The sequence below is a fragment of the Diprion similis genome, chromosome 8 (genome assembly GCF_021155765.1).
Source record: "Diprion similis isolate iyDipSimi1 chromosome 8, iyDipSimi1.1, whole genome shotgun sequence".
NCBI lineage: Eukaryota > Metazoa > Arthropoda > Insecta > Hymenoptera > Diprionidae > Diprion > Diprion similis.
Window position 1 is genome coordinate 7076359 of NC_060112.1, and position 70273 is coordinate 7146631.

General features: G+C 38.2%; 7 protein-coding genes across 17 annotated transcripts; 4 read left to right on the top strand and 3 right to left on the bottom strand.

Annotated features, from left to right (window-relative positions):
- Positions 1–312: 312 nt before the first annotated feature.
- Positions 313–22559, bottom strand: LOC124409827 (tetratricopeptide repeat protein 17). 5 transcript variants are annotated; one of them, XM_046887708.1, is made up of 17 exons: positions 15410–15821; positions 14765–15036; positions 14516–14627; positions 14200–14426; positions 13823–14110; positions 13034–13386; positions 12625–12868; positions 12302–12545; positions 11993–12217; positions 11729–11900; positions 11463–11633; positions 11229–11362; positions 10921–11150; positions 10092–10314; positions 9722–9985; positions 9346–9521; positions 313–327 (listed from the first exon to the last, which is right to left on the bottom strand). In XM_046887708.1, exons 1-16 carry the CDS (start codon positions 15515–15517, stop codon positions 9369–9371), a joined length of 3420 nt encoding a protein of 1139 aa, XP_046743664.1. In that variant the 5' UTR covers positions 15518–15821; the 3' UTR covers positions 313–327; positions 9346–9368. The 5 variants fall into 5 exon arrangements, with proteins under 5 accessions (XP_046743664.1, XP_046743666.1, XP_046743663.1 ...); XM_046887710.1 differs by lacking the exons at positions 313–327; positions 15410–15821 and adding an exon at positions 22498–22559 and having other exon boundaries at positions 9121–9521; XM_046887707.1 differs by lacking the exon at positions 313–327 and having other exon boundaries at positions 9121–9521.
- LOC124409828 lies at positions 16131–20922 on the top strand. The gene is made up of 11 exons (XM_046887713.1): positions 16131–16298; positions 16585–16706; positions 16794–18636; positions 18721–18791; positions 18870–19062; positions 19145–19314; positions 19404–19621; positions 19732–19860; positions 19942–20054; positions 20158–20265; positions 20345–20922. The coding sequence occupies exons 2-11, from the start codon at positions 16646–16648 to the stop codon at positions 20637–20639; spliced, it is 3201 nt and encodes a 1066-aa protein (XP_046743669.1). The 5' UTR covers positions 16131–16298; positions 16585–16645; the 3' UTR covers positions 20640–20922.
- LOC124409829 (ubinuclein-1) lies at positions 21169–31092 on the top strand. Of its 3 annotated transcripts, none has more exons than XM_046887714.1 (12): positions 21169–21421; positions 24073–24198; positions 24362–24433; positions 24533–24796; positions 24896–25058; positions 25130–25544; positions 25656–25817; positions 25923–26003; positions 26341–26376; positions 26924–27040; positions 27124–27300; positions 28139–31092. In XM_046887714.1, exons 1-12 carry the CDS (start codon positions 21257–21259, stop codon positions 29445–29447), a joined length of 3087 nt encoding a protein of 1028 aa, XP_046743670.1. In that variant the 5' UTR covers positions 21169–21256; the 3' UTR covers positions 29448–31092. The 3 variants fall into 3 exon arrangements, with proteins under 3 accessions (XP_046743670.1, XP_046743671.1, XP_046743672.1); XM_046887716.1 differs by lacking the exon at positions 21169–21421 and adding an exon at positions 23890–23985; XM_046887715.1 differs by lacking the exon at positions 26341–26376.
- A 1849-nt stretch (positions 31093–32941) lies between these two features.
- On the top strand, positions 32942–35477 carry LOC124409830 (POC1 centriolar protein homolog A). The gene is made up of 6 exons (XM_046887717.1): positions 32942–32968; positions 33120–33480; positions 33559–33769; positions 33881–34080; positions 34190–34510; positions 34611–35477. The coding sequence occupies exons 2-6, from the start codon at positions 33133–33135 to the stop codon at positions 34926–34928; spliced, it is 1398 nt and encodes a 465-aa protein (XP_046743673.1). The 5' UTR covers positions 32942–32968; positions 33120–33132; the 3' UTR covers positions 34929–35477.
- LOC124409833 (copper transport protein ATOX1) lies at positions 35390–36212 on the bottom strand. Its single transcript, XM_046887724.1, has 3 exons — positions 35960–36212; positions 35790–35865; positions 35390–35694 (listed from the first exon to the last, which is right to left on the bottom strand). Exons 1-3 carry the CDS (start codon positions 35969–35971, stop codon positions 35564–35566), a joined length of 219 nt encoding a protein of 72 aa, XP_046743680.1. The 5' UTR covers positions 35972–36212; the 3' UTR covers positions 35390–35563.
- Positions 36213–36647: 435 nt separating this feature from the next.
- LOC124409832 lies at positions 36648–48712 on the top strand. The gene is made up of 5 exons (XM_046887723.1): positions 36648–37182; positions 40735–40846; positions 46251–46570; positions 46655–46839; positions 47991–48712. The coding sequence occupies exons 1-5, from the start codon at positions 37009–37011 to the stop codon at positions 48157–48159; spliced, it is 960 nt and encodes a 319-aa protein (XP_046743679.1). The 5' UTR covers positions 36648–37008; the 3' UTR covers positions 48160–48712.
- LOC124409831 lies at positions 40492–57378 on the bottom strand. Of its 5 annotated transcripts, none has more exons than XM_046887722.1 (6): positions 57368–57378; positions 49551–49600; positions 49051–49191; positions 45338–45617; positions 43442–43915; positions 40898–42568 (listed from the first exon to the last, which is right to left on the bottom strand). In XM_046887722.1, the coding sequence occupies exons 4-6, from the start codon at positions 45577–45579 to the stop codon at positions 42100–42102; spliced, it is 1185 nt and encodes a 394-aa protein (XP_046743678.1). In that variant the 5' UTR covers positions 45580–45617; positions 49051–49191; positions 49551–49600; positions 57368–57378; the 3' UTR covers positions 40898–42099. The 5 variants fall into 5 exon arrangements, 4 of the variants coding, with proteins under 4 accessions (XP_046743678.1, XP_046743675.1, XP_046743677.1 ...); XM_046887719.1 differs by having other exon boundaries at positions 49404–49600; XM_046887721.1 differs by lacking the exon at positions 57368–57378 and adding an exon at positions 49404–49482 and having other exon boundaries at positions 49551–49772.
- Positions 57379–70273: the final 12895 nt, after the last annotated feature.

Consider the following 70273-nt stretch of genomic DNA (forward strand, 5'->3'; position numbering starts at 1 on the left):
TGAGAAATAATTTTAAGGAGAAAAATAAAAAACGAAATTACAAAATTAATAAAGAAGAAGTAGAATTCTCAGAGCAAAAATAAAGTGACGTAAGATCGAAAATCCACGGTATAAATGTAAAAATTAATTTCTACCACTTGTTTTATCGCTGTAAGAAAATGACGAAATAAAAAAAAAAAAACTCATAAAATTTTGAGAGATTGACAGGGAGAGAATTTTCATCGTTCTGTTCTCTCCTTTACCAGGATGCATTCTCGTTATTCAACACCAATCTGATACGGTATTAGTATCGAAAAAGAGCGCGTGTTGCTATCGCGTATATATATATATATATATATATATATATCATACACATATGCGTGTATATACGTGTATGGTGTACACGAGCAGACTGTATCGGGTGACATTTTCATCGGGTGTTACGTTCATTGGCGTACTGAGGTCGCAGAGTAGAAGCAAAGAGGATGATAAAAAATGAAAACAAAAATAAAAAATGTACTTATAACAAGTTAAAACCAAAAACAAAGTTTCACTTATTCCATCTAATTATAAAATCATTTCGTTCATCGAATTGACGAAGCATTATCTGTACTGTTAATTATAGGTATATGAATTAAGATTTGAATTCAGATGTGGTTTGTTATATTGCCAGGAACTATTCTCGTCTTCATATTCGTTGTCGTCATCATCCTCGAGGATTCAATACAACGATCAAAATGAGATAGTCTAGCCGTCTTATGTTTCTGTCTTATTTCATTGTACATTTACTATATGAAATATGACATAAACTTAAGGTGGTTATCTATATAATCATCTATCAAGACTCAGGATCGGAATTCGTTGGGAACTCTCGACCGAAGCAGAGGGAAAACAATCAAGAACAAAACAAAAGGAACAAGAAGAAGAAGGAGGAGAAGGAGAATAACAACTATGTGACCTAACTTCGTTGACTGATTAATTAATCGACTGTCACGTTTTTTGTAAACCCACACATGAATTTTTTTCAGAATATTGTAATATTCACAGTTAAATTATTATTATTATTACTATTGTTATTATTATTACTCGCAACGAATGAATAAATATAGCGCGACTAAACATTAATTAACGATTTATTAGACAATAACGTAATGTTTTTGGTTCGATATTAAAAAATTGATTCAACGGAAAATTAATGAATCAATTTTTCTACTTTTTGTTCTGTTGTTTTCTCATCCATAAACGGTTTATCCCTATATCTAATTATTTCCCCTTTCTGTTCTCCCAGATGCAAGCAAACAATCAATCGTTTGAATTTGAACAAACGGAATGCGACAAAAGTATATAGTGTACAGTACGTAACGAGGTGAAAAAAAATTTGTCACGGAGGTGAGAAATAAGGCGAACAACAACAACATAATGACAATAATAATAATAATAATAATAATAATAATAATAATAATAATAATAATAATAATAATAATAATAATAATGTGTAATAATGGAGTAAAAGGAAGTAACGACGACAGGCATTGAGTCAGCCTGTGGAGTGAAAAAGATGGAAAGAGAGGAAAGAAGAAGGCCGATCGGATCAGCGGCACTCTTTCCTCCGTTTCGCTTGTTAAATACACACCTTATAGTATACACCAGATACCGAAGAGAACGAAGCCCAATGCTCGGGGGGTGCTAAGCTGAAGACCTTCAAATACACGGAGAAAGCTTACTCGGCTAGAGTTACTCGCCCCTACAGCTACGACGATATAACTATATGACTATATAACTATATAACTATATAACAATATACCATAATAATACGCGTGCTATTCCCGCCTATCCATTTTATAATTTTCCATTACTCACATATCGCCCCTCGTATTTTCCTCCCGACTATAGAATCTTGTTCAATTTATTAACTGCTTTCCGTTTTATGTGTTTTTCTTTGGTTTTTTTACACAAATTTTCACAACGCGATCGTTGTTAGTATTTATTATTAATATTGTAATGTCTGTGGTTGTTGTTTTTTTTCTTTTTCCATTCAACTGCACTTTCGTTATTATTCGCTTCAATATTGAAATCTTGTTCGAAAATTGAAATCTCTGATGAAAGATATTGTTCTTAAATCATCTATTTATTACATGCGTACTCGCTGATTGGAAGAAGAAAAACGATTGGAAAAAAATTATTAATCACACTAATCGTTACAGCGGAAAGTGGAAAGTTGTACAAAATAACTAAGCTTGGTACGGTACTTTGCACTTTAGCTGCGTAAAGATCGAAAAAATTAACATGAAAGAAGACATTTATTCTTAATGTTTTCGTTTTTTTTTTTTTTTTTTATATATATATATATATATATAATACGTACAAGAAAACAAACAAACGAGAAGGACAGTTAATAATTTTTTTTTCTTTCCATGAATTCATCATGCAGATTACAAAAAAAAACGGAAGAAAAAAAAATACGAAACATCGATAACTCTAGAATTTCGGAACGAATTGATAAGAAACTATACGATACGTGAAATAAGAAAATTTACTAAAACGTTGCAAATTCATGGCAGACCTAGATTACGTCTACGTAAATAGTGCACAATATATATGATTGTAGATATAGAAATGTGGCGTGAGACGTGATATTGAAGTGTGTGCGTGTATAATCTATATACATGCATGGATAGATGTGTAAAAAGCCAGAAGTTTTGCCCTTATTTCCAACGTAATCACACGTGTCTTGGATCTTTAACCCCAATCCCTTATTGGCTCGTCCGTGACAAAGAAGCCGTCCTATTGGCCAATGGATTAGGTGACCCACGTGGGGGTTGAGTATATAAACAAGGGTAGTGTGACACGGGCACTTCAGTTGGTGCAGACGGAACGGTGCAGAGGAACGACGATAGTTTATATTTGCACACATAATAATGATTAGAATAATATTAATAACATCAACCATAATAATAACGAAAAATTGCTTTTACAACGTCGCGATTTAAAGTTGCGTAATAATAATAATAAATAATAATAATAATAACAATAATAATGACGATGATGATGATGATTACCGCGAATGAAACGAAGTAAAATAATTACGCATTACTATAATCATCGATTTTGAGAATGAAAAAAACAAGGAAGAACACAATTTGCGTTATTATACATTACATGTGACGTTTTGCGATATTTGTATTGTATTATAGGTATGTTTTTATAGTTGTCAATAACAATCAGAATTATACACGATTTCTGGTCAAGTGGAGTGTCGATGTTTATTTCTTTCTGTTTTTTTTCCTTTTCCCCTCAATTGAACTGCAGAAAATGGTAACAAAAAAAATAAAATAAAATAAAGCGAATCAAAGAAGCAATTGAATTGCGAAGGATCGATTGATCGGAAAAGACGGCAAAGAATTTTTTTTTTTATTTTTCAAATTAAATTCGCGTACTGTCAACGTTCGAGAAAACAAAGAGAGAAGATAAAGAAGAATGAAAAAAATAACCAAAAGCAAATCGCGGTGAGTTTTACCCTTTCTCTTGAATTCCATTCATTACGTGTCTACTGGATTGTTGAAAATCTACGGACACCCTGGGATATGTATTGTGAAAAAAAAAAAATGTAAGGGAGAAAAAAAGAAAGAAAGAAAGAAAGAATGAAAGAAAATATACAGAACCGCCAAAAAGCGATAGATGGAATTGAATAAAACGAAATAAGAGGGTAGATTATGAATGACTATATGAAGTATATGATAAGTATAAAAAACAAACAAAAAAGAAGAAAAGAAGGAAACAGATAAATGTTGGAGAAAGAAATAAAAAAAAAAATATAACAGAGGCAAGTGTAGAGGGATACATTTTGAAGACAGAAACGTGTGGATATAATAAACGCACCGTAGACGAGCGACGAGTCGCAAGGATCGAACGTTATAAATTTTGCATATAAAAGTGGGCAACTCAAGTTGCGAGTTCTGTTCTACTGCGTAAATATGTATGCTACACGTCGTCGGTACACGTATAGATTATACTATTACAGACGTCAAGCACCGTCCTCAAACTTGCAGAGAACTACGAGTAAGACGGAGTTTACACGTATTATACTACGTGTGTAGAACGTATCGCGACGTATCGTGACTTCATAATTCATCGCGGCCGAACGACGACGATTCCATCGATTAGTAAAATACATAATACGACTTTTGAGTGTTTGAAAAAGAAGAAAGAAAATTAACATGATTAATAAATAGGAAAAGAACGGAACTTCAGAAATTAACGATTCTAATTAAACACCTCCAACGTAGCTACATTTAATTATAAAGAGGAATTGATTATATTCCATATTTCGTTGTATAAAACAACGAAAACAGTCGTAATTCGATTATTATTACTTCAACTCGATAACGATCTAATTCAATTATAATACACATAATATGTACAAAGACAGACAGAAATAATGAAATTAAATGAGTCATTTTCTCAGGGATTTGAACGAGCGACGATCCGGTCAATTAATATGACTGATTATTTGGTCTCGTATTTTTCTTTTCTCCTCTTTTTCATGAAAACTCTAAAAATCAACGCAACGACGAAACGTGTACTAAGCATATATTGTACTGTACTACATATGCATATGAGGATATATGCCTTCGAATAAAAGCGAATTCTTATGCATAATTCGGAATCCCGGCAAACCATCAGCAGATATATATATAATTATATATATATACATAATATTCAGTCTTCATTGAATTGAAGCAGGCATGTAATTCCAGTAATTAGATACCGGTATGTATGATTCGCTGTGTAGGTATAACTGAAATGATTAATTCGTCACGCATGGGAATATACATACATATACATATATATGTGTCTTAATTGTTATTATACACTGGTTAAGCATAGTGTATTGTTTTTTTCTCTTCTTCTTCTTCTTCTTCTTCTTCTTCTACTTTATTTTCTCGTTACACCTCGTTAATTACTAATGACTGAAAGAACTGAATTGAAAATTCGGTCCCAACACAAAACACAATTTGTTGCTGGTTCCCAGTGCAGCTGCTGGCCACTGCACAAGATTAGAGATGAGACTCTTGTGCGTGTGACAGCGGCTATAACGGGTTTCCACTTATCGTCCCATCAATGACAACAACAATCTACGATAAATAAAACAGTTGTTTACACAATATCAACTGATTATACGTATAATAAAAAGAATCATTTTTACTTACAAAAAATCATACTCCTCTTCATTCTCCTCCATTACAGTTCTTCCCTCTTTCTAATTTATCTCTCTTCCTTTTCGTTGATAATAATTCGTTCTGTCATCATCATCGTTATCATCATCATCGACTTGTTTCGATGTATATTATATTATCATCATTATTATTATTAGTATAAACTTTTACCCCATGTTTTCAATCTTATTGTCAAATGAATAGAATTAAAATTGAAATTGCCGAAGTATTGCACGCGGTGACTTCGACGAGCGCATGGGCTGAATTATACTATACGGCTGAATCCGCCAATTATGAGTACAGTGACCAGGTCCAAAAAATTCGATTTGCCCTCGCCATTCCGGTATTTCATCACGCGTACGGAGGTATGAAAATCTTCATATCTCCGCTCACATGATGACATACCAAAACGACGAAAGCAAATCGAATTTTTCGGACCTGGTCACTGTACTCATAATTGGCGGATTCGACCATACATATTAACACACTCAAATACGTAAAGAAAGGTGAAAAGGCAACTTGTGCTGCACAGGGACACGTAATATATATACCAAATATTCACACATACACTATGTACAGATATCATACACACACACACACATTCTCTGAGGCACGCGGATACCGGATGTGAGCCGGACGAACGGTCATGTTCACCACCTGCCGATAATGAAGACCTACGTATGATACAATAGTACGTATATTCTCTTATGCACGCGGGTATACCGAATTATAAGTATCAATTACCGGCACCTATATGTATTATAAGTAACAAGATACGAGGACCGAATGAGTGAATTAAGAGGAGCAGGATTGTACCGTCTTATATACAGGATTATCTACATAGATTGAATCGGATTGTTAAAAAAAAATGGTAGGAAGAAGAGAGTTTATAAACATCGGCAAATGAATAAGCAAAAGGATTAAAATTCACTGTGACGATATTGAAAGAAAAAACAAACAAACAAACTAAAATAACTGAAAAACAATAATAAACGTAACTTATGATATACCATCTATTATATCACCTGATATTACATCGTCGTAGTGAAATTTTATTCATTCTATTACTTATTTTTATATTTCATATATATGTATATACAATACACACGTATATGTGTTTATATAGCATATAACGGAGATTCGTTGCGGCAATTTTTTTTTTTTTTTTGGTACAGAGCAACCTAAGTATATAATAATATATTTAATTAAAAATACCGCTGACTTATTGTTATTGTATATTAATATTACGTGTATAATAATATTGAATCAAATCACCAGCGTACTTCGTTACTCTTTCCATCTACGTGACAGGTACATACATATACATATATACAGAGTGATTATCTAACGGCCGAATAGTCCATCGTTTACTACAGTGTAATGCGCATGCGTTAAAATCTGAGAACAGTTGTTTGCCAGGGCAACCAACCCACTTCGAGTTCAATGGACCAACCGTCATGAATGTAAACTCAAAAAGTTTGACAGTTGTCGTTGGTAGTTGTGCTCACTCAAAATGTTACCATGGATAAACAAATGCTCTTAAATTTTAACGCATGCACATTTCATTATAGCACACAACAGACCATTCGGCCGTAACATGTTCACTCAAAAATATATTGTATACATATATACGTACAGTCTTGTTCATTTATTGGTCCCCGGTGATTATTTTTTTGGAATCAAGACTGAAACGACTTTTCTTTGTATAGAAATTTTACGCGTCAATGATCAACGTATCGTTTGTTTCCATTATCACTTGTGTCGCTAGTCATTGTCACATGAAATTTGATTAGGAAGGAAACTCGTTCAAGTTTTAATTCCAAAGAAATAGTGAGCAACTGGGAACCTATTAATGAACATTACTATACATACAGATTGTAATTCAATCATGATACATTATTTACACAGCCCTGATTCGTGTAGTCAAGATAAGGAATCCCAAATAGGATTAATTACTATGACCACTGCCACCCGATTCTATTCTTTGTCATTAGTTACTATTATTATTGATTCCTTTTCTTCTTGCTCCGTATTTTCAATCTCCACCCCTATTCCCTAATTATTCCTGTAGAGTTGTTAAATTTGTCATGCGTGTAAATCTTATCATCTTATCCGTGAGATGTAAGATGATTTGAAATAGTAAAAGTTTCGCAAAAAGAAAATAAAAAATTTCTAACCGTGATTCATGCAGTGATTTTTTTTTTTTACTTTTCCTTCCAATTATTCATGGCTTTGTTATTTTTTTTTTTCTTCTTGTACTTTACATTCAAAGAACGTACTTTTAAATTTACACCCTAAGATTCGAAGCGATATTTTTACGTTCACGAAAATCACTAATTTCTTTCCTTCCAGGCATGCGGCTGCGTCTTTCTTTGCTTTTTTATATAATATAACTTAAGGATTATGTACAGTGTGTATATATCTATACATATACATGTATGTGTAAATCATAATATGACAGCCTCTAAATTGCTACGCGATGCCACACAGCATCTACCCTGTTAAGTTCTGTTCCTCTCTTTTTATCTGCTATCTTTCTCATTAAAAAAAAACCCGTTTCAAACGAAAGAACAAAAAAGAAATACGGATATCACAACGTTCTATCTGCCTATGCATATCACACATGTAAAACTGTTTAGATCACGGTTTTGAAAAATTAAAATTACGTGTAATTGAGCCCAAAACCTATGAGTATAGGTGTGGTCAAAAATTAATTCCCAAGCAAAGAAGCTATTAAAAATGATAAATAACGAACTAATAAAAGAATCTAAAAAAAAACTGTTGAGTTAGATTTTTTGTCCTTATCCCTAAGCTTTGTCTTTCGATTCGTTACTCTTAATTGTATCTGTATCTATATGGATCTAGATTCGAATATACACTATGTAATGGATAATCATATAGGTACATGCTAGGTGTAATATACTTATATTTATTTTAATAATGAATTTAGTTGATCAATTAATTCATTAATGTTATAATATAAATACTTTTATTTTCGTTGAAAAAATATCATTCAAAAGTATTATTTCTCCTACTTATTGACCAAAACGAACGTCAGAATCCATAAGATTATTTATATTATATGTGTATGTATATATTCTAGCTGAATCCACCTGCGATTGCATATAAAGTAATGATACCAAGAGTGAAATAATCCAACTAAAAAAACCTAAAAAGTTAGAATAATGAAAAACCTGGAAAAATCTGGTCCAATCATTGGAAGCAAATTGTACCTAATCTGTCCATTTTCTTCTACGACTATTACCTGGCATCGAATGAAAGGAAAGAAACGAAAAGAACCCAATGACACCTTCTCACATGGTAAAATAAATAATTAACTAGTTAAGTGACTTTGAGAAATAGCTATGCATATCAATAAATTTTTTTTCCTCTTACGTCCCATAAAGATCACATGGATTTTAGAATTATCATACACAATGTGTTCGGTGTAATGACCGAAAGGGGGGTACCGGTTACGTACCTTTTTATACCTACTATAAACTTTAGGTATTATAATATCATGAAACAAATAGACTTTTTTTTTTCATAACGACAAAAATTTCAACGATTATAGAACGAAATTGAGTAAGTCTTGCTGGTCAAAAACCAACCTCAGAGTCTATGTATTTGAATTATCTCAACATGGCACGCCTCGCATATACACACGTACAGGATGAGTTTTCTCCGGCTCCGAATGAGGGAGGGTCTTATCACTGCCAATGTCTCGCCTCTTACTTCATCACACTGTTATGAAAATCTAGCTCTTACGTTAAGCCGTCGATACTTAGCCTTGTCAAGTGAGGTATTGTTGGACAGCTTAACGTAAGAATTAGTTTTTCATGACAGTGAGATGAAGCAAAAGGCGGGACATCGTCAGTGATAAGCCCCTCCCTCATTCGGAGCTGGAGAAAACTCACCCTGTATATTCGTATATATGTGTGATATAAATATATATATATTTATAAATCCCTCTCTTTTCTAAGATTAAAAATCAGTTCGTTACTTCCCGATCGAAGATTTCTTTACCGCATCTCATGAGTACTGTTCGAATATGTAATAATGAAAAAATCACCAAACGAAGAATAAAAATTGAGTCCCACAAGGCACGGAAAATTATCATCGACGAACTATGTAGTCTAATATTTATTATGGAAACAGGTATAAAGTTTTTCTTCAGTTGTTTCCAGTCATCTCGCGTAGAGTTTGCGTTGACTCGTCGAATAAAAGGAGACAAAGTATTGCCTGAAGTTTGCTGCGAGCAGGCTCAAAGTTTGGATCAAGAGCTAGCGACGATCGATAAAAACTTATTGCCTTTTCGAAATCACCCTGTTGAGGAGGAAAATTAAAGTACAAGAAACGCTAAGGTGAAAAAAAAGTGATCTTGATGTAAAAATCAATTTTTTTCGTTATGTTCTCAACTATCTGCTCTTGCTTCATTCACATAGAAAAACGAACATTTCAAAACGTCTCGATAATGACAAAACTTATTAATAAACTGATAATAATATTTCAATCTTCTCACTCACCACAGCTGTATGAAGATTCGCCATAGAGAAATGATTTATCACAAATTCAGGTCCTTTCATCAGCGCCAGGTCAGCTATCCGCAAAGCGTCTTGATGAAAGCCACGTTTGCTTAGCAAAGACGCAAGCGTTATCAGTGGAATGTCCTGCATTCCGTCTGGCGCGTTAACCAGCGCTTGTCTGATGCAGTCGACCGCTCTTCGACTGTGACCGTCGACTCGCCAGTACAAGGCAGCGGCCGTCGCTAAAGTCCACGACCGAGAATTCTGGGGGTTGATTGTGCACATTGAGTGATTGAAAATTTTTTCTTTTGAAAAATAAAAATCAGATCGATATTCATTTCTTTCATTTCTCTCAAATGATCAAACTAACTTTTTGCAAAGCAACGGCTATCCTAGCTCCCAGTTGCTCGACGCTGCTTTTCTGGTCGTTGGCCATCAGCGCAAGCCATTCAGCATTGTCCAATTCTGTCATATTCGGCAAGGCGTCTGATAACGCGTCCAGATTCGCTATGTCATTGATGTCGGGATTTCCTCCTTCACATATCGGCTGCTGATCAGGACTGTCTTTTAAGGATTTTAGGTCGTGACTGATGCTGTCGAATAAGAAATTTATGAAATAAAGATGCAATAGTGAATATAGCATTCGTTTGATCGCTTGTTCAAAATTCGATAATAAAAACTTCGCTCAATTTCATATTAACTATCTCCTGCAGTCGATATAGACTTTGTAAAAATCGCGAAAATAAAGTGTTTGACTGAATGTATTGCTCAAGTTTTTAGTGATCGACGGATAGCTCCTAGTCCCAAGTCGATCCTACAACCAATCACAAAGTTTATTCAAAGAAGCCGAATTCTGTCTCCAGCGGTTGATATTCACTTTGTGAGAATCGCGAAATCAAATGAATTTTGCGATATACTATATCGCTCAATTTTTCTATAATTGATACACAACTTATAAAAAATTTTAGATTTTTAATCAAAGTGGTCACTATCTTATTTTTGCAAAATAAATTCCGCGAGATTTTCAGGCTGTTCAGGACCCAAAATTGCAGTTTTTCCATAATCGTTTTACCCCAATCTAGTATCTTAATCACTTCAGGTATATTTTTACAGCTACATTCGCTTTGAATTTTTACATAATTCTCTTCGTTTTTTCGACTCTTTGAAAAGGAATCAATTCGTCATATGGTAACACTCACTCAATATTTCTGGCAGTGATGTGATGCCACATAGATTGAAAAGAGCGAGAAGGCGGATTCCGAATGTCTCTGCAACCCTTGGGACTGAGTGAAAACATTCCGGTTATATCGTGAATTTGTAAACCAGCATCATTGGAGCCTTCCTCGGTCATGGATACGTAAAAATCATCAAGTACATTAACCCCAGGCTCTTTGACATCGTCGCCACAAGATATCCGCATGTGAAACGACTGTTGCAAAAAATTTTCAATAACTTTAATCGTTGCAATGCAATTCTTAAACTCACGTTGCCAGTTTAATATTCTTACGTTTTGCTCCATATTCACCATATTTTCCAACTCAGATTCGTCCGCGCCGCCTTCGCTCCCAGTTGTCATCAGAGTGTCAATTAAACTCTGATGCTTGACAACTTTTTCCACTTTTCTGGTACACCTCGCACTGCCTGTTTTTATAATATCAAATATCAGTGAGCAAAAACGAGCTAGAGATAATGAAAAAAAATTTCGTGTGAGTTTTGAAAAAAAATTTGTAGAAATGCTAACCAGTCGTATCTCCAGTTGTCCTCACTGCATCGCATTGCACGTGTTTGCAGTTCTTCCCATCACTGTCGCACACCACCGCTTCACCTACGCAAAGCTTGTGCCTGGTTATCATCTCTGGCGGTAGATGTGGCGCTCCACAAGTTTCCGTACCACCGGAGCTTCCCGTAGAATCTTATTTTCCACGATATTACAATTTGATTGATAATTGAATCAGCCACGTATCAAAATCACCAATGTCAACAAAAATCAGGAATTTGCAAACTCACCGGGTCCTCCGTTGTTCAACCATTCCTGACATGCCAATGTTCTGAGCATTGTTAAGGCCCGTCCATTTATGGCGTGCACGTCGACTCGCAAAGTTTGCTTCAGATGGTGTATAGCTCCCGAATTGTTGCCTTTGACGTGCAGGAGAGAGCCGTATAGGAAATTGGTGACGGGCTGAAATTGAAACAAAGAACGGAATTTGGTGTGTCAAAAAATCCTGACCTCACATTCATTTCTTGATAATTTTAAATCCTAAATCAAATTACCTCAACTGGGTTTACTTCTATTGCTTCCCTAGCCACCCTCAGCGCGTCTTCAATGAGACCGACTTTCTGACTTATGGAAGCTATACTGACTAGGGGAACATCTCGGAACTTGTTTGGAACCGATGAAAGTGCCAACTGAAGACAGTCCAGAGCATTTCTCGGCTTTCCGACGACTCGCCAGTGCAGGGAAGCCAGCATTGACAAGACCCAAGGAGCAGCAACTTTCTAAATTCGATATAAGAATCCGTAATTTGGACGTAGCAAAGAAATGACTTCTCAAGTTAACAGGCAGAACATTGATGCACTCACACTTCTGGTAGCGGTAAGAATCCGCTGGCCAATTTCAGCGAGCTCAGAGTCTTTGACTAGATTTTTCAAAACCTGGGACAGCGACGAGTCTGGCAAGTTATTTCCTATTGTTGCTTTTAACAGCGTCGCAGAAATATACTTGGCATCGAAAGTTTTTGGTGCTGCACAGGCTGGTGGATACCACGGAAGCGAATGTTCCTTGCCAGGATCAATGCCTATCAGCTCGCTCACGAAGAGATGAGTTCTGTAATTTCGAACAAGACAGCGCTTAGACAAAACGATAAGGAAAAGACTTGAAACGAGCTGGAAAATGTCACACCTACGCGTAGCCTTTGTTTTCCGGCGGTAAATATGCCGGAACGTATTGTTTCGAATCGGTCAAGATTGGTAAACGTCCCTCGCAGTCGGAAGTTCTGGGCCACTTCTTGTCCTCGAATTCCTCAGTTCCCTCCTTGATCTTGAAATTGTGATACTTCGGTCTGCCTGTTGGTTCCATGAACACGGTGAAAAACTCAGGTCCCCTTTCCTTGGGAAACTCGGTCGACTTAATCGTGCGATCCTTACTTGCTGGAAAAATAGACTAAAATTTGAAGCGAGAAACTAATTTAATCAATTTGGTATATGAAATTCGGATCAAGGGTATAGAAGGAAGATAGAAACAAAGCACGAACAAATGTACAACTGCGTTCACAGGGCGAAAGTAAGGAAAAAAACATAACTAAAACACACTACCATGCCAACTTCTAGATTTAGCCATCTGTTCCTCGATTTTTGTGAGCTGATTCTCGACGTTTTTCAACAGCTGGAAACTGACGCTCAGATCTATCTGCAAGTTGTGCGCCAGCATCTGACTCTCGCTTGTCACATCGCAGGTCAGGATGGCATCGTTGCCACCTCGCTGCATGCAGGACTGACCCCTGGTTGTCAATATGGCGCCTAGAGTCTCCTCCTGAATATTGCCATTCTGCAATCTGATGAAGGCTGCTTTGGGCGCTTGTTCCCACAATACACGCTCTTGGAGCTTAAGCCATTCCTCTTGCTGTCCGTGATAGGCGTGAAGTTCAGCCAGAATATCCTGTAGTTGCCTGCAGGACAATAAAACCGTGTAATACTCGTTGTACGAGGACAAATTCGACTATGACTCATACCAGCTTTCGAATAAGAGAGAATATAATTCAGGATGGCCACTAAAAATATTCAAACAGTCAAATAGTCTCACCCTGAATTTTCCGTAATGAAATCATAATTTTTTTTCCCTCACTCAAATCCGAACAAATAGTGTCGATTCGACTATCTAATATATAATGCGCCGATTCAGTTGATAGTCAGAAATTAGTGTATGATGTATGCAATAGTCACGGATCGAAGTACAAACGAAAAAAATGTTGTTAAAATTTTGCTTTTGCAAGGACAAAAAGCTCGATGCTTTCTGATTACATGCCACCATAAAACTTTCCGACTGTGTAAATAATTTCTCTGACAGATCGCTACCGTGTAATATGTTTAAAAAATTCTACGCACTGAAGTAGCGAGGTTAGAGCCATTTCCAGCTTTTGATGGCACAGTATTGCGTGCTTGGCATGCCTTGCCTGATCCATTGTCGGCGCTAGCCTGAGACAATTGTCATAACAAGCCACCGATCGATTATAGTCACCAAGGGCAGCGTAGACATGACCCAGCGCCAAGTGTTGGTGACTCTGAGTGGGGGCATAGCTTATCGCTGTGTGCAAAATTATTGCTGCCTCCCCTGAGTGCTTTGCAGCGTGTAATATTCCACCGGTCGTGAGCAGAGCTATGTCGCGATACCTCCTGCACAGTTTTCAACATCGTTTCATCAATTCTTCAGAAATTTTGTGAAAGAATAATTGAATTTATCAACGACAAACTGTGTTTCGTACCGTGGAGCTGTGACGATGGCCCGGCGACCGCACTCAAGGGCGTTGTACGAGTCTCCTCTAACCCGCCAGTATATAGCAGCAAGGTTAAAATGGAGCCAAGAGCTGCTGTTCCTTATAAGGCCATAAGCAACTTGGTGTCCAAACTTATTGAGATCTGTTCCAGGTGGCAGGTACTTTATCAGACCCTTTTCCTGCTGCTGGGTCAAGTTTTTCCGGTTCCGCATTGCCTGGGAATGAAAAGGCATGTTGAAAATTAATGGTGACACTGTCGAAACAGATGATAAAATACTCTCTCATATTTAAATCTTCGTCTTACACTCAAATGTTCGAAAGTAAACATGCTGAAGTCCAAAGGGAATGTTTTTTTACAATCAGGAACTTTTTTCTTCCCGTCCTTAGGAACAACGTCAAGCAGATAATCCTTTTGTCTGAAAACAATTGAGAACTAGATTACTCATTGTCGAGAGCCGATGCCAATGTGAATGATTCTCTGGATATTGGAGCAAATTAAACAACCAAATATTAAATAATTGTGAAATGAATAAAAGATGTATTTCGTTCTTACGTAACACCATTTCTGTAGCTTCCGTCGGTCGCGACACTGGCATAGAGATCGACATCGGCGAGGGGTTTACCTGCCAGCAGGCAATCAGGGTCCGTAGAGTACAATCGAGTCTCGACATCCATTGCCGAGTCCAGGCTAGCGCAGCGACTGTGAATGGCAGCCTTTCTGGCAACAAGTTGCCTGTACAATGCGTCAACAGCATTCCGACGATCTTCTTGCTCAAGAAAGGCGAGGAGATCGTAAGGACGGCGCATTTGAAACACGGAATCCGGCTAAGAAGAAATGAAGCGTAATGAGTATACATTGGGAATCAAAATCGCAGGCTGCGAAATAGGTCAAATCGAAGACATGTTGTCCCCAACGTGATTCATCAACAGCAGCATTTATCCTTGAGGAAAACATGGTTTCGAGGTTGTGTCATTGGCTCGACAGTCGGAATTGGTGATCGCGTGGTTTCACACCAAGATAGCAATTCCTTTCAGGTCGGAAGCGGCAAAGATAAGTCTGAGTCGAGGTTGAACGCGCAGATAGCCGCGACCTCGTGGAAAATACTCTTGTGAGGGGTAGAAGGTGAGATTAGCAAAGGATGAAAGGGAGAGTGTCGCGATTCTCGCTTATTGTAACTAAAATGATAACAGAACTTACCTGCGACTGGATTCTTCCATTTTCGGTAACAACCCAGTGAGTGGTAGCAGAGATGCCTAGAATGATTTCAAGAAAGGCTAGAAAGACTTTGGTCAATTTCAGCATCATCGTGCGTCGCACTACCGGTTCCGTCGGCGTCGATAATCACAAACAATCACATCCCCAACAAAGGCAAACAATATTTATTTGCACGTTGAGTATAATTGTGCGAGTCAGATCAGCAACAGCGTTACACCGAACACAAACAACGACGATCACTGACGATCACTGTGTTACTGTTCTCCAGCCTGGTCGTCGTCTGCTGTTTTCCCCCCCTTTGAGCTTTCCGTGATGCCCATAGGATAGAGTAGGAAAGGCATACACTCGACAAGTGATATTATCGTTGCTATTGGAAAGAGAAAGAGAATGTCAGACATTACCTTTCTCTCTCTAATCACGCATGCGGAATACCACCTACAGCCATTGCAGCTGACTTTATGGGCTTTGTAGTGGCTTTATAGCATGGACATATGAATACTACGAACTATAAATCATACAAGTTTGTTTACTGTGCATACGCCAGTAGAGATAGAGGATTGTGGTTTTACATTCTCTCTCCTTCTTCAGGCCGGACACTTACAGTATGTCTTTCTAACTCTACGCCATAGCTCAATGATGCCTCATGGCGTCGCAGCGTCTAGTGAAAACTCGTCTCTGATTGGCCGAGAGCTTCAGACCTCGTGCCATCTGTGACCAATCGGAAGACGCGATCGTATCTCAACGGATTGTAGAAACGTTCAAAACACGTTGTTGACGTTGACGGCTATCCCTGCATGATTATCGCTCCGCTTAACCGCAAGCTGAGGGTATTTGTTCACCGCAAGGATATTTATACAATCATAATTGAAAGGTAGGATCGGCTGATTGTTCCCGGTTATAACTCACGACTCATAATTCAAAATTTAACCCGGTTGAAATTCCTCTCGGGACTTTCTGCGAATCGATGAAACTCTTTGTTTACTTGTATTTGACCTTTTTTCTGTATTAAATCTTTGCTTCTCAACCCTGATCAACGACTGTTTTCACCTAACGGTCTTTACCATCACATAAAACCGTTGGTTTTTCTGTCTGCTGGTTTGTTTTCATTCTAGTGTATAACCTTACAGTTCCGTTTATCCTTGCCTTTGTGCCTGCAGCTCCTGACGAATAATATACAAGAATAGACAACCCGCGATAAAGAGCATCGACAAATGCAGCATGAATTTTTCCAGGCAGCAATTTAGTGCTCGCAAACAACGAAACAACCCGGCTCCAAAAAGTAAGCAAAAACCTATTTTTTTCACTCCAAAGAAGAAATAATAATACTGTTTCCACTTGACTACAATTAACTTTTTTCACTTTTCAGCATTCCACCTCTCGCTAAAAAAAAACCGAAACCTAAAGCAAGAGCAAGAATTTGCCAAAGAGAACAATCCAAGCGCAGTTAACACAGACGAGGGAATATACAACTACCGCAATGCGGAAATTTGCGGATCCGAAACCTCAAGTTCACCAGATTCGCAGAACTACAATTTACGACTTTCGGACAGCCTTACTGACACCATTGACAAGAAGAAACCCTCATATCAGAAAAGCAACGATTTGAGACATGCTACTCGTGAGAATCGCAGTATAGTACTAGTCAGTGACTCTAGTGCCAGCAGTATCAGCAGCAATAAAAGTTTACCTCGTGCAAACAGAAGTAAAAAATCTACATCCCCATTCTATAGGAGCAAAGAGAAGAGGCATGGTAATACTACAGACACAATTGTACTAGACTCCTCGGACAGCGACGAAAATTTCAGTACGAACAAAGAGTGCAAAGGTGTAATTACCTTAGATAGTGACGATGATAGCGTTCTTAATACTCTGAGAATCGAAAAAGACGTCTTCGAAAAATCTAACAAAAGCAATTCCAGGTATCTTGCAACTGATAACTTGTCGCTGGGCAGTACAGAAAGCGTGAGTAAAATACTGACCAGCTATGATAAACGGGGTGATAAAAACTCGGAAAAAATTGGTATCGCCGAATTTGCACAGGTCTCAAATCGTCACAATAAGTCTCACAACTCCACCGGTGGATCAAGCAGCACACATCTCAGCCTGGAATCAAACATTGTGCAAAACAATGGCTTGCTGAATGAGTATAAAGTGATCAGTGAGTCTTCTTCATCGAATGATGAATCTAACAAAGGATTGAGTGTGGATTTAAAGCACAACGATAATTTCCGCATTGACAAGAGGAGATCTAAGCTGAACAAGCTGACCAGCAGTGACAATCAGCAAGGAAATAAATCCCTCGCAAATATCAGTTCAAAATCTAATTCTAAATCGCTGTTAGTATCAAAACCTTATGATTCTGTGAAGCTAACAAAAAAGGATGCGCAGAGAATATTCAAAGGACGAAAAAACAACACTGATTCTCACTGGACCCCAAATGTAGCTTCTCCTTATTTCAAAGAAACACGTAAATCTCTGTCCGGTTCTTCACTAGATGGGCCAGACGAGGTGACGAGCAGAAATGTAATAAACGAAACAGAGTCTGATATTCTGACAACAGAGTCGAGCTCAGACAAGGAAATGAGAGGCAAATCGCCACAAAATTTGAGGCTGAGTAAAACTCATATCAGCAGATTCATAAATCCGTCTAATCAAGAGCAGCAATACGAAGGTTTGTCGGACAGAAAAAAAAATGAAATTTCAGAGTGGCTGATGAACAATTCACCGGGCTCGACCAGCTCGTCCAGCATCATTTCAGAAAGCAACAGAAACAGCAGTTTTGGCAACAGCAGTCTCGAGCGGTTTGAACTTAAACACGAGACTCCCAATAATCGAGGGAAAATATCCAAGCCTGGTACGTCTGAGAAGGTAATGAACATTCCAGGCCCCTTAGATCGTTTCATATACAAAGGTAAAACTAGCGTTTTGAAAAATCAAACTCCCCTCGGAGTTGGCAGTACTGAAAAGACGAAAACCAGTCTGGATGAGCATATAACGCCAGCGGCTCGCCCAAAACCAGCCGAAGATGAGAAGAGAAATCAACCCATAGTAACTGCTATTCAAGACCTTCACATTGACGATTGTACTAATATTTTAGACAAACTTTATGGGAATTTATGGAGGAAAAAGGCTGACGCTGTACTTACGCCACAAACGGATCTCCGACTACAGAAAAATGTGGTCAACAGGAAAGTGAGTCAGACTGAAAGGTACGTTGTAGTTTCCAGTTGGATATATTATTATACTTTATTATCTGTTGTTTTGATAAATAATAACGATTGGTTACTCTGCAGAAAACAGACCTCAAAGGCTACTACAAAAAGTGGAATATTATCTAGCTCTGAAGACGACGAGTTTGAAATTTGTAAGTTGTGACTGAATCTAAATAATATTTCAAATACAATTTGGAACTGTTTTGTGAAACGTACCGTTTTTGTTTCAGTCACTAAAGATATAAGGCCGAATTTTAATTCGACAAAGAAGAAACTATCCAGAGACAGCTTTATCACTGATAAATCACCATCGGAAAACAGTGAAGAAAGTTTCTATTACACAGCTCTGACAAACCCTAGGGTATCGAAGGATAATTTCCCACGAAAACCACAAGCAGTGCCAATTTCAGCCTCCACCAAAAAGTATATTTGCAATGGGAAAACGACTCACTTTGTGACCCAATTTCTCTTCACGTTTGATGCAAAAATTTTTACCCTGTTGCAGAGCCATTGCAATTTGCGATTCAGACTCTGATGAGGACGAAAATTGCCACCCAAAACTAGACAAGGATTTTAATAGAAAAAGACTGTCATTTAGCGAGGACGCAAGCAATTCTAGCACAAGTGAATTTGATCCAGGGGAAGTCGTTTTTCCAAAACCAAGTGCAAAAAAAGGTGAGATCTGTCTGGGGATGTCGGCTGAGGGTTAGCTACGTTTTTTACTTACAATCAATTAAACAAACTGACTCAATCTTGTATTTCAGCTCCGGCGAAAAAGGTCCCACAAAGATCGAAGTTAAACGATATTATAAGTACTCAACAACAAACTACGAAAAGTTTTTTGGCCTCTTTATCAGCAACCGTACCGATCCAATACTGTCATCCTGAAGCAAGGGCTTTCAGAAATAATTACAAGAACAAAAAAGAGGAGCTATGCAAATACCTGTTCAAATTATACAACAAAGAGATATTTGATGGAAAGGTAAGTCTGTTTTCATAGTCTGGGTAGAAATGAGATTATTAGTCATGAACCGATCATCAGTAAAAAAAATTAATAATCAAATAACATCAATGCTTGTCACGTTTATACAGCTGCCAGATGATATGGCTTTAGAATGGAATGTGAGAATGCGTGGAACAGCAGGTTTCTGTTATAACAAAAAGTCAATAAAGAGTATCGGCGGAATCGTCAGATCGTCAAGAATAGTTTTGGCCACCAAAGTATGTGAGAGAATATCATTGCTGGCGTTTTTATGCTTCTAACACTTTTAACGACGCCTCGCTAAACTGTTTTCTACACAGATTTTGGACACCCCGGATCGACTGCGAGACACTTTGGTCCACGAAATGTGCCATGCTGCTGCATGGTTGATAAACCAAGTTTCCGATGGACACGGACCATACTGGAAAGGATGGTGAGTTGTCGACATTTTTATTATCCTTCATTTGCCTGACTAATGCAATTGATATTCTCTTCTGTATCACCGTTTACTTCATTTGGTAAATTTTCATTCCAAGGGCAAGCAAAGCAGTGAAAAAATTCCCGGAACTACCACCGATAAAACGTTGCCACGATTATAAAATCAAGACCAAGTATACGTATAGATGCACTAAATGTGGTTACAGGTAAGAGAAATGATCTCTGAATAAGTATACATTTTTTTTTATCCGAAACCAAGGTTTCAACTTATTTTTATCTTTACAGCATTGGAAGGCATTCGAAATCGCTCAATGTGGAAAACAAGCGGTGTGGTCATTGCTATGGAAAGTTTGAACTTTTGATCAACCGAACAACGAGATCGGGAACAATGCAGACGGCGACTCCAGCGCAAACCAGAACACCGTCAAGGTTTGCTCTCTACGTTAAGGAGAATTATCACTTGGTTAAAAAAGAGCGCAGGAGTATAAAGCATGCAGAAGTAATGAAAATTCTTGGGCAACAGTTTTCCGCTGTTAAAATTGGAAGGAAAGAAGCCGAGGAAAACAAAACTTTCCAATGAAAATATTGATTTTTGTTACCTAACGATGTACGTATGTACAGTAGATGTAATACTTTGAGGACCCTCAATGGTTTCCATTGCCGGCACTGGAATATTGTGTATATTATAACAATTATGACGAACGCCGACTCTAAAAGACTGACGACGACAAGTCTCGTGAGATTTATGAAATTTTTCTACAGCTTTAAACCAGATTTAAGTAGCGTTATTTACATTTAATATGTAACTGATAAACAAGCGATTTGTAATAATGTAATAATATGGCGTAAAAAGAGAATATATTTTACAATCTTTCCAAATAAATATGAACATTATTTACAGCCCGATAAGAATCCAAGTATACAACTTCGAAATTTGGTACATAAGTATAAAAGTATGACGAAGCAGTGCAACCTGTGGCGGTATGCGTGTAATATAAGTGGTTTTGAAAATCAGCGGGCAATCCCGTGATGCACCGGGTGTTTATGATTGTTTGACTGCGCAATCGCGGTGGACGGCAGCGCTCTCTAAAAACAGTAAAATGAAAGATGGCGACGTGCGAGTGGTGTATTTAAACATGTTGTTGCCAGTAGGTAAGAGTTTCGACGACCAGTGTTAATTTGTGCCTCAAATGTAGAATGTCAGAACAAAAACGTGTTCCTTTTCAATCCCTGGGCACATCGAAAAAGGAGAAAAAGGGCGAGGATTTCGTACAGTCGTACCGTTTTACGCTCACCTTACCAGAGTCGAACGAGCAGGCATGTCCCGAGTTCGACTACTGCGAGCTCCTCAAATCGGCGGAGGTAAGTTTATAACAGAAAATGGTTACGGCGAGCGTTCAGGCTGTTTACCAATTTTCGTTACCCATCAATCGACGCAAATATTTCTAAAACTAGGCAATAACGGATAATAAATAGTGGCGGTATCGCGCCGCTGACACGTTACTTTCCCATCGGGTACCGGTCCAGATAGAATTTCGCCGTATTTCATTCCCAGCTGTACATCAGGCACCAGGGTAGAGATAGTCTCCCTCTCGTTCGTAATTACGTGCCAGAAGGATTCAAGAGCCTGTCGCCATGTTTGAGAGGAAATTCCGATCACCTCGTCGGGTTAATCGGGGCGCTGTCAGGTTGGGGTAGGTTGACCCTCTAGGTACCCCCCAGACTCGACGGATTTTTCCATTTTCTACGTGCTTTCCTTGCTTTACTTGAATTTCAGTATTTTTTATTTTTCTCATTATTTTTTCTTTTCCTTTTTTTTTTAATGCACTCACCGACCGTCGTCGCAAGTAGAGTTAGGTGGCTTTTGTCATTGATTGACAACGTTCGATTAGATGGGCAAACGCGTGTTTTGCCCAACAACGCGATTATCATCGCGCGTCCTGCATCGTATGGTGCATGCTTACGTGTCGCCTTGTTCATACAATTCTTCTAGATCGATGTTCAAGAAAGTCACCTATACCCCCTAAGCATCACGCTAGGTGCACACATACATATGCGCCGCATATTCGCGCTCGCCATAACACCATGTGCACACGCAGGCACACAGGCACGCGTACTCAACACATCGTGACCAGATATTATACCAAAGTTTCGTACCTACATCTATGTATGTCCGCTGTTTGCAGCACTGCTAGCCTGCGTAAGGTTTTAACGCGTTGAGCGAAATCTCCGAGCGAGACGAGCCTAGGCGGTTATAACGCGTAAACTGCGCTATATGTCATGTCTCGAATCGTCGTAGCGTAGGCAAAACATTTCTCAAGTCTCATCTGTCAACCTGCTGTGCTCCGCGCAAATACTCATGCTTCATCCTCTCCTCCCTTCTGTCCCTCTGCCTATAACTGACGCGTTATTATATTCTTTCAGATCCCATCCTGTACCTGTCTCTGCCTGCCTCGCTACCATCAGCGTCGCATCTCTTCTCTCCCTCTCCTTTTCTCTCCTTTTCTCTCCTCTCCTCTCCTCCCCTCTTCTGAACTCACCTCACTTCTCGAAAGAAGAGATTGTCATATTTACCGCCGAGGTGACGTCGAGGGGATGGGAAGCGGTCCAGCGATCGAAATAAACTGTATGCAGCTGGCCTTCTGACCGCTATAAAGACGCTTGTCAATTCTTCTCACTCACTATCGGGATAATCCGCCGCGCCTGTTCAGCCTGATCGATCACTCGTACTATAAATCACGCATCCATGCCTGTCCTCATCTCACACTATCAATTCATATGTGTGAAAAAAAATACGTGCACTAGTAACTCGTCTTTTTTGTATTCTTTCTTCATTACTCTAATAGTCTTTTGTTTCAGAGATCGTGAACAAACGATAGGTATAGGATTAATTTCTGCATCCGATTTTTTGTTCTTCCTTTTTTTTTAGTCTCGAGCGATTCTTTTTTATGAACTCGTCTACGACTGTTATTGCAAATATATAAGTAAACGCGTAACGTTAAATCCTTACGAGTTAATTCCACTCGCGCTATTTGACCGTTTACTTACACCCCGAAATTGTCGCATTTATTCGGTCCTTCCATTATTTTTTTCGCCTTTTATCTAGCTGGCATAAAAAACTGGCCCTCGCGCTGATTGGGAGGCATGAAATCGCGACGGGTTCTCTCGCGATAGTGCAACACACTATACGTATATAAAATATACATACCTAATGTCCTCCCGCCACGCGCTCGGACCTAGTGAAAAAATGGATATTTGTCCATTTTTTTTCCCATATCCTATCTGAGAGATCGCGTTCATCGACGTCCTTATTTCGTTATGCCTTCTTGCACTCCACGCTGTTGTTGTTATCTTTCCCGTATTGTTTTATTCACGGAATTGGTCAGCGTTTTGCTTCTTCGTGTATCAGGGGAGCAGAATCAAAGGTGAGGGAAGTAAACCGTCCTGAAATTTTGGCCAATCGTCCGACTGTGTTGCCACCGCAGCGGCTGCCCATTGCAATTATACTTAGGCGATAATGACAATACAGCGCTCCACCTCGTCTCCAGTCGGTAACGCTTCACCACGCGCTGACCCCTGATACAAAAAATTATTTTTAAAAAAGTGCAAATTAAAGGACGAACTTCATCACTGTAAGCACGTACATGTATATGTGTGTACGTGACAATGAATGAGGCTTTTCATTCCACACGACGCATTGAACGCATTTTATTCTGATTTCATACCGACTGTCAGCCTGTGGAAAAGTATTACGGACTGTAGAGATAAAGCAGAGCTCTGCATTACGGACAATAATACCACGGTGAACCAGCAACTTGCTTTCTCAGCATGGTATCCTGGTAGATTTCAACATTTTGCGCACCCTTTGCGTTTTCGTCCGCCTTTATTCTTCCTTTATTCTACGTGTCCACGTTACTCTACGTAACGTTTTACATAGCGTCGCCTGCCTGTATGCAATAACTTGAACGCTGAAGCTATCAGTCGTTTTTTATCATGGTTCTCAATTTTTGCAGAAAAAACGGAAAAAAGAAAGTAATAAAAAGGGCGATGAGAACAACACTGTCAATGGCCTGGACCCACATGATGACGATGACGATGAGAAACTGCAGGAGATGGCGAAGAGATTCGAAGCTAAATATGTAAGTTTTGATTTCGCATTTTTTTAACAGCTGTCGTTAATTCACTAATCGTATTTGATATTCAATCGCCATCTATGCTATTCAGCATTTTGTTTCGTCTCTTTCCATTGAGGAAAAAAACCTTCATTATTAACGCCCAATTGGCTTGAATTTTATTTATCAGGGAATCAACGATTATGTCGACCTTGGGGCTGGGTATGACGAATCAGATTCATTCATCGACAATACAGATGCCGTAAGTTTGCCACTTTGCAGATTAAGTAAATTATAGCTGTATAATGTGTATACGCATATCTATTTTATTCTGAATCTACTAATTTACTTATTGTAATAGTACGACGAAATTGTACCCAAAGAGGTGACGACGGTGAGAGGAGGTTTCTACATAAATTCTGGTCTTCTCGAGTTCAAAGCTTCGGAGAGAAACTCGCTAATCGGTAATATCAATAACAACAACAACAACATCGAGGATGAGAGCAGCGAAAGTAGTGAAGAGGAAACTGAGGAACCAAGCAGCCCTAAACAGCCCAAAAAACGTGTCCTATATAGCTCGGAAGAGGATGAAATTGAGGATGCTGGTAGCGACCATCAGCCCAAGGTATAGGAAAAATCGTAAATCTCTTTAGGGATGGCTAAAGAATACGTATCTCAATAGAATGAGCGAACGATTATTAATGTTGTTTGACGTTTGTTCCAGAAAGCCAAGCTCGACGATGATAATGTAGAAAAGAATTCTAGCAACGATGTAATATTGAAGAAAAAAAAGAAACAAGAACAATCGATATTAAATAGGCAAAAAAATCCAGTCGTCAGAGACCTACTTAAAGTTAAACGGGAAATTCGTGACGGCGAGTTGGCAGGTATGAATGAATTTTGATGAAACGTAAAAGTTTTTTTCCGAATTATTTTGATCAATTTCCCCAATTTTTAGACGATCAAGATGGGGGTGAGAAAAAAAGAGTTAATAAAATTGAACCTAGTAAAACGAAAAGTATATCGGAAAAAAAATTTGATATTAAAAGATTTGAAAAAAAAGCATCTAGCAATGGGTTGGATGTTAAAAAACCTGAGATGAAAAAAATTGACGACACTATAGAAAGTGTTGTTAATGCAGCACGTGTCGAGGATCAGTCAAGCTCCGATACTATGGATTCTGGTAAATCTAGAAGTATCATTTGCTCTAACTCCGACTGCGATGAAGCGATGGATAAGGAAGAATCTCCCCTGCCAGAAATGCTCACCGAAGACGTGAAGGAAATAATAAACAAATTGAAACTCCATGCCGAGAATAGTAAAGAAGGAAAGACCAAGTTCTTCAATGGTCCAATTAACACTGATCTCTTTAGGTAAGATGCAATCATTGATCTTCATTTCAGAGTCTGCGTGTCTTGTTTTTTCCTGTTTTATTATGGAAAGCCGAATTTTCTGCTCACTGCATATTTTAATTTTTCTTTCAGCTTAGAGAGGAAACTGCGTTTGAGGTACTCGGCCGGTGTGAGACTCCAAACTTATGCACATTTAGCCCATTTTTTACCGTGTAGTAAACCCACCCTTGTTAATCGAGCAAAAAAACTGTATCTTCAAGATGTAGAAGACAAAGTAAAAGCGCCAATTGAGAGGTATGTGCTTTCATTTTAATGTACATGCAAACAAAGTGTTTCAGCTTTGTATTGTTGGGAAATAGAGAGAATGTTGTTAGAAAAATCATAACATTTTTTCTTCAGGTTAAAGGCATCTATCGATAGAATAATGCCATCTGTAATGGTCAAGTACACGAGGGACTGCCAGAGAGTTAGTGACGAAAAGTAAGCACTTAAACTACACCTATTATTAAGTCGATCGTTATGTTTAATCTTATCCAGAAACTCTGATCCGATTATTGAGAATAGATGAACAGAAAGTACCATTTTTTCAAAATCTTTGCAACCATTAAAATCAGTCTACTTTTTCGTTTTCAACTTCAAAAGAGGATTTGCTTCTTTTAAGTACTATACATCGCGCTATTGTCACACGCATACTTGACCCAATCTGCTAATTGGTTTAATAGTCGAGCTATTAACTGTAATTAGTAAATAGAAACAAATGATGAAATTTAAGTGGAAGAGAAAGAAACAAACGACATTTTGTTTTTTCATTTCTTAGCCCACAATTGTACTGGGAGATATATCGGTACTGTTGGTAAGGCGCCCCTACAAGCTGCCACTTTCTTTTCTTGCCTCATACATTCTTCGTACTGCTCACTAATCACGCTTGCTAGTGATCACATATATTTCTACAAGTCTCATCATTTCATTTAAAGCCATAAATAAGTTTTTTCAAAGTAACGCGAGTTTAGAATCACGAATCTACAGACCTCGATAGTTTTTAGATAAAAAAATACATGCAGTGCCTCTTTTTTACCGCTGAATTTCTTCTCACCTGCATTGAGATAGTGTATATATTTTGTACCAATATTTTGTACCAATCATCATCAAACTTACGTTCACATTAATATTGTTGCACACACAGACCCAGTTTGCTTTTTTACCCGGGATAAAAATTGGTTTATATTCAACGATTCTAAACAAGATCGTTGCCTAAATACACGTAGTTCCAGCAAATGGGGCGAGTTATTGTTTATTGTAGAATACATATATTTTTCTCATATTCTATCATCTCAGTGTTTTAACGAGGCCTCGAATTTGAGTTCACGCTTGTCATTGACATCGAAAATTTCATATTACAGGGGGGTCGAAGGTTCTCCGTCAGATGTGGAAAGCAGCGACGGAGACGACAGCGGTAATAAATCGTCGGAGAAATCAAAAGTTCCTCAAAGAAGGTTTCCATGGAGTGATGAAACGAAGTAAGATTTTATATGCGTTTTGTTTTCAATTCAACCTTCTTGAATTCTAACTAATAACGTCAATCTATGTATCATTTTTGCAGGAGATTAGTGGCTGAGATTGCTGCCGCACGAAGGGAGTACTTTGAAATATTAAAACCAAGAAAAGAAACCGTTGAAACTTTCGTCTCGTCGTTTATGGATGCCAGAGTACGACCGCTCTGGCCTCCGGGATGGGTTCGACTGCAGACCTTGCTCAAGTATTCCAATCCTCAACTACAGTGAGTACAAAAGTATTTCTTTCCATTCCAATAGTGAAGAAATGGCGGAAATGATACGAAAAAACATGATTTACGCAATATTGTTTGGCCCTCGCTGCACGGCAACTATACGATAGAAGCGATCATTGATCGGCAATTGGAATTATTTTTCTAGAAAAACTCAATCAATCACCCGATGAAATTCAAAATTTACCTCAAACTCCGAACAATATTCTGTCGTGTACGCTATTCTTTATCGAAATACACGCGTTTAGAGCATTACCATTTGGTCGTTCTGTGTTTTCAGGGTGGTGATTGAGTTGGATTAGTGTTGGGATAGCCCTTCTCCGGATTTTCCCCGCTAATCAAAGGATTCTATAGTTGTTACAATTGAATATTTAATTTTGTACATTCGAGAATGAAAAACGAAAGAAAGCAAAAAAAAAAGACAAAATAAAAGCTTATGTTTTTACTGTTGAAAAGCAGAATCTAGGAGAATTTTCCTTATATTCGTACTCATTAATTTGCTACATGTTATATTTCTTGAACTCCTCGTTTTCTATTGTAAATATGTAATGGCCTGAGATACACAGACGTATCATTAGATGCATATACTTATGATCCTGGTACTCTGATATATTTATTAAAAAACATTTTTTTCAACAATTCAAATTTCTCATTACTGTTCTTCCTACTCTTTTCTCATTTCCCCTCCCATATTAACATACTTGAATATGATCAGCATGCCACAGTCCACGATACAAATCAACAAACAACTCACCAAGAAAATTAACCGATTCATTCCTGCCTCAAAAAGCTACCACGCAACTTAGACGTGCGGTAATTTTTCTGATTATAGGATAAAGAGGAAAGCAAAAAAGCTTAAAGATGGTTCTGCACAGCCCGGCACAAACCCAGGACTTTTAACGTCTAGCTTAATTGGTACGACATCGACCATGACGAAAGGAGATCGTTTAGCAGCAAACAACGAGGTAGTGGTGGTAAATCAGCCGGAAAGAGACAACAAAATGCCCACGAATTATTCGAAATCAGTCTCCGTTAATTCGTCAGACATCCAGATGAACTGCCTATCGTCTAATCAAGGTATGAAATTGAACGACACTGCGAACATTGCCCAAACTTCACAATCTGATAAAAAATCGTGTTCGAAATCGTCCAAGGATGTGAAACGCGAAAACCCAGCAACGAGTCAGTACAGCCCGACTTCTTGTACGACAACGAATGCTGCAAACGTTGCGAAAATATCCGTAGTACCTACCGCACAACTAATGCCGCCCAAATCCAAGTTGGATAAATTCAATCCGATGGATCTGACGAGCAGTTCTCTGTCGATAACACCAGTGAATGACTATCACAAGTCGGGAAAAACCAGCGAGACAAAGGATTTAAAAAAGGAACGCCAGCTCGACACCATTTCCATAACTCCCTGCGCTGATAGCGCAACAGATGATGGAGGGGCAACAGTTCCTCCTTCTGTCTCTTACCACTCGAGTGCCTCAATTCAAACAGCTCCTCACTCAAAGCTGATGCCGTTGAAGCATCGGATATTGCATGAGAGTCTGGACATGAAGGAAGAGAAGGCGATCGGAGATAAGGAAACGACAGACACGCACAAGACTGAGAGGAAAGAGAAAAGGGAGAAACGGGGCTCAGAGAACAGGCACAGATCGCATGAAAGTAAAAAAGCCAAGAAGGAGCATAAAGCGTACGAGATGTCGGACCCACCGAAACTCGATCCTGTACCGCCGATGGTGCTGTTGTCGAAAGAGGAGCAGGAACAAAGGCAGATCGAGGAAACTGTTGCGGCAACGAATTTTTTGAGCCAAATATTCAACAACGACGATGTTCCCAGGACTGTGACGGAAAAGCGAAAACAGGCAACAAACTTGGATGAGGTAACCGGCAACGTAATCGCGCCACCCAGTGAGCAGGAGAACGACGTTCAGATGGTTATGCAGTCCCTGAAAGAACTTGAAGAGTTGCAACAAATCCATTCACCAGTAAGTGTCATTCAGAAGCCTAGTAAATCCTCAGCGAATGTACAATATGGTAACTACCCAGATGACTATCAGGAGGATCATCAGCATCTTTTTATCAAGAAGGAAGACGAGGTGAGAATTCCAAAAAAGGAGGATACTCACTGGTAGGATGAAAGAAACTAAAATTCTGAGTGTATATGGTTTATATGTATATATTTATACATACATACAGACTTATCGACGCCGTGCTCTGATGCACCAGATGAATATAATGTAAACTGATGTGTGACAAGTTTCAGAAGATATTCATCACGCTGATCACTTTGTTGTAACAAAAAAAATGAAAATAAAAAAAAAAACACTGAACATGTAACTGTTTGAAATAATACTGAACTTCCAAGGAATTGAAATTCGTCCTGACTTTCTGTTATGAAATTTAAAAAAAAATAAGGGGGAAAATAATACAAATAAACAAAGTGGATAAAACACGATTAAATTCTATCATTAAACAATTATAGTAGGACACTGTTTTTATCATCATATAATAATAAATCGTAATGTATGGTAAATTTTCGTAATATGAAAATTATTAAATGGTTTTGTGCGGCAAAGGAAAATATGTTTGTACGCTAAAGTGGTGACAAAACAGAGGATTACATTTTTCCACTTCTTTGCACTAAACTTTTACCCTATGATAATAATATCAATAGTCTCTCACAATAGAAGCAGCATTTATAATAGTATGTGACGGTAATTGTTATTTCTACTGGAGAATGGACAAATCAATTATTGTAGTAATAACAGTAACAATAATAATAACTATAATAAAAACGTGACGCCACGATATCATTTCAGAAGAGGAAGAAAATAATTGAAATCAAACTCTGTTGAGTATTTGTTATTCAATATCCAGTATAATATTACTAGACATATGAAAATATAAAATACCAAATAAAATGGAGGACGTTGGTGTATTATAAATAATAATAGATGAATGAGATAAAGTGTAAAACCAATGTGATTCAAAAGCATATTTATTGTGCCTAATTTCGTGCTCGATCAATGGAATATTTTGCTATTACATACATGATTCGCAATATATATTCCAGATCTCAGGCTTCCCATGATCCGCTGAGTTCTGTCTATTTTTTTTTTTTTTGATACGTGTGTGTATCTCATGAATTATTGTCTAACGTTTATTGTGTGTCGCTGGTCCTTCAAATCTGAACATATTTCTTACAATGTTCTGCGATATATTAATTCTGGTCAAAAAATTTACCAATTGTGTGACACGTTGGTAATTCTAGTTCAGGGCACAAAATTTTTTCCTTTCTATTTTGAACACGGAGGCTGCGAAACTCGCCTATTCTATAATTTTTAGGATTGATTCATTCCATGCTCCCTGCCCTTATTCTCTGCTGTATTATTAGCTTGTAATAGAGGCGTTTCATGGCTGAAAATTTAATCAGAAAAAATTCTCGGTGTGGTTGCTGTTATTCCAAGTGCTAGTAGTACAGCGATAAGTTTTTATGATCTATGCACTTGATTTGAGAAAATGAAACCATTATTATTTGTGTGTGACGGCAAGTTTTTGCAGTGTACAAAACAAATGAACATCATTCGTTGTAACGTACATATAACGTACAAATAATATGTAAAATATTGCTAGACGCATGAGCGTTGACTACATATATGCAAGGGAAATGAAGAATCTTTATAGTTTTTCAAAATTAAAAATAAATGGCGATTTATCTACCATCAGTAGGTATTGGAAAGAAATAATTTTAAATTATATTGGCAAGATGGAGGAAAGGAAAACAGAAATTTTTGTTTCAGTGGTCCATATAAGCCACTGATGCCTAATAATATTATTATTATTGTTGTTGTTAAAATTTCAATGATCCTCTGCTGTATTAATAATTTACTATGATCGTTATTATTATTACTATTATTGTCCTGCTAGTGAATATTATATTTTGTCATGGTGAATTCTTGAAGCATTTTAAAAATTGCCAAAATCCATGTGTGCATAATATACAGTAATGATGATGCTGACGATGACGATGATAATAGCATTAGTAGTAATATTAGTACTTTAATGATCAAGTGTGTACAGTGAAATTAAATTATAAACGATAACGATGATAGAATTATGATATCTGAAGTAAACAAAACATGAAAGGTGAAAATGAAACTAATAAGCAAAAAACTTTTGTACATAAATTATGGTAATGTAATGTGCGATGAGGTGGCTTGAATCATGAAATGGTCAGTATCTGAATTATGATATTGTCTAATTTTACTCTTATAATATGTACAATAGACAATTACATTGCTAAATTGTTAATTTTATTTTTCTCGTTGTAAAGCAAAAACATATTTTAACTGTAATACTTCTTTTACTGTTCCCTAGTATATGTTGGATGTAAACGGTTTCGTTTTTGGATCGCAGGTATGCTGATGTATGTCTTATTTATTTATTTATTTTATTTACGTTTCTGCTTTCAAAATATAGTATCGATATATCTTACGATTGTCAAGTCTTTTTTGGGTCACCTCAACGCTGCGTTACTACGGCCCAGTTTAAAGAAAATGTATCGACAATTGTTCCTAGCGATATGTTTAAGCCAAATTCGTTTTTTTTCTTCTTTTAAATTATGTTATTAAAGGAAAGAAAGAAATTTCTGTCATTATCATTTCTTTTTTTTCCTTTTTTTTTAATCTCACCTGTTCATCTTACCACTGATTTGTTTTTCTACTGTGCTGTATACTGCAATTAGCGGAAACAAATTGATGCAAAGAAGAATAAAACAGAAATACTACCTTGGTAAAATAACTGTAATGTAATTTGAGAGCAAAATTAAAGAAATAGAATAATATTAGGTAAAACACTCAATCAGTGATAGAAAAATTTGGAGTATCTTGTAATTATGTACAATATACTGAAATTATTTCCATAGACATACGTTGAACAATGTTTCCAAACTTTGCGTCCTGCACGATTGGCTTCTATGTGTCTAAAAAATCGCGCACATCTCGACTGTGAGGTAGAAAGAAAAGGAGAAGGAGACAGAGAGAGAGAGAGAGAGAGAGAGAAAGAGAGAGAGAGGGAAAAGAAAGAAAAACGAAAAAAAAAATTAGCATATTTTTGGATTGCATAAAGCTAAATTATATTAGCAATTATTATTAGTATAATATAGAGTAAATATGTATGATATATAGAAGAACAATCTCAAAAGATAACATTATAAATAATAGTAATGATAAAGACATATTGCGACGTTATAAAAATTGCCTAAAAGTATGGGAAAATTGAAAAAAAAATAACAAAAAAAAAAAAAAAACCAAACAAACGTGTACTGTATGAAGAATATTTCGCTAAGATGACTTTTTAAAATATAAGTTTTGAATATTTTTTACAACATCCCATATATTATACCTCGTACATCTCCCTAGACGCCAAATAAAAAAAAAAAATAAAAAAAAAACACATTTTGAAATCCACGAGATTTTGTAAATTCGCGCGTCATTTTCAGCGCCGGTAGCTGCACAACTAGTCAAACTGGATGCCCGCGACTCGCTTAGTCAGTCGTTTGATCAGCGTAGTCTAAATTATTCGGTTTCAATTTTCAAATTGTGTCAACCGCAGGCGGGAACACGGACATACCGTACATCATTACACGAAACAGGTATGCAAATATTTTACCGGTAACCAACGGCCATCCATTTCACCTGAAGACACTGAGATTCGTACCGTCAAGTGCCTGTGAATATTTCCCGAATTTAATCAGCGAAAAATCCGTGTACTGATTTTTAAACTCGTCAAATTTTCAAGGTTAGGCTGAGCAACGCGATGGCGCAAAAAGCCTGCGACCCGACGGTCGAGCGGCATTTCAAGGGACACAAGAACGGAATCACTGGTCTTTGCTTTCATCCTGGCACTCAACAAATCGCGTCCAGCAGTTTGGACCACACGCTGATGGTCTGGAACTTCAATGAGAGGGTGCGAGCCTTCAGATTCCTGGCTCACAAGGACATCGTCTTGGATACGGCATACGCTCCTTCGGGAGAAATCGTCGTCAGCGCTTCCAGGGATCGCTCGGTCCGACTCTGGATACCAACAGTCAGAGGCGAGTCTCTGGACTTCAGAGGGCACATGGGCGCCGTCAGATCTGTCAGATTTAGTCCGGATGGCGAGAAGGTGAAGGAAGGAAGAAATAATTTGCTTCATCTTTATAATTATACTTTAAAATTTAATGCTTGGTATTTCGTTCCGTAGCTCGTCACTGCCTCGGACGATAAAAGTGTCAAATTGTGGATGGTCTGTAGGAGAAGGTTCCTGATGTCCTTTACAGAGCACAAGAACTGGGTGAGATCTGCAAAATTTTCACCCGATGGAAGGCTTGTTGTTTCGTGCAGCGATGATAAGACAATTAAGGTGTGGGACATGGTCAGTGGAAAATGCGTAAAAACGTTTAATGAAATAAAAGGTATGTCTACGCATGTGTACTTGAAATTTATTCTTAAGAAGTATGATTGAGAATTAACACTTGAGTATAACTAATAATGCTATTGCCCATAAATACCATTCATCTTTTTAGGACCAGCTCTTGATGTTGAATTTCATCCCAGCGGAGCTGCTTTAGGATCAGCGAACGTTGGCGGCTGTGTTAAACTCTACGACTTAAGAACAGCTTGTTTGCAGCAGCATTACGCAGCACACAGTGGCCAAGTGAACAAGGCAACGTTTCATCCAAATGGAAATTTTATCCTCACAGCGTCAGAAGATTCCACTATGAAGGTAAAAAGACTTGAAAGCTGAAGACTAAAGATATCGTAGATTAACAATGGTGCTTTCCTTGGAATACGAATTTTCATTTCTCTTGTGTAATCGAGTTTTGATATTCCAGGTTCTGGACTTACTTGAGGGTCGGCCGATTTACACCCTGAAAGCGCACAGCGGTGGCGTGACAGCTGCAGCCTTTTCATTGAACGGTGACTTCTTTGCATCAGGCGGATCTGACCGACAACTTTTGGTATGGAAATCGAATTTCGACAGGGATGATATTGCCCGAAAAACTCCTCGACAACTGATATCGCCCGGGGCTAAATTGAAGCTGGATATGAAACAGGGGGAGAGCGATATATCCAGGACAGAGGAGGACAAGAACAGAACGAAAATAGAGGACGAAATGGAAAAATTAGAATTGGATGAAGATAGGGAAGAAGAGGTTTAATGTCTTGAGTCCAAAATTAGTCATCTCTCAGCAGCTTCCAAGGGACCAGCATCGTGAAACAGACGTTAAAATCGAATTATCCGTCATTTTTCAGTATGGAACCGAATCCGCGGTGGAATTTGACTCAGGGGATTCAGATGCCTGCTGCAGAGGACCCCTTGGCGATATCCCCGGAGGACGGGTAGACGTTCAAGTGATAAATATGCGAAATCAAAGACCGGCGGAAAGAGGACACATCGCTAAATCTCCACCTTGTCTGCATGGCACTCGTTCTGCAAGTGAATTGCCAAACCAGAGTCACACAGTTGTAGAAGCGCTTAGTGGACAAGTAGAATCGCTGCGGAGTACGATTGTCCTGATGGAAGAGAGGCTCGGCATGGTTGAGAGAGAGCTTGAAAATTTGATTGTATGAATTTTTTAATATTGACAAGTAGTATTAAGTACCAATGAGTGATCGTCCTGAATTTCGAATTTTGGATAGCTTTTGCATTATGTAGTTTGACAGGTGGATCGCGACTTAGACGAAGTGCTCGGGTTCTAACGATTGGATTGAAATTTACTTATTTTATCTCTTCCTTACTTTGTCTCCTTTTCACTCATAATGCCTAAATCTATTTTTATACACAACTTGAGTAATTATTATATAATAATGTTTAGGCTAACTTGGAGGCTTTTCTTTTAATCGTACCTCAAGGTTCTTATCAGGTAATAGGTAAGATTGTAGCGAGTGAATCCTAAATTGAATTGATGCCATACAATGAAAACGCTAGTCTTCCGCTATTTATTTTTTTTATGTACACACATGTGATGATATTTATTTTATTACCATTATTATTAACATTAGAATATACACAATAAAAATATGCATAAAAATGGAGAGAAAATCGTGTATGGTTAGTAATAGGAATATGTATATGATTACACAGTAAAAAAACTGTTAGTTAATTGACAATAGTCATTCGAAAAAAACCAAGAAAGCATAAAGAAGAAAGAAAATCACGAACAAATATCATGGACATCTGCTCAGTGAATCGATTCATTTAACGTTCATTTTTTTGTACCGAGATATGTACAGGATTTTCCAGTTTTCTTCAGGTAGCCCAATACCTCGTCCGATGAGAGCGGTGTCGTAACGAAAACCTTCTTCCCTGGTAGATCAATCTTCACGTTCTCGATGCCTGGAAAATTATATTCTCAGAGAACTTAGCCAATGAAAATTAAACATGACGTCTATGCGGTCAAGATACAAAAAGGTTATGTTACACCAACGTACCAGCTTTGTTGCCAAGAACCCGTTCGACGGCACCAGAACAACCGGAACAGGTCATCTCGACGTTGAACTCATGTACCTGAAGAGAAGACGAAGAATGAATAACGTGCAAAGCAATGATGGACCAAAACAGTGTTAAGTTTTGAGTAAATTTGACGTTTCTTGTGTCTCACCTGTGACCCCATTGCCACGTTCACGAATTTACAAATTTAAACACTGTGGGAGAAGGATGGATATAGAATAGAGGCGGAGATGCTATGTTCGCTAATTACATGCGCGGGATATTTTACACTGACTGGTACAGATTATTAGAAAGAAGGATATTTAATTAGCCTCGTATTATCTCTCCTGCTAAGATAAGAGAGATTATTATAATATTCTTATCGCATTGGTGTACAAAGTCAAATGTTACGGTTTTCCTTTTTTTGTTGTCACGTGTCAATTTGACGTTTGTGTACTTACCTCTATTTCGTAGTTCACTGATTTACCCTCCGATGTCGCTAGTAGTTCCCAGCACAGCAACGTCACTTGACAACGATTTTGTGAACTACATTTGCCGTCAATGCAGTCTATACATATTGATAAATTCGCTAATTCAAGTTATTCACAAAGTAATTGATAACACGATCGTTGAATCGAAACAAAAGCTGCCGCACCTGCGTGATCAATTCTGAAAATCCGTATACGTGTTCTAAAACCGCGAGACATCGATTTAACAACTTCTGAAAGGATCTATAAGCACAATCATCAAATTGTTCTTTTATCTATTGTATTGGCTAATGGTTTATTTCCACCTTGTTTTATGCCTAAATCTTCGCTGAAGTACCCATTAGCCTGCATGTATTTTAAAGGATGTCTGCACGCGGGTTTTCCGGCATTTCGTCATGAGCTTCGGAACTGGCCAGAACTGGATCGATGGCTCCGAGTTGCCGAGTTACGGAGAATCCGGGAGTCAGACACGGATTTGTGCGACAAAACACAAGTAAAGAAACGCGTGCAACGACTTACTCACTCATGGATCGTGAGTCGATTCTCCGTTCAGAGCCTGATTGCGAGTTAGTCGGGTCCGACACTCGACAAGTCGCAGACCCGTTTCGCGAGCTCCGCAGAGAAGTTTCAGCTCCGCGTGGCGCAGCCTTATTTGAACAAGTTATTCGCCAACTGTCAATCACCTTGCGAAAGAGTCAAGAGAAGATAGAATAAGTGAAGAAAGGAGAACGCAATGTCGCGCCTACAGAATTTAATCGAGAACTGGCCTCTTCTGACGTTCGCAATGACTTTGGCCCTGAGCGGTAGAATCGCTGACGGCCAGGTAGACGAATCTGCGATTTTCTACCCCGGTGAGACGAACCTGAACAGGCTGCGATCGACACGCGGTGGAAACGTTACTCTTGAGGTAATTATCACGTTGTTTGTCGACGTTATTATTTTACTCTAACAAATACGTTATTTTTCACTTTTACGGGTGTAGCAATGCGTCTGAAATTATATAGCATCCACCGATGCCCATAATTCATTCATTTTATATATGCACGTGCATTTATCTTCACTGACGTAGTCGAGAGTAAGGTAATATAAGCACGTCGCGCAGAATATCCAATATCCATTATAGGTACACGTGTACATCATTGCATCATTATTTTTGCAAAGATCATTATTATCGAGGTAATTTCGTTGAGTAAGGGTCATCGCGAGACGATCAGATGAAAAGATTTCAAACCGACTTACAATTAGCTTTCGATTGTATAGAACTCTGTACCACTTCTGAACCAACTAATTTGAATTCAGTCAATCTCATTCTACATCCAGATCTATTCTTTCCACCTATGTTTTCTCTAAACGAACTTATTGTCCGAATTCGATCCCGCCTTTTGATCACCTGTTGCGCAAACATATATAATCCGTGCAAAACCGAGGGGATATTCACTCTTAAAATTAGTTGTACACCCTAGTTTGAAATGAAATGAGAAAGAAATCACAGTATATTTCATATGAAATGACAAGAGCAGAGCTGCAATCGGTTGAAATCAACTAAAAACAGTTAGAATGGGTATTAAAATCGCTTTGAAATCATAATGAAATCATTCAAGATCATCTGAAATTATGCGGAATGATTTGACATCAGTAAAAGTCTCGAAATCACTTGTACACCAATAGTCTATGTGAATAGCTTATAGCGGAAAACGAGCAGCACAGCCGAAGAAGTGTGATTGGCAATAAAAAATTGAAAACATATGTTTAACAACTAGCAGGTGTTTTTCAATATTACAATAGACAGAAACGTGTATGAAATTGAGGTAAAGAATGTAACGAGACCTCGAGGTAACATGTGGTTTGAATAATTCATGACTATATTGCCCCGCGGGTTACCCTGTAACAGTTTTCTTAAAATTTTATTTTTATTTTTATTTTCGTAGGTCACAATCGATTCTGTAATCGTTACCTTCTGCCGCCTCCGTGTTCCGTACCTTTGATAGACGGTTGTTTATCGCTACTTATACGTACACGACAAGGACGTGAAAGTTCGTATCGACTCGGGTCTAGGAGAATCGCTCATAATTCAGCTCACCGAGTAGCTATAGAAACGTTTCTAGGATAGTCAGTCTGACTTGCTAGCATGGCTCGAAAGTACTGTGAATTTTGATTAAAAAATTAATTAATAACATTCAAGGAAATTGTACGGGCAGTTCCAATTAATACTTTTTTATGCTTCAACTTATTGGTAGTCAACTCGGGTCCTTTATGCGGCAATAGAAAATTACGGCGGAATAACTTGATCTCAAATAATCTAAGAAAATTTCTAATTCATTTTCTGTTGTATCGCAACTAACATAGTTATTTACACTCATACTAATCGTCCGACGTATTTCTATTTCAGTCCTTATTCGTCAGGCAAATTACCCATTTCATAAAGTGCGTGATATGTATATACTTTACGTGGTGCACCACTAACGGATATGGGAATCCTGCGCGCGTATAATATCGTCATCGTTATCGGGACTATGAACAAATCAAGCTTTAATCTCAGATTTTTATCAGGTGTGTAAAAGATGTATTCTGCAATTTTGCGAATACCAATAAACAAGGTGATAATTTTTTTAACGGGAAACACAAACCGATTGCCAATAAATGAGTCACGACGGAATGCGGTCTTCGATCGTGCCGGATGTTCTCTAATAATTTTTTTTCACCTTCTAGTGACTTAGTTTTTGCTTCGAAATTTTTGCTGCCTTTATCGAATGACTTTCATTGTGCACGTGTATTTATAATGTTTACAGATTCGCACCGAGTGCAAAGAACGCAACGAATTCGGTTCGACCTCGAGAATTCTAAGGCGGCTAATCATACTCGTTTACATTCAATTTATATACACAGTGCAGCACAATGCGTTATTATACATTCAACGGATTGCTTTTGTAATCGGTAATTCACAGCTCCCGGTCACCGATTCACCAATCTTATACGTCATATGTATATTCTAGGCAGAGGTAACTTGAAGATTACGATGTACTTGAGATTTTCTCGATCAGCTATTTCGTAATCATTTATCAAGGCTGAAATCTGAGAATTGCAAGTTTTTCTTTGCAAATATTTCAAATCCCGTGCGCTTTATGCCTTTGTTAGAATTCGCAGAATCTTCTTTCTCGTCGTGCCAGAGACGATGTACTAAAAATAATCATATTATAATATGTAGTAAAATCATTATCAGTACGTTTTATATGTGAAATTTTTTAATCAGTTACACAGCTATATTCAAATGTAGAGGATAGACTGTGCAGAGAAAGTAAAAATAAAAGGTACATTATGCATGGGATACTTTTCGAGAATAATTAAAAAAATATTTCACGGAATCGAGAATTTGTCATCGTTATGTAGCGGTTTAGGTATACGAGTGTATTAATATATCCCGTTGAATCATCAATAAAACTAATAAATAAATCGATATCACGTCCTTGTATAGTATAAATAACGATAATAAACGGGCAACGGAAACGAGTTTTCAAGAATATCGCGAGGAATTTACCGTATGTTCAAAGGACGTAAATTTTTGCGGTTTACAAGTAGCGAATAAACACGCCGATATCTATACCCTCGATGATTCACACATCTCAAGTGAACGATGCGCGATGGAGAGAAAAAAATCATCTTACGCAAGTTCTCTAACAGGAAGTGCAGCCGTCCGACGATGACTTTCAATTAAAGTTCAAGTCACCAGTCGAAAGTTAAAATTTTTGTTAATCTTTCGAAATAGTGAAGAAGAAAAAAATCAATCAGTGACACAACTGCATTCCAGGAGGAAAAGCTAGGCGCTTAAAAATTCATTGATTCGAATCGGAGAGACGCTTCGTCGTGGTTTGACAACCTTTTCGTTTCACCCGTTCTTACTCATGCGATTATAAAGAATTTATTCATGCACACGTGTTACTGCACGCCGCGTGCTGCAGGTAGAATTTCGCCCTCATCCATGATTCAGAATCAGAATCTCCGCTGTTGGGTTGTAATAAATATTGTCCAGTTTATCTGTCACGTACATCGAAACCGGCGCGGAGATATAAATATACCGTTCAATGCCGCAATTTCCAGTTATTTGCTGTTTTTTCTTGATTTTTAGCTCCCCCCTCTCGAGTTTAATCTGTATATACAATTTATCTAAGATATCACGCAATCAATTTCCAGGTCTGAATCATTCGTTGAAATTTTTGAGCATAAATTTTTGCCTCCTGTGACTCATCGGTTTAATCGATGTTCGGAAATTCTTGAGTTAATATACGAATATTGAATCACTTTGTAATTTATATTATCAGAAATAATATGGTAGAAATTTAAACTCGCATCAAACACTGTCCTTTCTCACCTGTAATGAACGCACTTGTCATAGAATAATAACTAACGAATTAAAAATTATGAACAAATCTACTTTAAACTTCCTTATCTACTAATTTTTCAGACGGAGCTCAGACTGGCCCAAGAGTTCAACGAGATTCAAACATGGGAGGAGTTTCTCGGTAAAATTCAAGGCGTACCGGAAGGAGTGCAGCTTGGGGTCCCATCGCTGATAAGTGAGTATATTAACGCGAATATCAATAATAATAACAACAAGTCGCTTATAATATTGCATAAATCTTTATTGTTAAATTGCTTCGCGTTATAACACATATCACAGAAACTTTATTCTCGTTATATAAGAATTATCGTAGGTATAATGTATAAGTAAATAGTAATAAGTAATATAGATATTTAACACGGTATTGAGATAATAATAATAAACAAGATTATTGCAGGTGTATATAGATATAGATTTATATTTATATGTATATGTTGTATACGTATACTTTGATATATTTCATTAGGACATATCGCACCCCGGCGACGAGGTCGACACGACTCAAAAATCGGGATTTTTCAGAAGTAAATAACTACGAATTATGCTCATGGACGTTACGTGTTGTTCTTTGTTCTGTCCCGACCGATTTTTCAACTAGAGAAACGTCACATTTCAGGCTTACAGATTCGAACTTTGCAAATCCAAATATGGTCCCAACTCAAAAATTGGCACCCTTTTCGCCAGTGTGCAATATATTGGGTATATTAATAATAATAATAATAATAATAGCTTATTGCCTCCCGGTAAAAAAAAAATCTACGCCGTAACAACTGTAACGAGATCAATTCACAGTATTGCATGGTATAAAACAAATACAGGGTATAGGTATAATTGCTGAACCGAACGGACAGCTAACTGATAAATAAAAATCTAACAGAAAATAAAGAATATTATAAAAATAATCGCAGACCCAGTCCGCGCCTACAATGAAATTCGATTAAGGAAACATCAGACGAATAACATGTTGCGATATAGAAGCTCAACATTTATAACAAATAATAGAAAAGAAAGAAAACGCGTATATTGCTCTCAGCTCCATATAAATATTGCGATATATTGCTTAAATTTAGAAACTTGCAGCTTTTATTATGATGGAAGTAGAACAGAGATAAAGAACCGAACATTAAGTTCACGCGATGATTAAATTATCTCCTCCATGATATGAAAAAGAAAACAAAAATAACGAAAATAAAATGTGCTAATTATTATGCACCGATATTTCATATGGATAATCATTTTAGAGGTTTTGAATCTGCGAACGAACATTGATCGCATTTCAAGCCGACAATCGTAGCAGAAAAAAAAAGTGATCAAAATCCCTTCGAACCACGGCTTGATAAAGGGTATGTGAAAAAGCAAAAAAGAAAGACTAAATTCCATATTCCGATGGACAGAATCGAAAATAGATTCCAAGATAGGGTTCGCTGTTCACACGAATTCCGAGCCGGTGTCGACGAATCCACAGGGCGCGTTGAACTCCTGAGTCAAGCTGCGCCTGCACCTCGAGCTGCCCTGATATATGATCAGGTGAATGAGATAGTTAAATACGAATCGAGAGCCGCAGCGATGGGGCAGTTGTGCTTCGCCGAGCGGACGGTCGTATAAATCAGCAAAGACGAGTCTACCCTCGCGGTTGTACTGAGGAGTGCGAAGCGCGGCTTCCGCCCTCCGGGCAGAAATCTCGGCGTTGAAATTCTCCAGGAAGCGGTCGCGCTGCGCGACGAAGTCGTCCTCCTCGTTAACCGTCGGAAAATAGCCGCCGAAGTTGCAGTTTATGTTGGGCACAAGCTTGCTGCTGATTTCTGTGATCTCGTCAAGCGTTGGCAGCAGCGTTCGATCCTGGCCGTCAGTCTCCATCGGATGAACAGCCTCCTGGTGCATCGGATCACCAACGTCCCTGGTGGAAAGAAAGCGAGTTAATTTCTACGAAAATCTCAGCAACTCTTTTTTAGGAGTTTGAGAAATGGTTGTTGTTTTTTAAAAGAAGTCTTTTTCTCCTCTACTTTCATTTTAATTGGATAATTTTGGAATTGAGTGCTTTTTCGGTACGTAAAACGTTGCGGAAATAGGTATTACTTTTTGTAGAATATCTTAGAATTTATGATTTAGAGAAGAGAAACAATGAACTAATGTTTGTTTATTCTCTTTACAAGGATCACTTATTGACACAAGGCGAGTTCAAAAATATTTTACAGATTTTTTGAATTCACAAAAATCTTACGGAAAAGATGAGGAAAAGTCTTTGAACACAGACATATTATTTGCTAGGTCAGTTAAGATAGATTCGAAAATAGTATTTCATACTCTCTCCAAAGATATTCGTAATCTTATACAGAGAATAATTCCAAAAAACTAGTATTCATCTGCGTAATCTTATGAAAAAGAATTTCTCTGTTTTCGTAACTGTAGATTCGCACACAAAAGTTGTAAGAAGTTGCAATGTTTTAGTCTACAATCATCTATACGTGAAACTACAACTGTTTCTATTTATTCCCAATTATTTGTATAAATTCTTAAAATTCTACAAGATTTCGCAGACTTTCATTGTCATTTATACGGCCTGGATATTTGATAACTTATGATTTTTTGTATATGAGGAATGACTCATATTTTACTCTTTTTCAAAAATTCCCCGAGTTTGATTTCACTTCTTTTTTTTATGACTAATTGATTTCATCTATATTCTATTGTAGATTATTGGTATATATTGCAACTCTTCTCAAATATTTCATCGAATTTTCCATTTTTTTCGCATAGGAATTATTTTTACCACGGCTCCTCCTCGTCGAGGATTTCACTGCTGACGAGCGAATAGGCGATCTGTAGCTGGCTCTGCCTCCGCCACTTCTGAAGCTCGGTTCCCCGCTTAGCTGACTTCTTCGAGAACTCGATCTGACCCCTGGCCTCGACGTACTTGACCCCGGATCGCGACTCGAGGACGTCGAAGCCCCATTCGTCGGCCTTTATCCTGCGCGACGAAGGCCGCTCCTCGTTCCGCATCCTCCGGATGCTCGCCTCGATTTCCTCCGGTCTGGTCGGCGCCACGTCCAAGGCGAAGAGCCTCGTCAGATCGTTTTCGTTCAGCTCCCACGGCCCGTCACTCTCTTCGACTTTCTTCACCACGTTGTTGTTCTCCGGGTCCAAAACCACCGGCTCACCATCGCTAATTGAAAGGCCCTCGAAGTTCAGACGACATTTCGATGTTATCGCGTAATTGTCTGCCGTGTTGTCACGGTGAAGTTTCCTGCAATAGTTAAAAACGAAATCGATAAACTTGCGAGCTTTAAGCTGAACTTCGTCAAATTCATCCCGAAATCGTTATTATGCATATTACACTAAAAAATCGCATTTGGTACAGTAACGAATGTGCATTTGCCGATTCTTACAACACTGTAATACGGTATGTTTAATATGCCATTACAATACATTGTGAAAAATGATGACGTCAAAATTGACCAAAATTGCCCACTGCAGGCTATTACAACGGTAAAATTTTTAATGCAATAAATCCAAAAATTCAATATCAGATGGCGTTAGATTGATATCGAATAACAATCTCCAAACGTCCATATAGCACTTTTCAAACAGTGTACATACAAGACTGATCTTCATGCCATATGGCACTATACAAGACATGAATTTTTAGTATACTTTATACCCTTTTCCCCGCGCGTGACTTTCCAGCGTTACTGCCATATCGATTATTTTCAATTTTCAAACTCTCGCCCGAGGCGCCAGGTTCAATTTAAGCCCGTCAAGAAGGTTTCTGCTGGTGTTAGTCGGTCATGGATGTGTGGATTTGTCGCCATGAGTTTGGTCATCTGCATATGCAGATTGGCACTTGGGCTCGGCCACGGAGAGAGAGAGAGAGAGAGAGAGATAAAGAGAGACAGAAAGAGAGAGCGGGAGAGCGAGAGAGGGAGGAGGGGTCGGTGTTCTCAGTATAGCGTAAGGTTGTACAACCAGACGTAGTAAAATAAAACTCGACAAACGGTATATCAAGACGGCGTATAATATTCCCCGTCCATAGTATTAAGGTATAGTGCGAGCGTTAGTTCGTAGTACGGGGATCCTTGGACCCGGAGTTTAAAGTCAAGGTCAAAAAAATCTGGCAAACTATCCAACGCTAATGTGTACGTGTTATACATCACTATGCCATGGTGGAAACACATTACAGACCGCCGATGGCCGGTGACCCCCTAGCTAGTTTAGCGTCTCGTTTCTTCTGCTTCTCCTTCTCTTCTCCCTCTTTGTTTAATCGAATGCCAAACTTGTCCGTGCAAGTAAACGCGAAATCGATCGAACCCGCGACCGTCCAAATTCATCGTAACCACATTTTTAAATTGTGAATTAAATTATAGAGACAAAATTTGCATCCAGGAAGAGGGATTGTCACCGAAAATTCTCCCGGCATGATATTTGATTATAAGTAATCTGAATGCAAGTAGAGTTGCTTATATGATATGGTTGAAAGGAAAACGTTGACCTTTTGCCGCAATCAAAGTTGAGAATAATACCGTTCGGACTTCGCAGTCGTCGACGAAAACAACGTTTGGTCTCAACTACCGAGTTGCTTAACAAACATTCGAACACCAAACGATGTTGTATCGTTGACGGGCCGCGCAACACGGACAAGAAAAATCGACCGTCACCACCATGAACTGACCTTGCGATCTGGGATTTCCTGTAGCTGATGCTCGACGCGGATTCGATGCAGTTGAATACGTGCCTGGACGCGACTTTGTGGGTCTTCATGAAAGCCGCGACATTTTCGCGGCCTCTAATCGTACGCCCGAACCAGTCGAGGACGACGTTATGGGCTAGATGATCCTCGAGGCCGGGGGCGAGTCCGTCGACCAGGGAGAAGTAGCTGTTGGCGAAGGATATCGCCTGAGATTGCTCCTCCATCCTGACGGTATCGGTCTATTGACCTCTCCTGGCCAGCTCTGCGGCGCGTTTTGGACGTGTGATTAGAATAACGGACTAGACTGTGACTCGATTTACCTTCTCCCAGAAGCCGGCGACGATCACAAGACGAACAACAACGGTCAGCGTGCGGAAAAATTGTACAAGGGATGCGGAAAATCGAGGATCCGTTAACCACGAACCATCCCTTAACCACGTACCGTATACGAGCGCTGTTCTCCTTCTCGTTTTTATATCGCGAACCGGTCCAGAATCCCTAAAACTATTGACTCCTACAGGATGAGGTAGAGTTCTCGTTAGGTAACAAACGCCGGTTGATATCCCTCCGTCTCTTCTCCTCCTCACACACCGTACAACCGACTACTCCACTCTCGGACGTACTATGACCACGGTTTTACTCCAGCTCCTCTCCCCTCTCCACCACCGCATCGCGGTTTCTTCTCCCTCTTTCTCCTTCCTCCGTGTCGTATACTATACTCGCAGTTTTTTTTACCACTCCGCAAGACGTAGCAGAGCACGGTATATTTGCACGTGAATGAAGAAGCGTCTGTCCTGCGAAATGACGGAGAGAGAGCGAGAGAAAGAGGGAGAGAGAGAGAGAGAGAGAGAAATGATTACCCCAAATCACACCTAATTCACAAACTTCTTTTCAGACCGATTCAACAACGGGGATGAACGCGCGAACGTCGAGATACCGAGGCAGGCGTCCTGCACCCCGAAGGAACAGCCCGTACTCCTGAAGATGTCCAACATGAATACCAAGTACTTTCCCTCCTGCGCGTGGGTGCCACAGTGCACCGGGTGCTGTGGACATTCCGAGTTCTCCTGCCAACCGACCGAGACCGTCGCGAGGAACTTTCAGGTGATCGCCGTTGATTTCGATATAGAGAAGAACATGAACTTCAAGCGCAGGGAGACCGTCATCGTCGAGGAGCACACGAAGTGTGCGTGCGCCTGCACCCGGAAGGCCAAGGTAAGGCAGTCGATTTTGGAACACGTTTGTTGTCTCTCCTCCCGGTAAGTTCATCGGTTAATCCATTCGATCCGCTTCTGACAGGACTGCAACGAGAAGCAAACTTACATCGCTAACGAGTGTCGTTGCCAGTGTGCGAACACCGACGAAGAGTCGAAGTGCCTGGAGGACACCGAGAAGAGGACCTGGAATCCTGAAACGTGCACTTGCGCCTGCTACGGAATCTACGAATGCCAAAACGGATCTTACTACGATCACAATATATGCGGGTGCGTCAGATACCGCTGATATAATAATTCTCGGCGAAAAATCTGCCACGCTACTGTTACACATAACTTTCTTTTTCTGGCTATCCGTAATCCTTTCTATGCCGTTTCTTTCTCATTTTTCTGTTCCTCTTGTTGCGAATAAATCCGTTTCCTCGTCCGAACTGTGTGCTGGTGTACTTTGGCTTATGTGTTTAACGCCGTAAATAGACTCGCGGTAGTCCGCCTGTGGTGAAGGAAAATACAGCAATAAAAAATGCTAACGCATCTTGGCAAAGGTTCTTTCTTCTAAACATTATGCACCGTCTTCTACTTTTTGTCCCGACTGGTAATAAAAACTCCTTCCGAATGCTCCTCCTTCTGAAGTGAGTATAATCTCTTCTTCTCATTATCACCAACATCATTAGCGTTGTTGTTGTTGTTATTATTATCATTATTATTATTATTATTATTATGAGAGTAATAACTTCAGTGAAGCTTTTCGCGGCGATGTTACGTCGTCGAGTGGTTTTGGTAATTGATTTTCTTCCCTTGTGAATTATTCCCATTAACACGGTCTGTGGGTGATCTGCATGGTACACACTCTGCAAGTTTGTAATCCTGGGATTGCTGGTCCACCTACTCGCCTGCATCTGAGCACCGTAGTTAATGCTGAATGCACATCCATCACCCAAAAAACGAGTAGAGCAAAGTCGATTCTGAAGGGTGCGCGATTCACACCTGGATAGAGGCACTGTGGGTACTCAGTTCGTGTATTTTGCAAAGTAGAAGTACTCGGGTTTGAACGTTTGCATGAGTTCCCCTCGGGTGCAACGTTTCCTTGATGACGTCGAAATCGTGACTCGTCACAATTGGGTGGGGATTAGAGAAGAAAAACCCCACGTTTTTACTCTTCGCGTTTCACGGTGATTTTTGTACTCGCTGCAAAATGGCAGAAGGGCAGTAAAAACTAACGGGATAACACTGGCAAGAGGTTGTTGGGGTTTGGGAATTGTATTATATGGACTTATGACTAACAATAAGGTGCAAGTCTATTGTTCGTATGCGTTCCCTCATGCATCATCGATGAAAATTCTTCCACCACTAAGCACAAAGAGGAACCGCAATCCATCCACGAATAACATCATGACGTTTTTTCCCTGACGTAATTACAGCTGTAGAAGATTTTTCATGGGGAATCGCAATGACGACAACGGTCAGCAGAACAGGCGAACCTCTCCTAGATACAATTTACCAGGTTCATCAGCTGCTGGACAGTTTCCTGTTATCTATACCATTGACGCTGACGATCCAAGACGCAGACATAAGGAGGATCCCGAATAAAGTTTTACACCTGCTCGCTTGGAAAGATGATCCGGCCTTCCCAGCACAACAGAGATTGAAAAGAAGAGATGATGAAGATTAAATAAAGACTGTTCTATTATTCCAGAATCGCACTCTTTCCTTCGCCAATGATGACCAATCTCATTAATTGTCGAAGACGAGAAAAGCTGAGATAAGCATTCCTGTCGATAATCAGTATCCTATTTATTGTTATTGGTTGAAATGAATTGTTATTTCTAGACCAAATTTGTACACTTTTTTAGTACAAGAGACATATTTTGGCCTCATCCATGCAAAGTTTGTTCTTAAATCTGATAGTGTGGAACCAAAGTTAACAGTAAAGTAAGTAATTGTAAGGGCTAAACCCTTCTTAAGGCACGAATTTCGTGGTACTTTTAATTAACTCTATTCTTCCTTCGGGTCGTATGATCCTGAATTTCATTGCTAGACTCTGAGGGAAAAGTGATAGGGTTTTGAGCAGCTGTAATAAGGGAGTATATTTCCCTATGTGACAAAGAACAGATAAAGGATTTTCTTTTAAACAAACTGACAATGCAATATGATATTTTTCTATACGCTTCTGAACGTAATATACATGTATTTAATAAACATATTTCCAGAATAGGATACAGATATCTATTTTACAGATAAAATTCGTGTGCTCAATGCTACGCACATCATTGAGTCTGCTACACATGAAACACTGAACACACACATTGGTCTATACAGAATATAAAACATTTGTAACTAATCATTGGTCAACAAAAACATTTTACTATGGGAGATCGTCACATGATTTTTGTTTCGACAAGAAACGACCAAACAAACACAACATATCTATAGAACAGGTTCCGACACCACCGCTAAGTGTCCAAGTATTTATCTAGTTACCCTCTGGGATACTAATCGACGTCTGTAGCTCCTCCTTCTGCTTCTCCTGTAGTTGCAAGTTCAGCCTTACAATCGACTTGTTAAGCCTTAAGAGTAGGCTGTGCGAATTGTTCACAGATTCGATCGTGCTCGCTATAGATCCTGGAACAAAGAACAGCTTGTACTGAAAAATTCAGGGTGTTTTTATTTTTTTTTTATGTTTCTTATATGATTAAGAATGTAAAATTCAATATTGAGGTTATGCCTGAAGAATTCGCGATCCAATTAATGACAATTGCATGCATGTGAAAGAGAATTAATGGATACAGAAATTGGAGCCATTCGCGAATTTGATACAAGCGATATTCCCTCACCGATCGACGTCGCGATATCTTTGATCACTGACTCTGTAGATATCCTACTCTTTTTTGTTTCACTCATTTTCTGCACCGCCTAGATTGATACCTCTAACAATTACACATTAACTAATTCGACAGTGTTTAGATTCGAGACCAACTTACAGAGAGCTGAGAATCAATTTTTACTCCGTTTTTCCGTTGACATCCATTAACTTATGCAGGACGTCATACGTACTTTTTTTGAGGTTCTCTGAAATGGCGGGAAAATCCTCAACGGCAGCCATTACGTTACGCCTTTGGTCAGACTGCGTTCAGTTGCTACAATAATCAGTCGATAGGATGAGCTTTTTACGGGTAAAAAAAATCTTATAAAGTTCTACGCTTCTTTTGTTACCATGAGATTTTATGCTAGATCGATCTCTGGTTTATAAAAACAGATTTAATTAATTGTGACAAGAATTCGACCTTCACTTGACCAGTGGTGCTACAAGAAAATAAGTGAAGATCCAAAGTCGAAGCTCTGAAGGTTGCCGCAGTGCTGTCGAACTCCAATTAAGATGGCGGCGCCTTTCCGTCTTTTACATTTTCACCAAGGCGCTGAGGCGTTCACGCACTCAAAATGTTTTTTCTAAAATTAAATTATAAATGCTCAAGTTTACGTCTCGTGTGTAAATACGTGAAGGCAGAGTATCCCGCTTCATGTCTGCGATTTTTCAGTAATAAACAACCTACTGCAGATTAGCTAGTTTCGGAGTACTATGAGTAAATGTTGAAGAACTAAAAGATTTTAAGTGATATTTATAATCGAAGGTATACAATTAGCACCACCACGGATAGTTTGTAAAGCGATCGATGCCAGGCTCGCACATCTAACCCGATAAGTGTTTATTATTTGTCTGTTACTCACGTTCGGGAAGTTTACAGACGTTCGAAGGCATTCGCGGGTGGAACGGCGTGTGAGAGCCTGCGCCCAAGTTGAACAGAGACAGCGTTGGCATTCTATCAGCTGGTCAGTCTGATTCGGACCTTCAACGCGAGCATATATCGCGCAGTCTAGCGTCCCTGTTCTCCCAGTAACGCCCCAGTATGGTGAGATTATAAATCGTAAATCGAGGTAGCTAAAATCGTTTTTAAATCCGTATTAGCTGTGGTGGAAGAGAGAGAGACAGAAAGACATGTGCCGTGGTGACGTCATTACGGAGGCCTGGGGAGTTACTAGGGAGTTCGACGAGAGCGCCTCTATCGGTTAAAATGGGAACCCAAAGTCAGAGCGGTGATAAACAAATGAGGGACAAATAAATTTATGCCGCCTAAAAGTGACCGATCGTCGATTGTTTTCTACGCGTTCTAGAATTTTTCCGTTGATATTTTTCAGTCGGGACGCAGAGTTTCAATCGGAAGAATCATTTGTTGGCACTTCAAAGTGCAAGTTGACGATTTTCAACGTTGTTATTGTTTTCGCGTTCTGTCCAAGGCTCGATTTTGCCGCCCGTCCAAGTTTGTTTACAAAATAACCGACAGACTGTAGTTTAGCTTCGAGAACTTATCAGGAACAAAGCCTTCCGATACTTCTTATCCACGTCTTTTCTTCTTGCCCTTTTGCGTACTGTGCTTGCCTCTGTGTTTGTGTGTTGTGCGTGATTTTCACCGTAAAAATAGCCGATTTGTGTCTCGAAGCCTGTTTCCTGTGTGGTGCGAAAAACAGTCGCCGTATCTCCAAATGTGAGTAACCCAATTAATTACACCAACATTGATTCGATTTCTATTTTCTTAGAATGTTGTATGTACCATTACTGTTACACTTCTTTTAGCTTGAAATCTACAAGGTTTAAGTTAGTAACGTTGTAAACGGAACGAAAGAATGGAAAGAAAATTAGTATTATGCATTGTTAGAATAACTTTGAAGGAGACAAGTTTGCAAAATTTGAATATATTTTACTTCGTTACTGTTAATTGAAACTATATTATACAATTTTCCTGAACATCCATAATCGTTACAAGAACGTTACGAGCTTTATCCTCTCTGAAATCCATCAAAACCCAATCATAAATCATCTAGAATTCGACTGCACAACTCGTGGAAAATGAAATTATTTCAGGAAATGGCGTGAAATCGTTAAAATATTTTGCAATCGCTTGTCACAATATCTGTAAGTGTAATAATAGCTCGAAATAGCTCCTCGTCTTTCGCGCAGTTTCGTCTCTCCGTTTTTAGTACGAGATTGAAGTTAATGAGGTTAACGTAACGGTACATTGCAAAAAAAAAAAAATCATTAATTCTTAACCTTGACAATAACTTTCAAGATTTTGAGTTCATATAATCCGAGATTTGTTTTTGTTTTATTACGGTTTATTGAATTTCAGATCCTCCTAAGAATATAGAATATTTTATAGACGATTTTCTCCTGAATGTACATTATGTTACATTACCGTGATCAGCTTGAATCTCATTTTTCAGCATAGATACATACCTACTAGACTGTATTAAAAAAATTGACTTTTTTTTTTTTGGAAAACTATACTGAAAATATTGTTCAGGATACCGAAAAAAGGCGCCTGTTAAAATGGGAGCTCTTAATTTTAATATTAAGATGTGCCTCATCGCGATTTTCTACTTTCCATAAGAATAACATGGCAAAAATGGTTCTTGCTCCTTGCGATTTTTATATCTAGATAACGACGCGTCGTACAGAAAATTGATAAACACGTTCTTGTAGGAAATTGAACGTTCTACAAAAAAGGTCTCTTGTCATTTTACAATAAGTCTACTCCTTCAAAAGTTATTTGAGGTCCTTTGTTGATGTTTGACCTCAAATAACTTTTGAAGGAGTAGACTTATCGTAAAATGACAAGAGACCTTTTTTGTAGAACGTTCAATTTCCTACAAAAACGTGTTTATCAATTTTCTGTACGACGTTATCTAGTTATAAAAATCGCAAGGAGCAAGAACCATTTTTGCCATGTTATTCTTACGGAAAGTAGAAAATCGCGATGAAGCACATCTTAGTATTAAAATTAAGAGCTCCCATTTTAACAGGCGCCTTTTTTCGGTATCCTGAACAATATTTTCAGTATATTTTTCAAAAAAAAAAAAAAAAAAAAAAAAAAAAAAAAAAAAAAAAAAAAAAAAAAAATAGTCAACTTTTTTGATACAGTCTAATACCTACTATACAAGTTACGTGCATCTTCTTACCCCGGAGATGATTTTTGTCCGCGGCTGTACCGCAGCTCGCGTAGCCCGGTAGTCGTTCCGCATCCCATCCACCCTGCAGCAGCTCAGAAGCAGAAGCAGAGCCGTTGTGCCGACACGAGAAACACGGTTATTGCCCAGGCAGTAAATAAGATCCCGGGCGAGTCGAGGATCAGCGCCTCCTTGCCTTCGGCGCGGTCCAGTTTCCTCTCCTCTCCTCTCCTCTCCTCTCCGCCTTGACTGTAAGGTGTAATCTTCCTTCTAAGACGGCCATCGCCCGGCTTATATTACTATACATAATATGTATACATATACATATCCTATCGTTAATCTTCTATTGTATAAATTACCGACGAAACTAGTTTCGGATATTTATCCTCCTTCTTTCTTCTTCTTTTTCGTATGCGAGTCCCTCGCACTCCTTTCTCATCCCGATTCTGATCCTGCGTTATAGAAATTATTAAACGCAAGCGTGGCCAGCAGCTCCTGTCTCCCAATGCTTGATGTATATGTATACTGGGTGACGTGAGAGGCTGAGGCTACGTTTTTTTAGTATTTATTTTTCCTTCGTTATACCGTAGCTTTACAGAAAATATTAAATAATACCAAAAGACGGAAAGCAGAGATCGGAATTATTATATTCTGAGGCTGTTCACCGCAATACGACACACCTCCTGACCTCACCGTCTCCAATTCGATCCATTTATTGATATGTTGTTGTTCCGGCTCCAAAACATTTTTCTGAATTTTTTTGATCGCAACCATCAACATTTCCGACGATGGCAGTGAAATTTGCAAGTGAGAGCGAGTATGCTCCAACGATGAGTAAACTTCGAAGTCGCTTTGAATCGGTAAAAAGGAATCCTCAAACGCCACAATTACACTGCCTAATCCCCCGAGGCAATGGAGTTGTTTTTACTAAAAAACAGTCAACAACTGTAGAGTATCAGATCGTCATAGATTTTTGAAGAAATCTAAACGCGCCTAAGTCATTGACCAAATAAAATGTAAAACAACAGCACGTTGTTTTTGTTATTATTGTTCGAGTTTTTAATTCCTTTACATATGTCCTCAATCACTTTTTTACCCATGACAGAATTTATTCTCCAGATTGACAGTCATCGTTGAAGTGTTTCGTCGAATAAAATTATTGAATAATTGAGAAAAAATATTAGAAAAATTCCGTCCATGTTTTCGGCATTGGGAGGGTGTTCTCCATCGGTGATAAAATATTCGTGAATTTTTTCAGAATTTACAAAATGATGCAAATTTTCAAACTAAAAAATCTTATTCCTCAGAAAATGTTGGTCAAAGAAATCCGAAAAAATTGAGAAAAATGTTTCAGAGTTAGAACAACCACATAACAATAAATAGATCGAATCGGAGACGGTGAGGTCTTCTGTATGATATTACAGGAGTGCAATTTGATCTACGTGTAATGAGAAATTCCTACAATTCCTCGTTATGAGTACACAATACGCGCCTGAGACTTGGCAACCTAACAATCGTCGCTGTAACTTAACTATAGCAATGGGATTAGCATGACTGGATTAAAAAAACGAACATTTATTACAAATGAAAAAAAAAAATGCGTAAATTTTATAGGCATAGAAAATAAAATTCAGTTCATAATTTTACACAACTTATTTTTACATCTCATTATATCGTACAATATCATAGTAAGAAAAAATAAAAAAAAAACTTTAAATAGGAAGCTTGATGAAACCGAGATTTATTCTTTCTCTATTTTGTGAATATAAACCGAAACGAATTACGAATCGAATAAATAATGATGAACCTGAAATCCTGATCTTTCTCTCACCACGTGATGTGCTGCAGCTAGTAACGCGTTCCTCGTTTCTTCTCTCCATTTGCTCCTCCTCGCCTCGATTCAAGTAAGCTACTCAGTAGCCTAAACTCCTGATCGTGGCGCCGCTTCTTCGTCTTCTTTAAATCGTTGTCGTCGTGGTTCGGGATATTTACCCCGGATGTTGTTATTCTTATTTTCTTCGTCTTGTTTTCTCTCTTTATTTTCAGTTTGCTCGTTTGTTTTTTTCATTTTTTCCCTATCGTGGCGCCGTTTGTTGACAATCTATTTCTGTCACCCTCGAGCTGCACGATCATTCGCACTTCCATTATTCTATGGTGAGCCGGATTTTATCAGATCATCAATCTCGACTGGAGTCATCGGCTTCTCTTTTTTCTTTCTCTTTTCTCTTGTTGCAGTTCGTCTCCTGCAGCAGTAGCACGTTTCTGAATTTTACAAACGCGAACTCGTTTCGCAAGCTTCCTGATTACTCATTGAGCGTTCCTGCTTCATCTTATTCTTCTTATTCGTCTTCTTCTTCTTCTTCCTTTTCTTCGTCGGAAACTCCCCTTTTCATGAATGACCGCGTATGTTAACATACTTCTATGGGCATAATAATTGTACAAGATTTTTTCTCTTCCTATTGGTTTAGTAAAATTAGAAAGTTTAATCATATCTATTCCTCTTCTTCTTCTTTTTTTTTTTTTTTGTTTTCCACACTTGATCGAGGTGTGAAAAATTCCCATCACAAATTAATAATAATTATAAAGAAAATAAAATATGACTAAAATAATATTAACGAGAGGAAAATCATGATTCCCTTTTGGTTTCTCTGCAATGGCCGCGGGGTCTGTATATACTTTAAGTATAGGACTTACCTCCTCGAAGAATTCTCTAATAGCTCTCAGCCTACTCCGTGTGTATACCTATACCTATATCTTCGTATGTAGGCATCGGCAGGATAGGGTACAAGTTTCTTTTATGGTGACGTCATCGTTCGAACATGGCTAACATGGACCATCTCTCTCTCCCTCTAATACTGTACCTATACATATGACAACTTACGGATACTTAGGGTTCCTACAAATGTTGTCATATACGATTCTATATATCCGTATACGTATATGTATATGCGGTGTGTAAATGACGCTGCGCCACAACTGCAGCGCGTAGCATCGTATTACGCACACCCTATATATGTTTTCTATAGGCTGATGACCTTTACATATTTAACTAGGCCAGTGACACGGGCTCCGGGTGCGTTGTGTATATATGTATATATGTATATATGCATGTATTCATCCGTGCATCGCGCGGAATTGGATTAGAGAGGATGCGCAGGTTGATTTCTCCTTCCTCTTACCTTTTTATTCACAGATGTGAAGTCGGTGTGATAATGTATTTCGGGTTTTATTTCGCACTTTTCGTTCCGTTTATTCTCTCTATTTTTCGTTTTGCGGAACTGCGCGTTTCTCAACGGAGAAAAAGAAATTTATCGGATACATAGATATTATTGATTCTGAGAGGAGGAAGAAGAAGATGCCTTAAAAACCGTTTCGAATATATAATTCTTTTTTTTTTTTTATATAATAAAATTTAGAACTAAAAATTCCACAGTACTTATAGCATATAAGGTTGTCTGTATAGTCAATTTTATTCTTTATCTTAATTTCAATCTCTGATCACACCTTGAAACTTTCTAATTTCATATGGGAAGAGAATAATGGTATTTTTTTTTTATTTCTCATCTTTAACCCAGGCAGGTATATTATCTCTGATTATCCCGGGACTTAAACTCAACAGATTCTCGGTCTGGTGGTATTACCAAAGGATTAACAACATCGATGGTTGGTGTAACGCGTGTATATATATGTGTAGTATATATGGGTGCATGGTGATTTGTGATTGTATTTGTATAGTTGTAGTGGAGAAGTGGATGATGGTATAAGCCGATTACGCCGCCGCCTGCTTGCAGGTTATTTTATTCAAGCCAAACTTATAATAAAACGACTGAATGCCGCCGCATCGCGTCGTCGCCGTAATCTAATCGCTGCCTGCTTTGCTCCTTTCCAGGTATGCACAAGTTTCAAACTCACGCGTATTAACGTGTGTGTGTGTGTGTTACACTGACCCAAGTCATGGAGTTGGACTTACTTTTCCCCGAAGTGATACGCGATAGAGTGTACATATACGTAACACACTTGCAGCATGTTGTATTATACTCATATCAATATACATACCTCTATATATGTATACACGCGACATGGATGCAATAAGAATTGTTATCGATTAACCTAAACAAAAAAGTAGAATTACGTAGTATATAAATTAAATGCATTATTATTAATTTTCTCTTCTTTTGGTATAAATTTTATTTGAATAGAAAAACGAACGATATTGATAATGATAGTAATAATATAGTTGTGTGATCGTCAATATCTGCGGAAAATATAGTGAAATTTGAATCGTTCGGATATATTCTTATTAAATTTGTTTATTTTTTCCTGCTGATCTGTATACATATATGATAGGAAGTAACGTTAATTCTCCGAATCAAAAATTTGTGTAAAATTGATAATATCGAGGGTATTTTTGTCTAAGAAATCTTATATTTTGCGTGGTAAAATCGCACCTAACACCCGCAGATAATATTACGTATGTACATTATATTTCCCACTGATCCCGAGTTATGTGCTGTGCAACAGCAGCTACGCGTATTTCATATCTAAGCATATACTACGAACCCGGGTGTCGAACAGACAATGCACTCGAGACCTTAGCTCCCATTCTCTCTCTTTCTCTCTCTCTCCCTCGCTGCTCTTTTCTATTTGCCCGCGGCTGCAGCGGCGCGGCAATATGGCGGATGGATGCTGCTTGCCGCCGCTGCCGTTGCTGTAAAAGTAATAAACGAACAACTCGAAGAGCGAGTCACTAGACCCATGCTGTTCTCCTGTGTACCGAGAGAACCGCTTTCAGCCAGACCCACGCAAGTTTTAGAAAATTGACAATGTGACAAAGAAAATTTTCCATATAATTAAACAATCTTAAGAATAATTTATATCAATCGTGTTCTAGATTGTATAATAATATACCGTATAAGGTATAACGAAATTGTGATAAAAATTTGAAGTTTATACATATACATAGAGTTCGAGATGGCGGATAAAATTTTTTTTTTATATAGATTTGGTAAATAATATTAATAATGATAACAATAATATGTGTTAATATACGAAGAAGAAAAATGGCACGTCTATATTAAAAATTGAAAAAAGTTTATGCAAATGGTATGGATATCTCGATGGGTATTGTATTCATCGGAGGGAGAGGATCTAGTAGTTGACCATGAGTGGAAAGCGGGTTGGCGCGAGGAGGAAGAGGGGGGAAAATAACCTAGCGCTTCAATCGAAAGTTGAACGACCTCTATAGCATCATCATACCGCGCATCCCGCGATATACAGTAACACATACGACGCGGGGCTGAGATGTGCTGTTGCTGTTGCTGTTGCTGTTGCTGTTCCTGTTCCTTCGCGTTCTCTTCGTCTCTCGCTTACGAAGTAGCGGTAGGAGAAGAATTTTACAGGAGGAAGCTTCGCTCCTCTCCGAGGTATAGAGAGAGTGAGAGAGAAGGAGTCCCATCGTCTCCTCGACGACCGACCGACCGAGTATACGTCACTCACGCGATGCATGCTATACTGATGCTGATGCTGATGCTGATGCTCTTGACGCTCTGGAAAACTTCTGCTGTCGTTGAGTGGTTACAATAAATATCGGATTCCGTGAAACCGTTCTTTCTCGCGGTTTGAGAAGATAAGAGAATAGAGAAATGAGATAGGTAGATAGATAGATAATGATTTATTACGCTCGTAGAAATGTTGGTCAATACGTACCACCTATTTATTATAGAAGGGTTATAAACAAAAGTTAGCGCGAGAATATGAGGAGGGGAAGTAAGCAAGCGGAGGCGAAGAGTAAAGCGAAATAGTATGTAAGTGAAATGAAGAGTGGATAAACGGGTAATAACTAAATGTGTAGGTAATTAGATGAAACTAGGAAAAGAGTAACCAAGAAATTAAAAATAGAAAATTAACGCAGGAAGATTTTTTTTTATTTTTGTCTAACGCAGTTGATCATGGAAAAAAATTATGGACCCTATATGTTTGTTTGGAAAAGGTTAGGAGAGTATCGGAATTTAATAGTTTTTTTCATCGTTGTTCAAGGACGACTTAAGTTGGCAAATTTTTAGGGCAAGGTTGGGATTTCACCATTTTTTGTTATCTTACAATTAGTCAGGAAATTTTTAGAAAAAGTTCAGGGAAGCCTAAGGAAGTTAGTTATACGATAAATAACGAATTATATGTATATGTATTATAAAATTTAGCTTGCTGAGATAATAATTGAAAATGGAATTTACACGTGTCTTTCATTGCTTTGCGCTTGTTTTGATTTTTCATTAGGCTCAATTTAATATTTCGAAAAAGACAAAAATTTTCATAGGATCTTGCTGACTTTTCTATTGAACATGATTTCCCAATTTTTTCTGTCAACTGTTTTTCCTCTCCAAAGTAGTATGACGAATATTGTACGCTTACCCTGGTTTTTGAATCTCGTTTCCTCCTCGGTCCGGTATTATTCCCAGATACATAAAACCGGGTCCTAATCATGACTCGACTGGACTGGACGTTACATACATTTATAACCTGTAGGCCTGACGTTAGGAAAAATAAAAATAAAAATGAAAGCAAAAAAAAAAAAAAAAAAAAAAAAAAAACAATAATAACGAACGTACAACGAGTTATCTGGAAGTCGTGTATAATTTATTTAATATAACATTGCGGTACGTAGGCGAGAAATTAATTTCATCGCATGATCGGTGTATACATATATACATATATGCGTATGTGTGTAGTGTTATTATAACGAATTATATAATTATATATCCGTTGCAGTAATCATTTTTTATTCCGCTATTCTCTGCGTAGCTTCAGGCGGCTTCTGCAGGCTGTAATATTCAAACGTTATATACAAATTATAATTCTCAACGCAAAACTGGTCAACGTTCTTCCATTCTTTTTTCCTTCTTTTTTCAGTCAGTAATGCGTACAGTATAATGTACCTATATTCTTATGGTATATTGTGCATATTCTATGGCCTGCATAACCCATTATAATTAGTTTTGTTTCCTTTGATCCTTCTCTCGATTGTTGAGATATTTTCTTTGCCATTTTTGTGGCGAAGGAAGACACGGGAAATATGGTACATCAGGAAAAAGTCACCGTCGTGAGAAATCACGCGAAAAGGTACCTTAAACGTTGCCCGACTATTCCTCCCTTCATCTCACGTTTCTTTGTGAAATGACGCTGCTGCTGCATCGGGACGGCACTCAGTCAGCAAGTTTTTCCTCCTCGTATGTACGCGACGCTTTCTTTTTGCCCGAGTTCCGGCTCAATGTTGTACATTACACACGTAGGTATAATACGCGTCCTTCTCTTCTTCTGATAGGCTTATAACCTGTGGATCAAACCGGGTTTCATCTTCTCCAAACTGTACTGTATACACATACGATTCTCCGGGTTCCATTATGTCTATAATTGAGGAGGTGCCCTAGTGGATATCAACGTTGTTATATATATATATCTCAAAATATAGAACTCCACGTATCTCAAACACGAAAAAGGCTTCACAGCTCATTCTATACGCAATTATAAACAAAAACACTGCAATTCATTTACATTTGACGCAGATACAAAGAACGGGCGTAAATTCTTATAATTTATTATTGCGATTTCGTAGAGTTCGTGCAATTTCTTTATTTCTGCGTTAAATGAAAATGTATTGCAAGTTTTTTTTTTTTTTTTTTTTTTATTTATTATTATTATTAAGAAAATCAAAACACTTGGAGCAATTTGAGTGTGAGTGCTTCATTATTTATAGTTTCAAGAACATATTGGAATTTTTTAATTGAAATTAAAAATAAAATGGCGACATAGTGCATATAAGTAGCGAACGACTCCGAACTCGAGGCCTTGTGCAGTGGCGCATCTCCTGATATCACTATCCAACTTTGAACGGATACAAAACTTTTTTCAATTGAAGACACTTTTTCGGGTTCGAGCTCGTAGCTTAAATGTTGAAAAAAAAAAAAAAATTTCAGGTATATAAGACTGTGAGCAAAAAAATTCAGTTTTCGACCTAAGAATTGTTAGAAAAATAAAAATTTTCGGATTGATATTCAAAAATCTAGCCACAACCTGGAATCGACAAACAAGTTTTCCTGATTGTGTCATAATTTCGTAATCGATCGGATAAAAATGGACCACCGGATTGAAAACGTGTTCGTTCGATACTTACATGCGCCATTTTGTTATTAATTTCAATGAAAAAATTCTAAAATGTGCATGAAACTATAAATAACAAAGCTCTCAAACTCAAATTTCTCTAAGTGTTTTCATTTTCTCTAAAAAAAAAAAAAAAAAAAAAAAAAAAAACTCCCAAATATAAGTATGACGTCAAAATCATCCAGGGCACTCCCTCAAATTGGGAAATACAATGTGAAGGTAACCACTCTTGAATTCACTTGGTACACCGTTGCAGTGCTTTGGAAGTGAAGTGCACAAGGCGCTAACTCGGTGCTCCAAAGTCATGGACGGAGAAAGAGAAAGACAAAGAGTGGAAACATTTCCACCTTTCAAACTCGACACGACACGACTCGACTCGACTCGACTCGACTCGACTTGACTTGACTGGACTTGAATTTACTCGACCGATGACCGGACTTTGACCCTTGTGCAACCAAGTAGTACATACAACTGCGCCTCTTCCCATCCTTCTTCTTTTTCTTCTTCTTCTTCTTCGACCATAGATGTTTGCTATTCTGCCGGGCAACTCTCGTTGGGAAGACATATATGTATATGTCACGTGTGTGTGTGCATGCAGCAACGTGGGAGTGTGCAATGCATAGCATCATACACTCTGTAATATATGATCCTTGCGTGGGTTATTCTTCTCTTCCTGCAAGTTGTGGAAACCTTCTGCCTTCTCCAATTCTGTACATATTAGAATATATTATATATACATAACCACGTACAGAGCACGCTCTCAATAGGGCCGATACCGGACAAGAGGAGAAACAATTTTCCAGTCACCACCGAGTGTGCGAGACATTGCATGTATATGCTGCGCGGCCTTATTGAGAGTCGAGCTTGAAAGAATAGCTTGAGCTTGAGCTTGGGGGGGGGGGGGGGGGGGGGGGTAGATGGAAGCAGGGAAGCGGCCCTATTGAGAGCTGGCACTGTACCTTCACCTTTTACCGACTACCGCAACTCGGCCAAGTCAGCCATCTTTTATACTCGGTTAGGTTAGATTAGGTCAGTTCAACGGAGACTGCGTCAGGCTTCCGTTTTCAAATTTCCGCAGGGATCAGAGGTCGTCGAAGTTATTTATTACGCGAAAAAGAAGTTTGTAATTTTCTTGACATCTCAATTTTATGAAAAAAATTTACGAATTTATCGTTTACTGTGAAACTTGACAGTCATGCAGAGAGTATTGATCGAAATTCATCTCATTTTTCGTAATCAGGAATCGAAGAAAATTATGTAAAACACCGTTTGGGACAGTGTGAATTATATTCATACGTACATACATAGGTAGTAAAATTTATTGCAGCATGAATTGAATAATTTATAACTGTACATACATATATGTGTATGTATAATATAGTTGCGTGTAAATGGCAAAGATACCGTACGATCCGTAGAGAGTGACGCTGTGATACGTCGCTTGCGAAATTATGATAAATAAATAAAAAAAATAAAAAAAAAAATCATGTAAATATACAAAGAAGAAATGACGAAAATTTCCTTTTTTCTATAGCAAGAACGATAAACGAGAGAGAATAAAATTGTGAAAAAAAAAATAACCCGCAGCATAATAATACATTATTAATATATAATAAACTTGTTATTGGAATATCTTATCGCTCGTCTTATAACGTGCATATTATAACATGTATGTGTATCATGTGTATCCCATGTATAAAACATATCACGAGCGGTGATCTCATTGTTAGAACGAGAGAGGAAAAGAGACGGAGCCAAAGATTTTTATCGAATATTATAAATGTTACACACATACTGCGTGTGTGCTTTAACTGCACCACAAGAACCTCATACATCCAGCCAGCACAGTATAGTACACCGCATATCCAACCCGCGAATAACACGATTATATGACATACGTATATGCATGTATGCGGACGTGAATGTATATATCTCTGTGGTTCTCGGTTGAACTAAAATATCTTGAGCTATCGTTTGGCTCGTCACCCTGACCTATATGCATGTGTGCAGGTGTACGGGGTGGGTAAAAAAAAAACGGGACCAATTTAAAACGCGAATAAAATCCGAACGCGTCCAGTGATTGATGAAAAAAAAATTTTGCACCAAATTAGAAGAATGAACCTTTCGTTTCTTCTTTATTCTTTATTGGGATACATACACGCTCTGGAAAAACAGGTTTTGGAAAAGTGGCTGAAAGGACAAGAAAAGAAATCAATATTAAAGAATGTTAAATGTTCAATCTAATTGCCATCTTAAATTATGAGTTGAAGACTGATTTATTTCGGTACTATTATCAAGGAGAACTGCTAAACTGTCATAATCAAATTTCCAATCACAATTTAAGATAGAAATTAAGTTGAACATTCTATAATATAATATTTTTTCATTCGTCCAGCGACTTTTTAAAAACACGTTCTTCAAATGCGTGCATTTTAGTAAGGGATGAAAGTGTTATAGCTTTTCACGCTCGAGACGAAAGATTATTCATCTTATTTTAGAGTAAAAAAAAGTTTCTAGAAATCGGTTGACGCGTTCGGTTCTTATTCGCATTTTAAATCGGTCCGGTTTGTTTGTTTTTTTTTTTTGGCCCACCCTGTGTATGCACGCTGTACGCCGAGTCTAATCAGACTCAACTGAAACCGGGTTAGGCTAGGTCCGCACATTCGCATATTATTGCCAATGGGAATCATCACCAATCAACAGTCGTCGTCGGCAGCCAGTCAGCATCAGCATCAGCATCAGCATCGTTTTCTCTTCTCGATTCCCGGTGACTCTGTGCTTGCATAAGCAATTCATACTCTATTCCTCCAGGGCCGTATATAATAAGTAGCCTTTTTCTCAGCGCTTTGTACGAATGTGCATTTTTATTAATATACCAGAACTCGCATTTTATTTCGTACCGGAAACAAGTTAGCCCAAAGTCCAAGTCCAAGACTGTGTAGACCGTACTACAGTATTCCGTACATACTATTTTCTTAGAAAAATATTTATACATTATGAATTATCATCAGGGACCATTCAAATACTACCTCACGCTTCCAGGAGAGGGGGTGGGGGGAGGTTTCACTCGCAATGAGACGCCATGCTCTTTTTTCTTCGTCTTTATTTCTTTTTTGATCGGACAATTACCATTATCCTAGATATTATTAACAAATTTTTACTTGTCCGGGGCGGCGGGGGAGGGGGGGGGGGCAACGAGGCATAATATTGGAGCACCATAGCTTCTTATTTTTCTTGCACTGAGAAACATTGTCATCGCCATGAATGTTATTATGTCGTCATTGTCATCGTCACCGTTCAGTTATCATCGTGACTGTCCATATTTCCGCTGCTAAAAAAGAAGAAAGGGGCGGAGGTGGAGCCGGAGGTTGTGTGCTCATCGCGAGGGCCGTTGCAATGACCGGACTTTGAACCCGAAGCGAATCGTAAACAACAGCACACCGTACGATGCACTCGCCTCGCCATTCGTGAATGTGGTACTGGTTATATATATACTCAGGTACTCGTTCAGCTCTTGCTGCACTTCCTCTCCTGATGCACCACCAGCGACTTTTCCACTTCTAGCCACCATTCTACTTCACTGCATAATAATATCAGTCTCAAGACAGGAAATTTAAGTACAACGTATTACACTCAAAGTCGAAGGAAAAGTTTCTGGCTTTTCTTTCATCTATCTCGTAGAATTATGCAGCGTGGATCAAAGTTTTACGTCGCATTCACGGATGAAAGTAAAACATTATCTTCAATAAGTAAAGGGAAATTAACGGCGTGCTGTGTGTGGAGTTTGTTTTGTTTGTTGGGGAACGAAGAAAGGAGAGGGATGAAAGGAAATCGCAAAGCTCGGCTGCAATTTGTATTCTCGACCCGTCGATCCGGCCTCCGATGCTCTAACAGTTACTCAATCACCTCCGATGTCTCATTAAAACCACGGGCTCTGCTTTTGCTTTTGCTACACATCTTTCGGGCCACGGCCGTGACTACCGTTTTCAATCGCTCTGCTCCTTCTTTTTTACATCTATCTTTCCATCTCTCTCTGTCTTTCGCTCTCTTTGGATCGTAACGTAACTGGTTCGACCGACCCGTCATTGCGATGTGGATACAGTCGGAGTGACGTTGAATCTGGGTGAACGGTGATTTGTTGACAAACAAAGTATATCGTGTACCTGCGCGTCTCTGTATACTTTAATTTCTTTCTTTAAACACGGTTTCAATTAGGGTACATTGGGCGTCACGTGAAAGACTTGCACATGACATTCGTAAAATATCCATTTGGACTCATTGTCCGTGACTTCATTCCTCTTTTCACCATTCTTCATCATCAGCTAGTATATGATCTATAATTTGACGATACTGAGGATTCGATGTTGGAATCGATTTTCTTCAACGATTCGATTATATTTTAAGCCTGTGTGGTTTTACACCATCACCAAGCACGATGATCTATTTCAATATCGTCGCTACGAGAGAATTGAAATTACATTTCAATCGAAGTGTTGAGTTCGCGATGCCGATCGAAAACCTATAGGCAATCGTTTTCCGCCGTATCTCAATGTATGTGAGAGTCATTTTATCTGATGAGCTGGTTAAAGAGAGACGGAAAGAAGACTTTGAAGTTTTGCGCCGTGCTGCAATGATAACAGTACAATCGTGGACCGGAAGCTAGTAACTCATGAGCCGTAGGAACGCCGACCTCAGAAGTAGAAGGAAACCCGTTACCGTCGCTTTTGCGGTGTGTCGAAGTAGAAGAAGAGGAAGAGAAGAGAAGTGAAGAACGTTTAAGCACGTAGTGGTTCGCAAGCGCGGTCGCTTATCCTCCTCTTTCGGTTTGTTATTATCTTATACCTCCATAAACAAGTGTCTGTTTCTAGGTACATGCGCAATGCACACATTCACATATACATACTATACACATCAGAAGCAAGCAAAAATACAGAGTACCGTTCTACGGACACGCTATAATTCAGGTGGAAACGCGTTTAGGATTAAAAAAAGCGCGAACACTTCTTCATCGTATAACACACCGTCAACCATACGTATGCAATCGATGTTTTTCTTGTATATAGTCGTCTCGTAATACCGCGGAATCGTGATGTACGAAGAAATTATCACCTTACGGTCTGTTCAGTTTTATTTACTTTTCGTTTTTACGTAACGGAGAGTTTTTCGTTTTTATCGAAACACATTTCGACTACGAGGAAATATTTCTGGGGAAGACGAGGCGATCGTCACTTACCGTTTGTCGTTCGGAAGCTATGCGAACGAACGAGCGAATTGGCGCATATAGAGAGTACAGTTTCGACTTTCCAACACGACCTGCGTGCGTTCGTCGTCGCGCTGAATAAGCCCGACGGCAGGAATCAGATTCCTCGTTCTTCGTCGGTCGGTAAACGCGGGGCGTGCAACAGGGTGATAAAGTGCGATCAGAGGAGAAGACAACCCACTCGGCCAAACGATGATCGTTGCTTCTGGTGGTGGCGCCTTTTATTATTTATCGAGCAAAACAGCCCACCGAGTGTTTTTCGATCCGTTTCGAACCGCCGTTCTGCCCCGAATCGTCAGATTTCTTAAGATCCGTGATACATTGCGTTTCACCGAGATCTAACGCACCGCATGAATATAATTTCCATGTAGATCAATGATCGTAACTCTTTCGTCGTTCTCGTCATCCTAAATTTCTGTTAGGTGGCGTGTTTTTCTGGCGGCCTGTCCAGAATCTGTACGCAGCTATATGAATTCAGTTAGTAATAAACTTATTGCGAAGTGAAAGCCGCCGCTGCTGCTGAATTGTTTGCCGCTTTTGCTGTTCGCTTGCTGAGTCGGTTATAGCGGTTTAATAACGGCGGAGCCCGCCGGCGCTGTTCGCTAACCTCTGTTCTAGACGAAAATACGCGTTCAAACGCGCGGTTTACTTTCAAAATACCTAGCGATATGTATATATACGTTGTTGAAACATACGGTGATACTGATATCACGACGGTTTAAATCGCGGTATGCAATGCGTCATGGATTTTCATTCGCGGAGTTGAAAACTGTGCGTCAATGTGTAAATCGAGGAACAAAATTGGAAAATTAATCCTGATTAGTCTCGTGGAACTAAGACCGAGCATCAGGATTTGCGATTGGATAAAAATTAAGGGGAAATATTAAAGCCACTCTTCGTTATTTGACAGATTCTTTTTATAATTTATAATCGTATATAATTGCTGGCTGGTGGACTCGAGAATCGTCACAAATAGCTTCTCGGCATTTCCGTTTAAAGCGATATTGTTGTTGAATGTATTATGTAAGTGAGAGGTGCAGGAGATTGAATTCAATGAGACAACGAAAAAGACGAGACCATAGACATTGCGGATAGGAAAATGGTCGTTGAAGAAAAATACGTAAAATTCGAGAACGAGTCAAACAGTCTTTCTTTCGATAAACGTTCGCTTCGACGTTCAATAATACATATTGCGATGACGTTTGCCTCGCAAAGTTCTTCGTATTCTTTACTTTAGAGACTCGGTTATATTACAACAATATTCACGCTGTTTTCAGACACCGGAAGTCGCGATTCACCTTAAGGCAAAAACAAGGCCAGGCTTTTAGACCGTTAACGTCGGAGATTTTGCCGGCAGCTTGCCTCATTCCACGACCAGTTTTTGCGCAATGCATATAATAGGAACGATGGAATTGAATGTGAGAAATTATCCCACGCACCTGCGCGCGATTCCAGAACAACTCCTCCAAAAAAACAAAAAGTAAAAAACACAAAGTGCGAATAACTTTGGAAATTGGTCAGAGATTAGACTTATTTTTCTATTTTCCTTAAGCGTTACCTTGTCGAAATTCAAATCTAAATTACAAACAGGATATCAGATTGTGTCAAATTATTGTGACAGTTTATATTTTCGATTAGACGATGAAAGAATGAGAAGAAAAGGAAATAGCTCCTTCCAAATTAAATATCCTTAATTGTTTTATTGGACCGTTAAAGTCTTTTCGCGCAAGGTTTAGAGGTGAAATGTATTTTTAATCCCGCGAGCGTAAAACAACAAGAGTATCGGCTTGGGCAGGCATGAGATGAATCGAAAATAGATCATCAATGTTGAAGGTGTATATATTTCAGACCCATCATCACAGGTATTTTACGCTTGCACGAACGATCTATCACGAAATTCGATTTTCTTGCTTAAATGGCGTGTTTTTTTTTTTTTTTTTTTTTTTTTTTTTGCGGGTTCGTTGTCGTCTTTATACTCGGTGCTACGAATTGATCGATCGATAAAGTTCGCGTGCGAATAAAATTAAGAGATTTTGTACGGAAGAATGAGAAGGCGAAGAATTGATAGAAAGATTGAAAGTTCTCAAGATAGAGTTCAAGGAGAAGGAGGAGGTGAAAAAAATTCATCGAATTAGATTTCAGTGGTTTTTTTTTTTTTTTTTTTTTTTTTATAAACAATAGCACTGTATTTTGGGTATGTATAGGTTAGTGATTACTTTTTTTTTTTTTTTTTGTTGTATCTTATTCCTCTTCTTCATGCCTCAATAATAGTAATTGTTATCGTTATTGATTATTCTTATTATTATTATTATTACTGATATTATTATTATTATTATCATTATTATCATCATCATCATCATCGTTATTACTACTGCTACAACTACTATCGGTACGTTTTCTTTTAAATCTTTTTCAACTGTTAATTTTCATCATTGTAGGTGTATCGAATGTAATACGTATATGACGATAGGTATAATGATTGAGTATACATGTGTACATACTACACATACAACCGCATATATGTATATATACATATACACACAATGTTGTGATTATTATTATTATAATTATACTACTTTGAATTTATCTTTATCGCGTATAATCACCATAATCCTCATAGCGTGTACTTTTTAATCTGTTCAAAATTAAGTCAGTTACAACGATGATGATGATGATGATGATGATCGTGATAATGACAATAATTCACTTGTACTTGAATTAGTCGATAATAATAATCACAACAGCATTAATACCGACATACATATATGTATATGTGTATGTACGTGTGTGTGTGTGTGTGTGTGTTATATATACTGTATAGAGGAGGAAAAGAAAGAAAAATTTTCACCTCTTCTTTCTCTTCTATTCGTCTTGTTTTCTGTCCTGCCCGCCTCTTGACGCAAAATAAATTCATTACATGCTAATTAAACGATTTTTGCAATAGATTTTCCTTTATTTTTTTTCCTTTTTAGTTTTCATACGACATCGTTATTATATTCATCCTCATTATTATTATCATCGTTTATTGTTATTACCGATGTTTCTCATGTGTCTATAATATTTGATACATCGATAATACATAAAAATAAGAGAAAAATTCACCTTATTCTTCAACGTATACATACGTTGCAGCTACGATGATAACGATAGTAATGATAATAACAACAATCGTTGCACAATTTCGTCTCTCCTTGCCGTACGATCTTATAGCGCTTTTAATAATAATAATAACAACAATAATAACAGTAATAATAATAATAATTATTATAAACACATGTATAAATATAGACACGATAAAATCTATAACATAATATTACATTTTACCACATAATTAAAAAGTACGCACTAATTAGTTATGTTTACTGAGATCATACTAATACATCACAGGGTTACATTAATATTTAATAATAATTATTATTATAAGTTTATGCATTTTTCTTATTTTTTATTTACGGTTCCTTTTGCTGGGTTTTTAGTGATTACTTTTTTCTTTTTTTTTTTTTTAATATTAAAATTTTTTAGCTCACTCAAATTTTCCCTGATCAAATTTGTTAATCGAAGTCTTCATAATAAGTTGGGAAGAAAATTTTGTAGGTATATACGGTTTGATTTTACGAGAGGTAGAGAAGAAAAATAATTTCTTTTTCTTCACTGTAGCAAGAGAAAGAAAGTTCTCTCGTTTTTGTACACTTCTCTCTCGGATGCTTGTGTATGTGTGTGTGTGTGTGTGTGTGTGTGTGTTCAACATATCGTTATGTTGTATGGGTAAATGGTTCTGATTTAATTTTTCCATGTTTCTCAGTGTATTTTCAGAACTTGAAATGATTCTAATTCGTGTAATATATTCGTTGTATTTACATGTGTTTTCAGATTTTTTCGAAGAAGAAGGAAGGGTGAGGAGAGAGGAAATTCACAACTCGCTGAAAATTTCGGGGTATGTATTATATAATTCACATACTTACAATTGTATTCATTTGAATTAGAGAAGAAGAATATGGAGAACCGAAGACGAAGAAGAAGAAGAAGAAGAAGAAGAAATAGAAATTTAACAAAAATCTTGGTTAATAACATGTGACACAATTTTATGAATTCTTTTTTTGAATTTTCATAGTTTAATTATTTTATTTGCGTAGGTAATATATCTTTTATCAAACAACTCGACAGTTTCACATTGTTTTCATCTGTTTTTCTTTTCCATCAGTTAGAATAATGAAAGAAATACTTTCGTTAAACTTTGAACGATTCGATCAGAAACAATAATAATTTCTCTGTGAACGTCAAAATTCGAAT

Bases quoted from the DNA above. Each gene is read 5' to 3' on its own strand.
- LOC124409831 (XM_046887722.1), bottom strand. From the start codon at position 45,579: ATGGAGGAGCAATCTCAGGCGATATCCTTCGCCAACAGCTACTTCTCC. The intron at 43,916-45,337 runs GTCAGTTCATGG...TAACTATTGCAG, and splicing joins AGGAAATCCCAGATCGCAAG to GAAACTTCACCGTGACAACA. The intron at 42,569-43,441 runs GTAAAAATAATT...TCTTTCCACCAG, and splicing joins CTCGACGAGGAGGAGCCGTG to GGACGTTGGTGATCCGATGC.
- LOC124409828 (XM_046887713.1), top strand. From the start codon at position 16,646: ATGAATTTTTCCAGGCAGCAATTTAGTGCTCGCAAACAACGAAACAAC. The intron at 18,792-18,869 runs GTAAGTTGTGAC...TTTTTGTTTCAG, and splicing joins AGACGACGAGTTTGAAATTT to TCACTAAAGATATAAGGCCG. The intron at 19,622-19,731 runs GTAAGTCTGTTT...ACGTTTATACAG, and splicing joins AAGAGATATTTGATGGAAAG to CTGCCAGATGATATGGCTTT.
- LOC124409829 (XM_046887714.1), top strand. From the start codon at position 21,257: ATGTCAGAACAAAAACGTGTTCCTTTTCAATCCCTGGGCACATCGAAA. The intron at 24,199-24,361 runs GTAAGTTTTGAT...TTTATTTATCAG, and splicing joins AGAGATTCGAAGCTAAATAT to GGAATCAACGATTATGTCGA. The intron at 26,004-26,340 runs GTAAGCACTTAA...TTCATTTCTTAG, and splicing joins CAGAGAGTTAGTGACGAAAA to CCCACAATTGTACTGGGAGA.
- LOC124409827 (XM_046887708.1), bottom strand. From the start codon at position 15,517: ATGATGCTGAAATTGACCAAAGTCTTTCTAGCCTTTCTTGAAATCATT. The intron at 14,427-14,515 runs GTAAGACGAAGA...TTTCATTCCCAG, and splicing joins TTACTTTCGAACATTTGAGT to GCAATGCGGAACCGGAAAAA. The intron at 12,546-12,624 runs GTAGGTGTGACA...TCGAAATTACAG, and splicing joins CCGGAAAACAAAGGCTACGC to AACTCATCTCTTCGTGAGCG.
- LOC124409833 (XM_046887724.1), bottom strand. The intron at 35,695-35,789 runs GTACGTTGGTGT...ATAATTTTCCAG, and splicing joins GGTTCTTGGCAACAAAGCTG to GCATCGAGAACGTGAAGATT.
- LOC124409832 (XM_046887723.1), top strand. From the start codon at position 37,009: ATGTCGCGCCTACAGAATTTAATCGAGAACTGGCCTCTTCTGACGTTC. The intron at 37,183-40,734 runs GTAATTATCACG...CTAATTTTTCAG, and splicing joins GTGGAAACGTTACTCTTGAG to ACGGAGCTCAGACTGGCCCA. The intron at 40,847-46,250 runs GTGAGTATATTA...ACTTCTTTTCAG, and splicing joins TGGGGTCCCATCGCTGATAA to ACCGATTCAACAACGGGGAT.
- LOC124409830 (XM_046887717.1), top strand. From the start codon at position 33,133: ATGGCGCAAAAAGCCTGCGACCCGACGGTCGAGCGGCATTTCAAGGGA. The intron at 33,770-33,880 runs GTATGTCTACGC...TCATCTTTTTAG, and splicing joins AACGTTTAATGAAATAAAAG to GACCAGCTCTTGATGTTGAA. The intron at 34,081-34,189 runs GTAAAAAGACTT...TTGATATTCCAG, and splicing joins CAGAAGATTCCACTATGAAG to GTTCTGGACTTACTTGAGGG.